Below are 72,089 nucleotides of genomic sequence, written 5' to 3'. Positions count from 1 at the left end.
TGATTTCTCTCGCTGCGGTAACCTATTTTCAATACAGTCATTGTTTGTCTTTTTCAGGGTCCCCATTGTGAGCGAGAAAACGGAGTGGCCAGTGATTCAGCTATCATTCCTGGCTATCGAGATTGATACCATGGCAAGTTGCTGTCATCTACCCAGGACAAATTAGACAAGTTGCACGGCATGATTGTGGTTGCGCTAGTAAATTCACCCTGCGTCAGGTGCAACCATGCTGGGACTTTTCCACTTTGACTGCAGGGGAGGATCTTCTGCCGTAGATTGGAAAGGTCTATTGCGGGCGTTCTCCGCCCTCATTATTTTGTCCATTTATTGGCTGAGATCAAGTTTGACTTGCAAGTTTGGAATGTGTTTCTTGCCCAGTTCAACGGAGTGAGAATCTGGCCTGTCCTATCCTGCAGTAACACTCAGCTGCAACTTTTTTACTGATGCTGCTGGCACGACTGGCTTTGGAGCTTGCCTCAACAATTTGTGGTGCGCTTGCACCATGGGCTGTGGAAGGGTTCACTAAGAACATGCTGTTGCTTGAATGGTTTCCCATTGTGGCTGCTTTAGAACTTTGGGGAGATCGTTTTAGGAATGCTATATCATTTTTGGTGGGACAACCTGGGCATAGTGCATGCGATTAACCGTTAGAGCTATCCTCTTCTAGTTGTTCGTCTGCTGGCAAGACTTGTTTTGTGTTGCCTGTTGCTTAATGTCAATTTTGTTGCCAGGCATGTGCCTGGTGTACAGAATGGGATTGCAGATGCACTGTTGCGGTTCACCTGGCTTTGGTTTAGGGAATTAGCCCTCAGCCCGATATATCTGGTGCCCCGTGTTTGGGCAGATCATCAGGCTGGCATGGAGGAATTATCTTTGAGGGCCATTGCCCCAGGACATTGCACTGTTATCAGGTGGGTCGGCTGCGTATCTGGGTTTCGGTGGCTCAGGCAGGTAAGAGCTTGTAGCAAGTCAAGCTGGCTTTTATTTAGGATCTGTATTCGCAAAGGCATTCGCTCACTGTGGTGCTGCATATTTTAGCAGGCATGTCGTTTTTCTCTGCGTTATATGACAGGGCCGACCCCCCTCTAGGTCCTTCATATTTCAAGATACCTATTATTTGGAGGCATTGCACATGCAAGTAGATCTGTGCTTTCGGTGAAAGTGCCACCATTTTCTGAGAGAGGACCAAAAATATGACCTTTTAAGGAACAAAGTATCAAACCCTACTGCAAGTAGAGAAGAAAATGGGCCAACTGAAAGGTAGTAGTAACAGCAAAAGAATAACCCCTGTTGAGGTTGTTGTCCTTCAGCCATAAAATAAGTGATTGGCTTGTCCTTGGATACAGGCTGATGAACTGGTTGGTGACACTATCTCAATTTACTAGTCTCTGAACTAATCCTAAACTAACTTGTCCTCTAGCAAAACACCCTTCGCTGTTTGGTGTTGACTAACAGCCCTAGAAAAAAGTTTGGATTTCTCAAGTTGTTGATCCACCTATTGGGACTCTATGGTCTGTTCCATCTCTCGTACATGGGTCTGAAGCAAGGATAGGGACTCTGCCTTAATCAAAAAGTCATCCAGGTAGAAAATGCTAGTCATCCTATTGCACCTCAGAATGGCTGTCATAACCACCATATACTTCATGAACACTCGCAGAGATGTCAGCAGGCCATAATTGGAGATTATGGGCCTGATTCAGACCCGCTTATCTCGCTGCAGGACTCACTACAAGAAGGGGCGGCTGTCGATTGTGATTGACAGCTCGACCCGTTTTGTAGGTGTGCAGGGGGGTTGGCTGGGCAAACGGAGGCATTCCTGAAGGAACGCCTGCCATTTGTGGGCGGCCCTACTGACATCACCAGTGATGTCAGTAGTGAACTTCCTGCTCTATTAGAGCAGGAAGTTCACTGGGGCTTGCGGTGGATGAGACCCTACCACAAGGGTCTCGTCGCAAGCCCGATGGTTGCGATAATCGCGACCATCGCCAGGCCACCCGCTAAAGCTGTGAGTGGTCACCCACAGCTTAGCGAGCGGCCTGGAGGCCGGTGAAAAAAAAAACCGGCCCGCCCTGATTCAGAGCGAGCGCTTGCAAATAGCGAGCGCCTCTGCATCAGGGCCTATGTGCCCAAGCTGTGATCTGAGAAAGCTTTGGTGTTCCACTATGATAGGAACATGCAAGCAAGCATATTCAATGTCCATAGAGACCATAAACAAGTGGTGCATGCTGTTTATGACAAACCTCAAAGACTCCCCTCTTAATCTGCCCACAAAAAGCTAGGTATTTGCAGTTATGAGGTACAAAATGAGCTGAAAATATCTGTCTTGTATTTGGATCAATTTAAGATTGGAATAGAATACCTTTCCTTTGGTTCTTTTCTGGTACTGGAATGACTACCACTGAGGTGCTTTATGAAAGAAAAGCAAAGCTTAAGGTGTGTACAGTATGTCTCTGGGAAAGGCAGTGGTTAAACAAGGTGTTTGTAGATCTGTAACATATCCCTGATCTATGATTCCCTTCACACAGGCATATGAAATGGAATTGAACCACTGATTCCATAAGAGAAGTAGATGGGCTCACGCCACTGGTGCTCCCAGGTAGGCTGAGTGCCCACCTTGCCAACTGTTAGCAGAGGGTTGGGGGAAGTCACTTTTCTGTCCACCGCAAAGGAATGTCTTCTCAATGTTGGACCCCTCAATAGCCAAAAGCTAAAACCTCTCACTGTAGTTACAGTAACATGCAGAATGGCCTGGCTAATTAATGTATCCAGTCCCAAACTAAATAAGACATTAACTGAGAAAGGTAGGTACTGGAGAGTCCTTCTAGCCTCCATGTCTGCTTCACAGATGTGCAACCAAAACTCACAGTATGCAAACACCACTAAAGCTAAAAACTACTAACTTCAATGAGACCAACACCCAGAGCTGGGTCTCCAGATGATAGGACACCTCATGGATGTGCTCAACCAAGGTCAATATCCCGTTGCTTGGCTAGTACTCCTTAGTGAATCCAAGCTAAGGCTACAATGGGTCAAAGAATCAGATTAGGGGTCTTGAACAAATGTGATATAGAGGCATACATATTTTTCTGTGTCCTCACTGGGGAAACGATGAAGAGTATGTTCACACCTCACAAAATAAGTACTCCAATTAGGGAGAAGGTGGAAAATAAATCAACTGTTTCTTCTTTTTAAACAGCGTAATGTGAGAAGCCTCCAGCTCCTTGCTGCACTGAGTTTTTACAGCACCCACTAAATCATCTACTATCTGCTGCCTGTTCTGTCCCAAGACCGGAGAACAGCAGTACTTTCACATTTTGAAGTCAGCTATAAAGGTGGTCTATAATAGCTCCTCTGGTGGAACTGCTACAGGGCCCAAAGTCCCGTGGCTAAACTGCTTCAGATAACCTCTCCCCTAGGAGATGTGCTGCAAGCTGTTTAAGGTCAAACAATAGACTGGACCAAAGATTTAACCCAGGCTAGTCCTGTCAGAAGAGACATACAGGTACAAGGGTGGGTGGCAGATGGCCTTCACAGACAAACAACCTACATACGTTCGCAAATGCTCCCTTTACCTTTATCAAACATTTCAGATAAAAGTGAGGTAAAGTGATAGCTGTAATGCACAATCAGAGGAGAGAGAGAAAGTCAACCTGCAGACGACACAGAGAATTAGATGCTCTGAACCACCCAGAATATTATCTCCATCACTAGAATAATTCCAATCAGGGAGATACAGAAGAGAAGGGTCTGCAGCTCCCGGTGTCTATTTTGGTGGGCTTCCCACAGTGAGGAGGTGCAGACGTCTAATATAGGGGATTTTGTGTAACAGAAAACAATAGCCTGGACTCAGCTGTATACATTAGTATTTGAAAACAAATGGTGTGATTCAGAGGTAGGTGCTGCTGTGTCCAGTGTGTTGCATCTGTTGCTGGAGTCACAACAGCGATAATATGCAAATGCTAGTTTCATCCTTCCCCAGGTGTAGTAGGCTGCGTCTGACTGTGCAAGCCCTGAGGCGCCTACTTTCCGAGCCTCTGTGCGCTGTAACACTGCCTGTGATTCTTGACACGCCACCATCGCGCGCTCTAACGACAATTACACCAGCCCCAGTAGAGCACGCAGGGGGGGTTCTGAGTACCTAGAAACCCCCCCTGTGCACATACCAACAGCCCGAGCCTTCCTCCGCACGGGCTGTCAAAAAACCTAGCACCTCTGCTACTGTAGCTATTGCCTAGGCAGGGAAGGGAACTTTCTCTCTGCACTCAGGTTTCTGAAACCTCCCCCTCTACACACGCTGAGGAGCTCACTCCACAACACGGACAGTCACAATGGTGAGTTAACTCTTTGAAAACCTTGATGTTTTCTAGAGTAATTCCTTATGAATAGCACTTCTACATTGATGCTCTCCCAATACATCAGTAGCCCTGGCATTATTACAAATAAAGGATGTTTCTATTTTATATTTTCAATGTTGTTCCTTTTTTTTTTACCTTTGCTAGCTATATACATGTAATTGTGTGTGTGTGTGTGTATATATATATATATATATATATATATATATATATATACACATATATATATATGTGTGTGTGTGTGTATATATATATAATGTTTATTAAAAAAAAAAGAGATTGGAGATTCGGAAACCCCCCTTTAAATATCCTGTGTTTGCCCCTGCGCCCTATGGCAGGTGCAGTTTCACCATCTGAACATGGCCTCTGTAGCTGCGTCTGTGCGTCTGAGAACGCAGCCACTATCACTGACACGCCCGCGCCACTCCCATAACATATCCATGAGACGGATGTTTTTTGCGTATACCCAACACTTTGCTGCCCCATTTCTGATAGCGTCAGACCTTATCGCAATAGCACCTTTCTGTGTACACTCCGTGTAACACAGGCACCATAGAGGTTTCCATAATATTTCACGCAAGCACAGTTGCAAATAATCGCTCAATTACATGAACATTGGCATTGCATTCAAATTGTGTGCACCTCTGACTCAGGCCTAAAAAACACATAGCAAGTGTGAATTTTTACATGTATTTATGTTGAAGATGTCTTATTGAAACAGAACAGGAATACCTTTTAAGATTTTTAATGTTTATAGAATTTAGAGAAATAAATTTTTTGTGCAATCCATCCAATAGGTCCATTATAAACTAGAATGTACTTTTCCATCTCTTGAAATTCTATAAATAGAAATATTACTTCAAACACTATTGCAGTGTTTTCCACATTCCCCAGCCTAATATATTAGTCTTGTGCATTTTACAGTTTCTTGCTGTGAAAAGAATTATGCATTAATTTCCACTCCACAAAAGGACTTGGATTTTGTGCCATCTCAGAGCTGAGCTGGTAGAGATGGGGTCTATCCTCCTATACTTTTAATGATACGTCAGAGAAGGATGGGTACAGGATACCGGTGATCAGGATCCCAGGGGTCAAAATCCCAACGCTGGCATCCCGAAAGGGTTAGGATACCGACACTTGTCAGTAGGTTTTCTAGCCCTCCCTCTCTCTCTGGTGGGTGGGGGGGCAAGCAAACGGCACAGGCCCATAAGCAGTGGGCCGTTGTTTAAAGGTGGCTTTGTATTTATTTAGACAAATGTATTTTTTATATATAGTGGTGGCCAAAATTGCGGACACATTTTGAAATTTGAATGTTTTTCAACTTTGAATGCTTATAAAAACTGTTTCACTTCACGCAGTGCAATAATTCATATATCAAATGAAAGGAAATTTAATGCTGAATTCAACACAATAAACAGAGGTCAAATATTACAAGGGAAGTTATGCTACTTTCAGTCAGACAAAAGCACAGATGCGTGAGATTCAAGAAGCAGATTGTAGTAACAGCTACTACCAGCCAATCGGAATCGTCGTTCTGAGGACCAATCAGCTGTCGTTTATGAGCAGGTGCAAGGTCATGTTCAAAGGTGGGAAAGGTCAGTTTGGCTGTTTCATTTTGTAGAATAAAGGGCCTGATTCAGACCCACTTGCGAGCGGCTGTCCGCTCGCAAGTGGGTCGATGTTATGGACTGAGCATGCGCACGACGGAGGGAGCTCCGTCGTGCGCATGCGCCAGACGCGACGAGCGAAGGAAAGTCCTTCGCTCGTTGTGTCCGATCAAAGGGGGCGTGCTGTCAATGTTGATTGACAGCACGCCCCCTTTGGGGGGCGTGCCGGGGGCGTGCCTCCCTGACGGGGGCGTTCCCACGGGAACGCCTCCCGTCAGAAGCCGGCCCACTGACATCACTAGTGATGTCAGTGGGAGTGATTTTGGCTCTGATAGAGCCAAAATCACTCCGGAGCTTTTCAACCGCAGGCTCCGGCTCGCAAATTCGATGGTCGCGATGGTCACGACCATCGCGACCATCACAATGCACGCTCGTATAGCCTGTGGGTGGTGACCCACAGCTATACGAGCGTCCAGGAGGACGCTCCATGAAAATGGAGCCCGGCCCTCATTCAGAGCGTGCGCTCTGCTCAGAGCGTACGGCTCTGAATGAGGGCCAAAGTTGGTTACTGAAGTGCATTTGTGGTTCCGTTTGAAAAAACTGGTACATCTGAGGCGTCCATCCAATAAAAGACAATTAATAGAGGCTATAATTGTCTCATGGCACCACATAATAAAAAAGGAAGAGCTCCAAACATTGGTTGGCTCAATGCCACGTCGCTGTGCTGCTGTCTTGAAAAATAAAGGATACCCAGCGAAACACTGATAGGACAGTAACATCAAAAGTGATATTCACCCTAAGTGTTGTTTTCACTGCATAACTTCCCTTGTAATGCAAATATTTGACCTCTGTTTAGCGGGTTGAATTCAGCATTAAATTTCCTTTCATTTGATATATGAAGAATTGCACTGCATGAAGTGTAACAGTTTTTATAATCATTCGAAGTTGAAAAACATTCAAATTTAAAAAAGTGTCCGCATTTTTGGCCAACACTGTATACACAGTGCCACTGTAAGTATTAATATTTTGCAGCGCATTACAAAGAATGGTTTTCTTTGTTTGCATTTTTTTTAATCATTCACATAAGCCTTTGCCCTAGTGGAGCTTACAGTCTAAATTGGTGATGCATGTATGGCACTCTAACCAGCGCGGTGCCTACTGAATTTGGTAGGGGGAACTGAGCACAAAGCTAAAAGGCATCTTCGACAACAAATAGTGCCTCCCAGGTACCAGCTCCCTGCAAGGCTGATAAGGAGAAACTCCACGACCCCCGTACAGCGACGTCACTTCAGTTGGTGTCACCCAGCGCTCTACTCTGGACTCATTGCGTGCGCCAAAGGGGGCGTGGCCTTGTATCCGTGACATCACGCTCCCTTTTGTATGATGTGTCACGACCACAATTCTTGTCACTCTGGGGGCTTGCCCAATGATCTGTGACATACTGAGCAGCCCCCAGCCTCTCCCAACACCCGCCACAGTAAGATGACGTGCGCTTCATCCATCAACACTGCTCGGTGACACCATTGGAGGGAGTGACACCAAAATAGCAGAGCAGCTCTGCTATTTTGGTGTCGCCCCCTCGGATGGTGTCACCTGGTATGGTCAGCACCCCTCGCACCCCACTAGTGGCGCTACTGCCCCGCAATATGATCTGTTCATTGGGATGACAGTGACAGACTGTGAGCCACACCCCCTGATATCACAGACTCCATGGCTAGTGCTTAAGAGTCAGTTTTCATTGCCTCCTTCATCCTCATGCTTATGGGGACTGCATCTGTTAGGCTGATGAATTAGCAGGGGCATGGCTTCCCACTGGAAGCTCTCTCTGTTAAAATCGCAGTCTGGACTGGCATTCCCAGAGGTATATATGTGAGGCATTTATTAGGCCCTCATACCTATAAACCTTTGCACCAGCACAGAATTTTGTTACTTGTTTGCATGTTTATCGATTTTGACTTTATTACTTGTTATTCTACATCCTCCAACCCAAAGACTAGAGAACCCAAGCCATGACAGAGAAAACCAGAGAAGGCTAAGAACATATTAGAACCAGTGGCGTAACATAGGCCCCTACAGCCCCCGCGGTGGCTTGGGAGCGCCAGGGGCCGTTGCTTCACCACTGCATGACTGAGCACGCTGGCCTCTGAAGTGGTCGGAGGCTAAGGAAGCCTCCGATCTCTTCAGAGGCCAGCGTTCCCGGTCATGCAGTGGTCATGCAGGCCATGACGTCACCCACGTGCTGAGGATCCTGCGCGGCCGTGCCTGCTGGATCATGTTAGATCCAGTCAGTGCGGCAGTGTGGGGGACATCCCGGACGGCGGCAAGTCAGTTAAGTAGTAGTACTGGTGGGTGGGGGCTCAATTTCAGGGGGGCCTGCATAAGGGGCACTGCTACAGGGGGGTTGCATAATGGGCTAGCTACAGGGGGACCTGCATAATGGGCACTGCTACAGGGGGGCCTGCATAATGGGCACTGCTACAGGGGGGCCTGCATAAGGGGCACTGTTCTAGGGGGGCCTGCATAATGGGCACTGCTACATGGGGGCCTGCATAAGGGGCACTGCTACAGGGGGCCTGCATAAGGGGCACTGCTACATGGGGGCCTGCATAATGGGCACTGCTACATGGGGGCCTGCATAATGGGCACTGCTACATAGGGAGCCTGCATAATGGGCACTGCTACAGGGGGGCCTGCATAATCGGTACTGCTACAGGGGGCCTGCATAAGGGGCACTGTTCTAGGGTGGCCTGCATAATGGGCACTGTTCTAGGGGGGGCCTGCATAATGGGCACTGCTACATGGGGGCCTGCATAATGGGCACTGCTACATGGGGGCCTGCATAATGGGCACTGCTCCAGGGGGGCTTGCATAAGGGGCACTGCTACAGGGGGTCTGCATAAAGGGCACTGCTACAGGGGGGCTGCATAATGGGCTAGCTACAGGGGGGCCTGCATAATGGGCACTGCTTCAGGGGGGCCTGCATAAGGGGCACTACTACAGGGGGCATTGCATAAGGGGCACAACTACAGGAGGACTACTACAGGGGACACTGTGTAAGAGGCACGGTGTAGCATAATTTGTTATAAGGGCATTACTCTGTGTCATTATGTGTTATACATGGCATTATTTTGTGGCATAATGTGTAAGGGCATTATGATGTGGCATAATGTGTTATAGGGGTATTAAGGTGTGGCATAATTTGTTACAAGGGCATTACGGTGTGGCATAATGTGTCATAAGGGACGTTACTGTATCATGATACCACACACCTTAAACGTAATCTTTGGGTGTGTTTGTTTAATGGCCGGGGAGGGGGGGGGGCGCATCTGAAACTTTTTGGCAGGGGGGAGCAAAATTTATAGTTACGCCACTGATTAGAACATTAACTGTTAAGGGGCCCATCCATTAGCAGATGTATTTCTGAGCGATGAAAGACAACATATATCCCTTGAAAATTCCGGTGGCTGCGCTGAACGATAGCTGTCATGTACATGACTGATTTTGGCGAACGATGAACGATATCGCATGACATCATTCAGGGACTGGATTTTTTCACTGCAGTGCTCTGTAGCTGCTGCTAATATCTTTCGTTGTTCGTCTTTCATCGTTTACCGCATATAAACTGCACGATATTGCTAATATGGTATTTTGACCGCCGCCATCCCGACTGCTTCCCTGTGTAGGATATGCTGCTAGTTGTCTAATGGTCATCCTCATCATAATTATCAATGAGATTATGCTCTTGCCCTATACTAAGTGCAAAAAAAAACGCCTCCAAAAAGGTGTATATAAGATTACATCTAGCTCTACATAAATGGGCATAGATAGACCCATGGCCTCAGTGCAGTGAAGCAGCAATGCTATGCACTGTGCCACCTGATAACCAACATACCTCCATTACTGAGCTGTGGATCTTGGTTAGACGAGTCATCTGTGTTCCATACCTCCAGTCTTAGGTCATCAGGTTGTCCATTTGTTGCCATTACATCTAGGCGTGTGATTCTATCAAACATATCAACAGACATTTTTTATATAGTATTCCAATAAAATAAAAAAAATTCAACTTAAGTTTTTGCTGTTTATATTAGTAAAGCGGGTGTGCTATTTGTTACAGTGTTCCATTTATGTTACTGATGACAACCTGATATACTTCACGGGTGCAGGTGTTGCCCTTTAACCTTGAAAAGGCCACAACTTTCTGTTTATTTCAGTTTTCAGTAATGAAGAACCTATTTTGCCAGCCTCAAATCCCAAATGCACCTCATCACCTGTCTGAAAACTCTACTACATTCCCATCAGACCTCCCCGATGTTGATTGACAGCACGCCCCCTTTGGTGGGCGTGCCGGGGGCATGCCTGCCAGACGGAGGCGTTCCCATGGGAACGCCTACCGTCTGAAGCCGGCCCCACTGACATCACTAGTGATGTCAGTGGGAGTGATTTTGGCTCTGATAGAGCCAAAATCACTCCAGGGCTTGTGGCTGGGAAACCCTACCGCAGGGTTTCCCTCTCAAGTCCGATGGTCGCGATGGTCAAGACCATCGCGAACATCTTTTTGGACGCTCGTATATGCTGTGGGTGGTCACCCACAGCTATACGAGCGTCCAAGAGGACGCTCCATTTTAATGGAGGAGGGCCCTGATTCAGAGCGAACGCTCTGGTCAGAGCGTCCGGCTCTGAATCAGGCCCATAGTCTGGCTAGTCTCCGATACCGCATGATCGATTTTATTCCTCAACCCAAAAGAGGTGGTGACCGCAATAAGCTGTTACTGAAGCGTGAAGCCTTTTGGATACATTCCCCCCAAGGGGTTAAACGAGATATTACCCTTAGCATGCTTCATTAAGTAACATTAGGAGATGTGTAATATGCTTATTGCTATGAATGTTTTCTTTATACGTGTTAGCACATTGTGGAATGTTCTGGACTACCATGTGATTCTATAACTTGTGATGTGTTTATGTATATATGTATCTGTCTGTATTTATGTGTGCCTTCGTGTTGTGTTGTTTGTGCAGACCGTGTGTTCCCACCGGTCTGTTTTTTTTATGTTGAATTGTGGACCCTGTTTAATATTGGTCCATGATATTGTTATATGCCATTTCATGATATGTTCTTGGTATGTGTTACTATGGTGACTGTCACTATGGTATTTGTATACATCGACGTGTGTTACGCTGATGCGTGATGACGTCATGTGTGAGCGCCTGCTTGTGATGCTCGCGGGAGTGGCCTCACACGCCGGGTGGAGGGTATAAGGTAAGAAATGTTTGTTACACTGTATATGCTTCCTGACTAAATTCTGATTATAGAATGAAACGTTAAAGACACTTTGTGTGTTTGTGCCATTCTTCTCTCTTTGATGTGCTGTGAGTGCCACTCTTCTGCCGATATCCTTGTGCGTGACTGCATTGCGGAGGCACACGGCTGCTAATGCTAATACATTCTATGTGGGAGTGTCTGTTGTTATATCTATATCCACAAGAATTCTGCACTCACTTCACACTTATTATTGAGAATGCTGCTGTGCACCTCGGTTGGAAAGGCCAAAGATATAATAATCAAACAGATACATCAGGGGTGGGGAACCGCTAGGCCCACTGAATCATTTGGTATGGCCCTCTGAGCTTTTCTCTGCTAGCCTCATCTGGATAGCAGGGTGCCTAGAATGGCACACTGCAGCCAGAATCTATGCAGCAGTGCCGCCTGGAGCGTCCTTAGGTCGCTTGAAACGCTTACACCATTGCCCTTACAGCTCTCCGGAGCATCCTCAGGATATTCCTGGCATTGTAGCAATCACAGGCGATTGTGGCCCTGCCCCTGTGTGACATCACACGGAGGGGGCGTGGCCTGCACCAGCACCGCTAAAAATATTATATATATCAAAATGGCCCTCGGCAGAAAAAAGGTTCCCCACCGTTGAGATACATCAAAGATAGTATCAAAAGAGGACACTCACCAAACATATTGCATTTTGTTGTTGCTGTTTCTCTACTATTTACACTCGATATTTGTTATGTCAATTCTCCTGTGTCTGGATTGCAAGTCTTGAGAAAGAACCTATGGATGGTCCGAAACGTTGACACATTATCTATGCAAGCGTTTGTGACCTGTATAAGAAAATAAATATTGTTGGAACCTTCCTGTGTCAAGCCTGGTGAATGCCCTCTATTGATACTATCTTTGATGTATCTGATTGATTATATATATATATATTTATATATATGTATATATACAGTATATATATATTACACATTCTAAATATGTCTATAGGTTTAGAATAAAATAATAGCCAAGGTCATTACTTGTAAAAATAAAAGTTGTAATCACTTTGCTTGATACTTATGCATTTTATATACCGTGTGTTACTTTCAGATTTTAAGGTCTGCTGACCCTCAGCTGGAGAGGAGGTAATCACACATTAGTTAAGGGTCCACTGAAGGCAGAACAATAATGGACTTTTTATTATTACACCCATCCCTATTAGAAATGCTTTGCTGAAAGTGTAAAATCAAATGATGGACCATCTGCCTTCATCCTGTGGAAAAGTTAGACTTGGTTATGATCACCGGAGTAACTACCGTAGGTGCAGCTGCTATGGGGCTCGGACCGCCTCCTGCACCTACGGTGCCAGGCCAGCCCAGCTGTGGTCAGCAGTGTGCTGCGCAGCGCGATTGACTGCTTGTCATTATGCCATACCCCCACAGTGCAGGGGAAAAGGTGAAGCTTGCTGTCCACGATGGCGGTCCTTAGGGTCTCATAGCCGTGCAAAGGGTGCACATAACCGGGCAGGTGAGGACTGGCATAGCCTCTCCATAGGCGGGTTTCAGTGGTGTGTGTAGTGGGCTCCCTGTGCTGGGTGTAGTGGGTTCCTAGCACAGCATATGCAGCCATGCAGTGTTCTGTTCCCTCTGTAACTGTGCTGCAGAGGGTGACCTACCTGATATGTATTCCCTGCAGGTGGGGTTACTTGTGTAAAGGCCATGCAATTAATTTAATATTTTAATTTCCTTCATAATATGGTCTCTTTTTTTGGTAACGGTTTATCTTTCCTTTTGTTTATGTTAATAAATATTAATAAATATTAAAGGACTGCTAAATCTTGTCTACTTTCCAGTATAAATGGTTGGTCTATGTAACGTATGGCACATGTCTCTGGTATGGAACAGTGGGGGTATAACGCTTCCTGCTTCGCAAGACAAAGCAGGAAGCCCTAACGATGAGATGTAGTAACATCTCACCAGCCGGAGCGGGGGGAGTGATAACTTCCCCCTACGGCGATCCCCGCTAGAGACCACTGCGCATCAGCCTAGTGCTGACGCTTTGTGTCTCAGTCATGGCCGGCTCCACTGAGCATGCGCGGGATACTGCAAGCATCGCGAGATCCGGCGTGCAGCCCTGGAGCCGGCAGCCCCCGCAGCAAGAACAGCGCCGACTCTGCTGTGGGGGTAGGGCATCGCCAGACTGCAGCTGACGATAGCGATAGCTGCAGCAGGCGGAACGGTCAGGCAAACTGACTGTTCATACATAGCCCTGCCTGTCAGTAATGCTATCTTGGCCATTATGGTGTATGGCATAATGTGTAAGGGCCATTACGGTGTGTGGCATAATGTGTAAGGGCCATTACGGTGTGTGGCATAATGTGTGAAACGCCATTACGGTGTGTGGCATAATGTGTAAGGGCCATTACGGTGTGTGGCATAATGTGTAAGGGCCATTACGGTGTGTGGCATAATGTGTGAAACGCCATTACGGTGTGTGGCATAATGTGTAAGGGCCATTACGGTGTGTGGCATAATGTGTAAGGGCCATTACGGTGTGTGGCATAATGTGTAAGGGCCATTATGGTGTGTGGCATAATGTGTAAGGGACACTACTGTGCAGTGTTATGTGACTAAGGGACACTACTGTGCGGTGTAATGTGACCAAGGGGCAATACTGTGTGGCATAATTTGAATTAAGGGTACTATTGTGTGGTCACTCTTCCCCTTCTTAAGGTGTGGAGGGGGGCACCAATGCTCTTTATGTACACAGGGCATGAAAATGTGTAGTTAAGACTCTGCTTTGGTGTGTACAGGTGTGTTGTCCTCTGTGTTCAGCACCACTGCCCTAAATATTCCTACAGTGGACGCTGTCTAATCCTCTGCAACTGCTAAACTAGGGCTTTGTCAATTTGGGAAATGCTTTCCCTTTTCTTTGAGTGTGACCTAATCCAATGAAGTGCCAGCTTTACCTAATAGAACCAACCAAATACCAAATGTCTGACTATGGCACATGTTTGAATCCCCTGCAGGATGATCTCTGTTGTGTGTATTTTTATACAGAGACTGATGTACACTTGTATGTTGTTCTAATATTAATTATATTTGTGAGAGCAAGTGGGAGAAGTCAGGAATAATAGGGGGAGAAGTCTATGCCAGGTGTCAGGTGCTGACGCCAAGGTGGGCTTGTGTGTTCTTTAAACACCAGGGCCTATTTTTAGTCACAGTCCGGCCCTGCATAACAGTGACTACCATACAGTACAGACAGCATCCCAGAGACTGTCATACAGACAGCATCCCAGAGACCACCATACAGACAGAACCCCAGTGACTGCTATACAATGCTGAAGGATGAGAGATAGATAAAATACAGACACATGGATATATTTGATTTTTCCATCAGTGGCTTCCTCCAGTAGCAGAGAATGTCCTCTCTGTGTTTGTCAGTTCCAGGGCCAAAGGGAAGATTTTAAGTTGTTTTTAAGCTCTAAACTCATCTTTTGGTTATAGCCCTGGACTGTTACTCCAGAGTGAATAATCTATAACATTAGAAATTTGAGTATTGTGTACTTTGCACAGAGAACCCAAGTGTCCTACACTCATTATTATTATTATCAATCATTGTAATGTCCAAATCCCCTTCACGGAGAGGACCCTGATGTCAACAGCCAGTGTCCAGTGTCATTCCCTACCATCCAAGTGGGCATACAGGGGGAATATAACCTTGTGGCGAGCCACCGAGCCCGAAGCGTGGTGAGCACAGCGAGCCCGCGAGGGGACAACTTTCTTCTTTAGGTGGGGACAACTTTCGGTACTTGTGTACAAAAAGTACACAAGTACCATTTAAAACATTAATTGGGTTCTCTCTGCAATGAGTCCGTAAAGTACACAAGTACCGAATTTTGTGTTATGGTTTTCTCAACTTTGCGATCTGTGTGTAGTAGGTATTACCGCCGGCCGACAGCGGCAGCCCGGCAAGGGTGAAAATCCCGATCGTCAAAAGGTAAGTATGTTCTAACCTAATTCTACCCCCAAACCCCAACCTCCCCCAAGTGCCTAACCCTCCCCCCCCAAGTGCCTAAAACTAACCCCCCCTTCCCTGCAGTCTAAACCTAAGTCTCCCGGGGGGGTGCCTAACCCTAACCTCCCCCCCGGGGGTGCCTAACCCTAACCCTCCCGGTGGGGTGCCTAACCCTATGTCCCCCCAGGAGTCCTAAAACCTAACCCTTCCCCCCGCGGCTGTCCACTCCCGGCGCCCGGCTTACCTACATTCGGTATGCCGTTCGTCGGTCTTCTGGCATATGGATAATGACAGTCGTCAAGTTTTCAACACCTGTCATTAGTACCACGCCGGGATTAGAGAGTCGGGAAGCCGGCGGTTGGTATTTAGACCGTCGGCTTGCTGACTACATCCCGGCTGTATAACTATGTAACTGTCTTACACAGTTTGTTGCCATTAGAAGAACTCTGTGTGGATTTGCTACCCTCCGATGGCCAACTGATAAAACAACAGTGTATACAATTCTATGGGTCTCCTTGCCAACAATATTGGATGCAGTCTTATGGTGGGTACACACTGGGCGATATTACTGAGCGACTGCACGATTATGACATCATAATCGTGCAATCGCTCAGTAATCGTGCACAAATCGTGCACTTTTATGTCGGAAACGACCAGTGATGCGCACTCCCGCTGGTCGTTTCCGACATTGTCCATCGCCTGAACATGCAGCACAATCTGACAACCTCGTCAGGTTGCTGCATGTCAGGGAAGGGGGGAGAGAGCCCGGCGCTGAACGATATCATTAATGATATCGTTCAGCGGCTGTGCTTAATGTCATGAACGACATTGAGCACAGCCTGCCGGGGACACACTACACGATATCGCTCAGGGAGCATATTGTGTAGTGTGTACCTACGATTAATTGAGCTCTGTTTACCTTAAGCAATGAGAGCCCTATTTCAGAGTCCACTAACAAGACTTTCCTGGTCTTATCCTACCAACATCATGGTCTTCCTAGGTAAACCGTAGTTTTGCACCACCTTAATAGCACATGTGATATCAGCCCTGTAAACGTATTGCTTCATTTGATTCACACTGCTACTTGTGTCTCACTGTGAAAGTGGAATGTACTTAATTATTTTATGATGTGCCTTCACTGTTTGTTTATAAATCTTCCTATTGGGACAAAACTATCCATCGGATCTACCTTAAAGTAATGTGTGCAAAAACAGACTGTATGGGTGCCCTATCTCTGTAGCCTAAGGAGAAAACAGGGTTTTCCCAACTGAGGGCCTGATTCAGAGCCGGACGCTATTTGCGCTCGCTCGTCCAGAAAAAGGGGCTGGCTATTTAAATTAACCGTTCGCTCTTTGCAGTCTGTTCACGCCTCTATGTCTGAACGAGCGAACAAAACATGCGAACGTAATTTTGAAAAAAACGCCCCCTGGCCGCTCGCATCATACGTCATGTCCGCTATTTATTAGATTAATCGAGTACATCGGACGGCGTATGAACTGCTCGCTATTCTTGTGGTTGTTTTTTCCTACCACAATCATGCGAGCAGTTCTAACTATAAAACAACCAAGTATCGTGGTCGATGACGCTGCTTTAGTAATTATGCACACCCTTAAAACGCCCGTTTTGACCTTTAGGCAAGCCTGCGTTCTGATCTCCACTCCCCGTTTTCAAGCACCTTCCCCTGTTACCACCCACAAACGCCTCATTCTGTCACTCAAAATAGCAGGCATTCGCTATTTAGCGAGCACACGATTTTCCGCCGCACTGACTGGTTCGCGTATGTGTATTAAAATCCGTACGCATGCGCAGTTGTGTGAACATCGGTCGGAACGAACGAGCGGCCGCTTACGAGCGGCTCTGAATCAGGCCCTGAGCCCCAAGCAATACAGCTAAACAGATAAAGGTATGTCCAGTGCTGAGAAGGGTGTAATTTTTAAACCTATGTACAGGTTAAGGTGTCTATGACACTCCAGCTGTGAAAGACTGCTCCCTTACTCTCCTTGGCCAATCAGTGTTATGGGATTGTTTAGACGAGTGTCAGAACTTGTAATGCGTATGGTCAAAACCTTTTACTCACAGATATAAATGTGAGCTGCAATAAGCAAATTAGGAATAACCCAATACATAATAATAAATAATTAAGATAATATCGGAGGCCATTTTCAGAAGAAGAAACTGCCCCTGCGACAGGTCAGGTGCAAGTTTCGATGGTGCGACCAATGGTCCGTCTAAAAATGCACCAAACGGTATTTCAATGTCTATGGAAGCTGACAGTGGGCGTCTCAGTCCTTGCACATTCGGATGTACCAGGGAAGGATTGTAGCGGCATTAGGGAGGCATAGCTGATCACAGAAGGTTATATGATTATTCACTTACATTCCCAATGCATGAAAAATACTGAAAATCCCTATAATTCTGCTATAAAAAGTGCCCCCCCCAACCTCCCCCTGTCTGCAGGACACTGCGGCCCCTGGGTGGGACAGCGGGACAGTGACCAAAAAGCTGCACTGTCCCTCTAAATTCGGGATAGTTGGGCACATCTCCCAACATTTGTAATTCCAGATTCGGGACTTCCGCATGCTGGAGGCACACGTGCGTCCAAAAGGGGGCATGGCCTATCGGCAAAGGGGGCGTGGCCACATTGCATGCCTCCATTTGCATCACTCAGGTGGCGAGCCAAGCACTCCCGGAGATGCGGGGCTGCCGCTAGGCTATCCCCTCACAGAACATGCATACGGCATTTATTCCAACTTCCCCCCATTGCGGGACACTGCAGCCCGCAGGTGGGGCAGCGGGACTGTACCTGAGTAGCAGGGCAGTTGGGAGGTATGGGTTGGGAACAGGCCTGGCCAACCTATGACTCTCCAGCTGTTGTGAAACTACAAGTCCCAGCATGCCTGCCACAGTTTCAGCATTCCCTAATAGCAAAACTGTGGCAGGGCATCCTGGGACTTGTAGTTTCATAACAGCTGGAGAGCCACAGGTTGGCCAGGCCTGGGTTGGGAGGTTCGGTTTAATTTGTACTCGGCGCCACAATTTCCGCTGCTGGCCTTGCTTAGAACTCAGCAATACTGAGAGAAATGCTCTTGTCACTAGAGTACAATACAAACCACAGATCTGAAGAAATATACTTATATAATATGAATATAAAAGGAGAAAAAATATAGAAAACGACTAATATAATTATGGGCCAAAAGTTAGTTCATGTAAAAAAGAAATATACCTACGATTTGAATGACTGGAAAATGAGAGTGTATACAGTAAATGGTAATGACCTGCTTATAGTGCACAGATAGCCGCCGGGCACTGATATAATTACCACAAGTAAGTGCCTCAGGCAGCACCTTTCCCTCCACTCAGGGATTAATAAGGCAAGGACAGACTGTACCTTTTTTTTTCTCAAAAAACTTTATTTGTAGCAGAGCAATTAGTTACAGTGTGTGATGCACAAACAATTGGGCAACTGTATTTGTACACATATAAAAGCGCTGCAATAAAATGTTGGTTTTTTTTACAAATACATAATGAAATATGCCCCATAGACTTTACTACAAGAAGGGAGCATCCACTTTGCTGTTATTATACCATAGCTCTCAGCAGTGTGAATTTCCCTGTGGTGATAGAAACATTAGGGCACATGCCTACGAGAGGAGGGGTCTCACCACCACCACCTTTTACCGCCCAGTTGGAGCAGGGGGGTAATCCCTAATGTACTCATTTATTACAATTTCCCATGTCTATAACATTGACTAAGATTACCCTCTTTCCTAAATCCATTTTGTGTGGATTTGTTTTGCTTAAATACCTGAGGGTAAATTTACTAAAGTGCGGGTTTTTAGAATTGGAGATGTTGCCCATAGCAACCAATCAGATTATAGCTATTATCTTACAGGGGTGGGCAATAAACATCCCTCCAGCTGTTGTTAAACTACAAATCCCAGCATGCATTGCAACAGGTTTAGCATGGCCAAATAGAAAAACTGTGGCAGGGCATGCTGGGAATTGTAGTTCTACAACAGCTGGGGGACGCTTATTGCCAACCCCTAGGTGCTAGACAGATTTTAAGTAGAATCTGATTGGTTGCTGTGGGCAACATCTCCACTTCTAAAAACTCTCACTATAGTATATATACCCCCTGGTCTGTTCTACTACTGGCTAATGAAATATTATTTTAATATATCATGTCACCCAACATTTGGAACTTCTGAATTGGGGTGGGGCTTGGCTGAGACACGCTGCAGGTCTGTCAGAGTAATTGTGGCACCTCCCCAGTAGAAATTGTTAGCAAAAGAAAGTTATAATTTTACTGTCAAACAAGCTGGAGGCATCACACCCAAAATCTGCATGATAACTGCAGACTGTTTCCCGGGAAAGAGAAGATCCTATAACTTACATGAAAATCTTTGGTCTAAAAAATTCATGACTGTTGGTAGGTAAGTATAACATACGAGTAAATTTGGAAATGTATTATTAATATAAAAGCTTCATATATTTCCTATGTACAGAGAAGTGATGAGAAGGATGTTTCTCTGGAACTAAAGCTGCCCCACATGCAATAATTTTTACTTGTAATGCAATCATGATCAAAAGCTATGGAGTAAAGCATCCCCAAAACTGACCACTACTTTTAATCAATTGTTCTCCTGAATTCTATTGAAGCAATTTCCATAATATAATATATATGTTTTCTAATAAAACACTAAAGGCGCACATCCACATGCCGATAATACTGAGCGATTGCACGATTACGACATCGTAATCTTGCAATCGCTCAGTAATTGTGCACAAATCGTGCACATTTATGTCGGAAACAACCAGCGCTCCCACTGGTCGTTTCCGACATCAATCATCGGCCGAACATGCTGGACAACCTGACGATAAAGTCAGGTTGAGCATGGTAGGGGATGATTGATATGCCTACACTGAACGACTGAACGGTCAGTGTAGGCACAGCACAGACTGAGAAACGACTGCACGATTACAATGTCGTAATCGTGCAGTCGTTTTTTAGTCTGCTAGTGGTTGTGCCCCATAACTCATATAGTTTCACAAAACAAGAGCTGTTAGCTTAAATAGTTGCAGGTACCTACTTCAACATTTGTAGCTGGTTGATTAAATTGCAAAACAGTTTTGCGTGTTTGGACTGAAAATCATGTGAGGAAAGCTGTACTAATTATTTTGTTTCCCTTATTTAGAACATACACGTTGGAGGCAGTGCAATGTGTGGCTGCATTATTATGATACGCCAACATTTCAGTTTCCAGTGTACAGTATCTCTATGGGGTGAGAGGGAAAATGTACAATGTTGATATGCTAGCATTCTGACTGTTTCTCTGGAGGGATTCAGTATGATTTACAAATCCTGACAGCGTCATACCGGCAACAGTGAAAATCCCGATCGTCGAAGGTAAGTACTCACTAACCTATTCTACCCCCTAACTCTAACTCTCCCTTAGGGGTGCCTAACCCTAACCTCCCCCCTAAGTGCCTAAACCTGACCACCCTTTCCCCGCCGCCTAAACCTAAGTCCCCCGGAGAAATGCCTAACCCTAACCTCCCCCTGGGGGTGCCTAACCCTAACCCCCCCTTCCCCTAGCCTAAACCTAACCTCCCGGGGGAGTGCCTAACCCTAAGTCCTCCCCGGGAACCCTAAACTTAACCCTCCCCCCCCGTGGCTGTCCGCGCCTGTCTTACCTTCAATCGGTAAGCTGGGTGTTGGGCTCCCAGCGTAGGGAAAATGACAGGCGTTGGGATTTCGACGCCTGTCATTTAACCCTTGCCGAGATTATACAGTCGAGAAGCCGGCGGTCAGGATTCCGTCCATCGGCTTCCCGACTGTTTCCCCTCTGGAGCTTGCAGCCATCATCCTTAATTCAATTGCCCCCTTGTGTATTGTGCAGGCAATACAGGAATTTCACAGTGCCTTTGAATAAATACATAATAGACACATAAGGGATTCAAACAACAAACATATCATCACAAGAGTGTCTAACGTTGGTTGATTGTGACAATTTTTTTTTTTTGCTTTCTTTTTCAAAAAGCAAGCATTTGCCCTTGGGAAACAGTGGAGCTGTGACAGCATGCTTCATCAGATATTAGTGCGTCTGGCCTACAGACTTGCCAGCCAGGTACTGTAATGCTGGCCATACACCTGCACGACCGGCCAGTGGTGTTTTAAGAGAGGAGCGGGCCCATGTGCACTCCTCGTGCGGGGCCCCCTCCTCTCTCCCTGGTGGCTGGCAGCTGACTGACGCGGCTGGCCAGCCAACGGAGCATTAGTAGACTCCGGGCACTAGAGTGTGCCCGGCGTCTACTGCGCATGTGCAGAACGCCGGAAAATGGCGTTCTGCACAGGTAAATTTAAATAAAATATGGGTGCAGTGTGTACGGTGCCCCGCACACACTGCACCCATTATAGATACGCCACTGTGACCAGCATACGTTCCGATTCAGCATCTGACTCCCCGGAGCTCCCTGGCAGTTCCGGCAGCATATTTGTTGTTTTTCTTAGCACAGGAACTGTCGTATGATCGATCCTGTGCCTCACACACTCATTAGGGAAACAGTCATTGAAATTATTTGAATTGCCGCATGATGGATCGCATGAACAAAATAAACGGCATGATCTACACACGATAGGATGGAACATATGGGCTGCACATATGATCATAAGATCCGATTATAGGAGCAGCCGGAGCGCACATTGGATCGTATACACGATTTTCACAAGATCCATCATATGACTCGTTGAAAATCGGGCAATCGGCCCGAAATCGTGCAGGTGTATGGCCAGCTTAAGAGTTTATTATTTTAATTTACAAGAGCTAGGAAGCAAAGAACCCATATTTCCTCAATTGTGCATCACCGCTTTGTGGGGCGGCACAGCAACTGTGGGCGCATTTTGTATTCACGCTGAGGCCACATTCCTTCACACACTTTATCATGCCCCCTCCACCCTTAACTCCCCTCCTCCTTCCCAACAGATCATGGTGCCCACTCAGTAATTTTATTCAGCGGGACAGTGGCATTTTACTAGCGGTATTGCATCCCACAGATTCTGAGATGAATGCAGCGGTGACCGTGTTTGCGCATCTTTTGCTGCAGTTGCGCCTGCGACTTTATGCTAATTCATTCATGTCATGTGTGAAATGGACGAGTGTGCCTGAAATATCATATAATTCTCAATATTATTGAAATAATTTTATTCTGAAAAGAAAACCAATAAAAATTACATCAAAATTCAATAAAAGGGAACTTAAATATCACAGCTGTAAAATAAGAACCATTTAGTAGAACCCAGGACCAAAATATTGGCCCATGTCAGTTGCTAGTTGTCTAAGTTCTTGGAAATCATCCGGACTTGGATCAGCTGGTTCATCTACATGGTCGTCAAAGTGCAGACTCTCATCCTCCAAATTATCACCTATATCCACGCTGAGCATGTTCAAAGCATTTCGTGCCTCCCTCTCGCTCTCTTCGGCTGCCCTGGGAAAGTCTAGGAATGGTAACTGTTCATCCTGGGAAGGCCACGGGACGAGATCCGTATCATAGTACGCTATCTCATCGTCTCTGCGGACCAGTGGTGGGAAAAGAGAATCTCCTCTGTAATTTGTGAAATCGATCACTTCATCTGGTTTCTCGCAGGTGGAAACTAGGTTTCTACAGGAAAATGAAAGAGCAAAGGAATATTGACAACACTGAAAATTACCCACTATGGGCCTGATTCAGTACAGATCGCAACAGCGATCCCGCACGCAGTCTCACTGCGATGATATGCTAATGATTGCAATCGCAATGCAATACGCAGCCTCATATAAGGACGCCCGTTTTATCTTACACACATCCGTAACACTTAGCAAGACTGTGAACCCATCGGTAATATCAAGTAGCATTGCAGCCGCAGTGCAAGCCCAAGCTGCATATGGCATCGCAGTGGCTAATTTATGCACGCCCCTGCAGTGGCGTTCAAACGCACTGGCAAGTCTGCGTTTCACTGACCACTCCCCAATCACCACCCCCAATTGGTACTTTCTCTCAATCATTCTGCGATGGGTCTGTGTAGTCACTGCAATCACAGTCCCGATCGCAGTGGAGACTTTGTGCACGGGCACTGTGATGCATATGCATGTGCAAAACGCAACAATTGGCCAATTACGTGCGTACTTGCAGTTGCAATCCCTGCTGAATCAGGCCCAAATCTATATACTTTAAGGGGTAAATTTACTAAAGTGAGAGTTTTTAGAAGTGAGTTTTAAAAGAGATGTTGCCCATAGCAAGAAGATAATAGCTAGAATCTGATTGGTTGCTATGGGCAACATCTTTTCTAAAACTCACTTCTAAAAACTCTCACTTTAGTAAATTTACCCCTATGGGGCATATTCAATTAGGTGCGAAAAGTCAGTTTCTGTGGAAAAGTATCGCCGGTGACGTAATTTCGCCAGGTGAAAACTTATCCCCGTATTCAATTCCAAAGACTTTTCGCCGGTGCGAAAAGTCAATGCATTGGAATAGGCGAAAAAGATTTGCCTCTGAAAGCTGTTGAAAAAAGTGCAGAATTGGGTTTTGGGGTGCAAACTTGCGGGAACCACCCTGCACCCTTGGGACAGCCCCCCAAAGGTAAACTGTGTAAAAATTGTTTTAAAAATACTTAAGAACACCCCAAAAAATGACTTTGAAATAAGGGGGTGAAAAAATACAAAGTTGGGGGACAAACTTAAAAACTAGTACAATAGACTCCAAGGGGGTCCCCAAGTATGCCCCAGGTGTTTTTAAAATTGAAGATGGTTGCGGCAGGTGGATTTGTTACAGTTTTTAAAACTTCACTTAAGCAACTTTAAAATATGCTAGCACCCATTTTCATGTACCCCAATTTTGCTGGGACTACTTATTTTCTGGAAAAAAAACTGCTAAATGCTATTCTTCACCACTTATGCAAAGACGCTAATCAGCAGCTATTGAGATCATTCAAGTACCCCGAATACCTTCAGCAGGCCTATTTGGGGGTACCTATAGTGATCCCCAATGTCAGTGCATCTTTTGGGGTCTGTCAGGCTGATTTCTCCAAATCTGACAGGATTTTTTGCCAGGTCCGAATTCGCCGGGTTCTGTTTTCTCTGATTTCTAATGAATACGGGTATACGCGGGGACGAGCGTGATACTTTTCCACATGGAAAACCAGCGATGTCGGCGAAAAGTCCGGCATGCGAAAAGTACGGGGCTTTTCGCACCTAATTGAATATGCCCCTAAATCTCTGTTTTAATTGAAGTCCAGCTGAAATCGCAGTATAAGTATGCATCTTGATTGCAATTATTTATTTATTAACATTTACTAATATATAACACTATCATATTCTATTGCGCTTTACAATTGGAAATTAAATGTCCATAAACCAATTCAAGTGCAAAACAAGTCACATTTTAAATTATAGCTGGTGAGGGTGTTCAATTACTAATGATGGGCGTTCTGACCATTTCTCTGTCACCTCGCAACCACCAGCATCTTAGATTTTTCCTTGGCAACCATAGAGGAGTGAAGAGAACTCTGCAGTTTTGGAGTATGGTTATTATCGGTGATGTACACAGCACTACGCCGCCAGTAATTGAAATTCCCCCTAAATATGTTGTATGATTTGCAGTTGGTAGTGATGCATTTTATAAGTGTCAGTTCTAAATGTCTTAATATCAATCTTACCCTTTACTGGTGCACACCAGGCCCTCAGCACAAGGACATCGCCCCAGACCAAATTCATAATCTACACCAAAGTTGATCAACTTTAAGAGGTTACTGGTCTGGCTCCGACACGGCATCCCTCTGGATGGAAATGGCACACACACCGGGAATGGAAGTGCTGTAAAAATAGATACAAATACTACATTTAATATACAGAGACCAGGATATTTCTTTCTTAAGAGCAGAAGTTGCCCAGTATGATTGTCATTCATTGTCCAGTAAGAGTAAGAGGTAAGAGTAAATGTTATTATTCTTTTGATTAACAAGGAGGAAACAAAAGTGTGTATTCATTTTAAGGTCACATTAAACATTTTAATGATCACAGAACTATTTGCTTCATGACCAAACACATTTCACATATTGTTGATGTCCCTGTTCCATGGAATATAGCTATTTAATTTCCTAGTCAATTTTATATGTTATTTATGACAGGTAGGTTTTCATTTTTGTACAGAGGTGGAATAAATACACTGTATTTTTATTGTGTGTGCATTATATAGAGGACAAAAGGAAACATGAGGGAACAAAAGTCCCTTTCCATGATTCTTCCACAAGTCACATTTAATCAAATTCCAATATTCAAATCTTCGCCATGTTTGGCTGCGTACATCGAGGTAGAATACGTTATCATTTATGACCAGTTTTCCTGCACACCTCTGTGGGCCGTCACACACAATTGAATAGCACTAAAATAATGCTGTCCCACATATTTATTCCATAAAGGGGTGGGGGGAGTCAGTTACCCACGGGACTTACCTTATTTAATTATTTCCCACAGTAAGTACTAAAGCTAACGCACAGTAAGGCATAGATTCCAGGTTAAGTGCCCGGAGCTATGCAGTTACAGCACGCAGTAAGTCCACGTTGAGCCACAAGGGTTCACTTAACACGAATTTCAGGAGGGTGCGAACAGAAATTCGTATTGAGTGCACCGCGGGCAGTAATTGAATAGCTCCATGGTAAGTCCTGCGCGTAATTGAATCCCCCCACGCGTGATAAGCTAGGTTAGTGTGGGAATACCGGATGTGTGTACTTTGGGCCTGATTCAGAGACATGGTTGGTAATGCAGCAGCTCTCGCAATAGCGGCTGCGGGAATATGCTAATCTCAGGCTTCCCTTTGTGTGATGGAGTGTAAGAGCGCTGAGACGCCCACTGTCAGGCTGCGTGGTCTGTGCTTTTGTGATGGAGATTGTAAACACTCCAATATCGATGCAACATTTGTCGCACCATCAACATTAGCAGTAGCCTAGGGTCTACTCTAGCTACTCTCCTCTAATCCAACTAAACATGGCGTCTGAAGCTGTGGATTTGTGATTGGGAGTGCAGCCGCGTTCCCAGACATGCCCGTTACACTCACATAATAATGCCTATGTAAGGGCCCCTTTATTTCCGATCACTTCAGGTAACCTCCCAGTCTCCACCGTGATATGCCCAGGAAACGCAAATACCTTCTCAATCAGAACGCTTGGGTTCACATATGCGCAGTAAGGGTTTCCTAGACTTTTCGCGCATACACATTAGCAAAACATTGCTCAACTGCGTAAATATTGACACTACATCCCTCTCTGAATCAGGCCTTTTATACGGTCCAGGGACAAATGAACACATTTAGTTTTTCTTTTTACTTTCAAACATTGCATATAGGTATAATGGAAAGCACTGTGACACAGTGGTTAGCAGTGACGGTTGGGTGGTGGGGGCTGCGGCCCTTACTAAAACTGACAGGGGGATTGTTGTTTAAACAATAAAGTGAAGACTGCTCCAAACGCTGCTGCCATGGAATGATTATTAAACTCACTGGGGAAGGATCAGCTGGGTCTATGTGTGACTGACAGGCACGGCATAATGCCCCACCCCTATACACCTGTGTCAGCTAACTCCCATTGGTTAATTTTGGCCAAAGGAAGCTAGCCAACTGTAAACATATGGCAGTACCGCGTACCATTAAGAAATATGTAGCTGGTACGCCGTACCTCCTACCACCTTACCGCCAGCGAGACACACAGTCTGTTATGTTTCCATATCTGACATTAAAACGGGACAAACCGGTGGACAGAACAATAAAGTTGCTTTTGTCTATGTGTCATGACGTTGCACCACTGGACACTGAAGAGAGGAGCCGATCCGCCAGCACTAAGACAGAGCAGCAGCAGGAAGAAGTAAGTGTGGGCTGCACTGGGTTGGGCTCAGTGACGCTGGGAGACACAGGGGGAGGCTGGGAGACACAGAGGGGGAGGCTGAGAGATGCACAGGGTGGGGCTGAAAGATGCAGATGGGGAGGCTGAGAGACAAGGAGAGGGAGGCTGGGAGACACAAGGTGAGAGGGAGGCTGAGGGACCCAGGGAAGTGGGTCCCTCAGGGGGCAGGTTGGAAAGACAGGAGAGTGGAGTGATGGGGCAAGAGGCAGGAAGCTGCAGAGACAAGGGACAGGAGTCTGTAAAGACAAGAGGTTAGAGTGATGGTGCAGGGAGCACGAGTATGATTGATTCTCTGGTGTATGATGATGAGATTGGTTATATTCCAACACAAACAGGCATCTTCTGGGCCATGGGAACTCCTACATGATTAGTAAACACCAACTGAAGACAGGGAGGATCAGTTTCTTCAAGGTTCCCCATTACAGAGAAACCACCATATAGGTAAGGTATATTTGGAATGGAATGGAGAGGAATAATTCCAATATGATGAGAAATCGGTGGCTGACACACTCCCTTTTTGAGTGGTCGCACTCCTTGTGACGCGTGCCCATGCCATACAGTACAACTAATATTTTTTTTCTCCTTCACCGCTGGAGCTAGCTGACACAAGAATCTTGGCGCATGCTAAACCGGCGCTCTTGTTAATCACTCAGAGACCCAGCTGATCCCTGGTGAGTTTAACGATCCTCTGCAGCAGAGTTTGGAACTGGGTAGACTTATTTTTATTGTTTAAACAGCACACACCCCCACCCCAGCAGCTTTGGTAAGGGCTGCAGCCCCCACCTTGCAATTGCCACTGATGGTTAGCAATACCGCTTCACAGCTATGGGGTCATGTGTGTGATTCCTGACCCGGGCCGTGTGGAGCTTAAGGGGCCCATTTATTAATAATCGCATTTGCAATGCGATCTGGGCACGATATTAGAACCCATGGTCGCATTGCAGGATCAATAATGAATGCATCAAATTGAACCCGCAGAGAAAGGGGCTCCAAAAGAGGTCCATCTCTGCAATGTGCTAGGAGTGAAGTGACCGCATCATCAGTCTCTTCACTCGTGCCGGGGAGCCTGTGCATGTCCGGTATGCTGACCCCACATGGAGCCCTCTCCCGGTAATTATAGCAAAGTGTAGCCCATGGGCTACAGCGGTTTACGCCATCTTCAGATGGCGTAAGCCTTGACGACGAAACTCTCGAACACTCTGGAACTTGGTAAATCTAACAGCATCCCCCATAGAAAAGTATGCGGGTAGCAACTGTGCCAAAAATGGAGGGGCAGTAGCAGAATATGCCTCAAATATTTCATGATAAATAGACCCCTAAATGCTCTTAATTAACTGCTGACTAAATATGAACTCTAGTATGTGTGTGCCGGGTGTTGGTAAGCATCAATGGGAATGACAAACATTCTCTGTACAGTGTGGCACTATATAAATAAACAATAATATTGATGGCGAGTCACCAATGCTGCACCATCAGTGTTTTCCCGATGTTGAAAAACATCAACGGTGGTGGACCATTTTTTTTAAGTCTGCCCAGCACTGAAACCCTCGATAGTCTATGCCAATGGTTTAAACCCATTCACCATTGATGGTAGAGCCATCGGTGGCCATCACTAGGTGACCATCATTTTGGGTGACATTTAGGGTGCACACAGTGCCAATGTTTGTGCAGATGAGCCATGTTTTGTCAATGCGCATGTAGTAAGAGTTTAGAACACCCTTACCGTACACTCGTGAGCCAACGTGTGCGATGGCGTACGCATTTGTGTACGACATCGCTATTGCTTGAAATGACTTCTGCGATCCATGGGACAGTCCTGGTGGAAACTGGGATGTGACCTAAATCCTTCGCAAAAATAAGAGGTGACATGGGTGTGTTATGGGAGTGTTATGGTGTATTCTGGCATGGGGCTGCATTTTCTTCCACAGCACCGCAGCTTCAGAGGACATATTTTGCAAAAGTTACAAGGTAGAATCGGTGCCAGGCAAGGGCTGCTCGAGGAATCAATGATGCGTTGATGGTGGAGATATCAGTCTCACCAGCGCATTTGAGCATTGCTCAGCTATGCAAAATGGGCGTCGCAGCGTTTTAGGACAATGGGCCTGATTCAGGATATCAGGAATATCGGGAATCTGCGCATGCGCAGGAACCATTCTGCAAGTGTGCAGAATGGGTCCTGCGTAGTCGCACGCAGACCCATGAATGTCTCTGCCTGATTGACAGACAGAGGCATTTAAGGAGTGGTGCGGGGTCGGCAGGCGTTCCCAGAAACGGGGTGTTTCTGTCCCATTTTCCGGGAGTGGACAGGAGGCCTGGCGTGTCCACCATCGTGTCCATCGACCACCGATGGTCACGATGGTGATCCCAGTCTGCGACCTCCTGCTGCATTTGCATTATAGCAAGGATCGCAATTGCAAAGCTCCCTGCGTGCAGCTTTGCAATTGCAATCCTTGCTGAATCAGGCCCAATATACACAATGGATGTCTGATGTCCTCAGATGCCTCCTACAGCGTCAGCATATTATCGCATCGTTGCTGCGTCCAAAGACACAGCAGCGATGCACTTAGCTTCCATCTCTGAATCAGGCCTTATTACAATAAATAATATTAAAAAACAACCAGGTCAGGAAACCGAATACTCATTTTAGTACATAAACAATGGACAGCTCTCAATGACTTGCAAGTTGTCTGAACAAAGCACTGAAAAAATCAGGTGGTTTCTGGTTTACTGCTTTTCTCAGTAAATTAGTACAGTTATACATTACTTTAAGAATGTTTTTCCACAGGTGACTAAGGGCCTGAAGGTTTACGTACTAACCCGATGGTGGGTGCATGCGTAGGACCCATTCCACGCATGTGCAGAACAAGTCTTATGACCACGCTTGCAATGCCCGACAGCCTCAGCCTGACTGACAAGCCGCGGCCATTTGGGGGCGAGGAGAGGCCTGCGTTCCCGGAAACAATGGTATGTCTTTAGCAATCTAAAAAGAATATTTTATTTACAAAATAAAGTACAATGTTTAGTTACAAAAAATTGTAGAAATAAAAAATGTTAGTTAAAAATTAACTTTTATTGGATTTATATTAAAATATATGTGAGTAGATCTAAAGGAAGAAGGTAGAGAAAAGAGATTATTCTCAATTAGGTGACCAAATTGGTCTGTTTCTCCTCCTAAAGGGCGGGATATACTAAGCAAGAAAATGCAGCCAAAACCTTTTGGTCGAATTCCCATATGTACCAAGTTCCTGAATGCAATACATTCCAGAGCTTGGACCTGGTGGGTAACGTCATCTTTAGATGGCATTACCCAATAGAAGCCTATGGGCTTATCGGGTTTCTTCTGAGAGGAATCCAATCCCTCCCAGTGTCCCCTGCAGCGGCGCGCGCCATTCTGCGCATGTGTAGAGAGACTTCTGACTAATAAACCTGGTAGTCCCTCTAGCATCTAGCTATGGCAAAGGACAGCTCATATCGGTAGAACTATCCTTTGTGATTTTAATTGCATTTCTAAGTACATACCTGTGTAATTAACGCCGTTACAGTATGTACCCGATAAGTGGTAGGATGTACCACATCGCAGATGCGATGTTTAGTACATCTCGTCCAACATGTGTAAATAGCTAGTTGTTTACATCAGGATATAGGCCCTGATTCAGAGCCGCTCGTAAGCGGCCGATCGTTCGTTCTGACCGATGTTCGCACATCTGCGCATGCGTACAGATTTTAATACGCATGCGAGAACCAGTCAGTGCGGCCGAAAATCGTTTGTTCGCTATATAGCGAATGCCTGCTATTTTGAGTGACAGAGGGAGGCGTATGTGGGTGGTAACAGGGGAAGGTGCTTGAAAACAGGGGTGTGGAATTAGATCGCAGGCGTGCTTAAAGGTCAAAACGGGCGTTTTAAGGGAGTGCATAATTAATACAGCAGCGTCATTGACCACGTCCCTTTTTTTTTTGTTTTTTACTCTGAACTGCTCGCAAAATAGCGGTTGAAAAAACCAGCCACAAGAATAGCGAGCAGTTCTTACGCTGTTCGATGTACTCGATTAATCTAATAAATAGCGGACATGACGTAGGATGCGAGCGGCCAGGGGGCGTATTTTTCAAAATTACAACCGCAAGTTTTGCTCGCTCGTTCAGACTTAGAGGCGTGAACAGACCGCAATTAGCGAACGGTTCATTTGAATAGCCACCCCTTGTTTTAGAACGAACGACCGCAAATAGCGAGCGGCTCTGAATGAGGGCCATAGTCAGCATCCCGGCATGCGGGAAGCCGACGGTCTAAATACCGGTGCAGGAATCCCGACAGCGTTGGGATCCCGACAACAGTATCCCGACCGCCAGCATCCCGAAGGTATGTATCGGGGGTTAGGGGAGGGTTAGGCTTAGTGTTAGGCACTAGGGGGAGGGTTAGGTTTAGGGTGCGGGGAGGGGGAGATTAGGGTTAGGCACTAGGGAGGGTGGTTAGGTTTAGGCACCGGGGAGGAAGAGTTAGTTCTACATACTTACCTACCGCTGTCGGGATCTTCAATATCTGTATGCCACTGTCGGTATTCTGACCAGCAGCATCCCGACCACCGGCATCTCATACCCATCCCGTTTATATCATAGTAAAATAGAATAAACTAATATGAGTTGGCTATTAAATAATTTTAATACCAACCAGACGAAAATATGAAAATACTCCAAATAAGGAATCCAAATAAAGCCAAATGAGTCCAGATGAATTACTTAATGCATGTTTGCAGACGCTCAGCTCGCTTCTTAAGAAAGCATTTAAAATACTAACATCATAAAGATAAAATCTATTATCCACTTAACTGCTCTAAAATTGTTGGGATTTTTTATGATTGAATTAGGTCAAGAATATTTATTTATAACTTATCTAACACAATTTTAATAAAAAAAAATGTTTTTGAATCACATAACATTAATATTGTTTTTAATATCAGACAGTTTTATTTATTTATTATCAGTTATTTATATAGCACACACATATTCCGCAGCGCTTTACAGAGATATTTTACCATTCACACCTGTCCCTGCCCTAGTGGAGCTTACAATCTATGGCCCTGATTCAGACCCACTCGCAAGTGGGCGTACGCACGTTCGGCGTACGTAAAAAAATATTTAAATTCAAGCACTCGCTCGTATTTTCGTACGCAGCTAAAAATCCGCCCCAAACTCAGGCGACCCCTCCTCTAACTAACGAGCGTGCCAAATAGCGAGCGTACATCCCCGAAATGGCTTGAAGGGAACGCACGCACAAGTACAAACCGGAAGTGGGAATGTCAGATTCTGATTACCTGCTCGTTTTTTCGGCCTACCTCCCTCAATCGTATCATGGCAATCAATGTATCAATTAGCTTAATTTTTTTTTTTTTTCAACACAATGCAATAAACTTTAATCTTGTCCGTGTTTGTATTTGCTCGCAGAATACGTACGGCTGAAACCTTCGCTTTTATTGTTCAAAAGACATGTTAGCCCCAATTAAACAATTGTTCTATTTGTTTGTCTCCCCACAATTTTTCTGTGGTTCATTTCTTTATTTAAATTTGCTTACGCATGTCACTGCATCAAGCCTATCATAACTCTCAAGAGATTTGTGGCCCTGTCGAACACATGACTCATACACTAACCAATAGAATTTGTCCTGTTAATTTCCCAAATACATTAGCCAATCAAATTTTTTTGGGGTGCTTTATTAAAAATATTTTGTCCAAAAAACACCATTGCCATCATGAGATCCGCCGCATTCACCAGGCGCGAACTGCTGGTGCTGACGGAGGTGATGGACAGGCGGATCACCAGTCAGCCTCCACCCATCTCCAACAGGCGCAAGTGTTCCGCATATGCGGAGGTACGTCGACGCCTGCGCTCCTTCGGCTCACGCCGACATATTGGCCAGCTGGAGCGCAGGTGGTCGGACCTGCACCGTCGGACGCCCCGCTTGCTGGCATGCTTTCGCATGCAGATTGCGGAAAGTAAGTGTTCTGGACTGTGGTTTTCAAGTTTATCTTGTGGGCCCTAACTGCGTGTGCATGTTTTCATGTCTGTCCTATTGAGTCATTGTAGTCATATCTGCATGTGCATGTTTTCATGTCTGTCCTATTGAGTCATTGTAGTCATATCTGCATGTGCATGTTTTCATGTCTGTCCTATTGAGTCATTGTAGTCATATCTGCATGTGCATGTTTTCATGTCTGTCCTATTGAGTCATTGTAGTCATATCTGCATGTGCATGTTTTCATGTCTGTCCTATTGTGTCATTGTAGTCATATCTGCATGTGCATGTTTTCATGTCTGTCCTATTGAGTCATTGTAGTCATATCTGCATGTGCATGTTTTCATGTCTGTCCTATTGAGTCATTGTAGTCATATCTGCATGTGCATGTTTTCATGTCTGTCCTATTTAGTCATTGTAGTCATATCTGCATGTGCATGTTTTCATGTCCGTCCTATTGAGTAATTTTTTTTTTTTTTTGGATTCCTGTTGAAACTAACCACAATATTTTTGTCATTTTTTAGGGGCACAGCAAACACTACGGCGGCATCGCCACACAAGACGCCGGTCCCGGCCCCTCTCTCCAACCCCCAATTCGTCTATTACCCCCTCCTCCCCAGACCCTGTGGCCGAAATTTCAGGCCTACTTCCCCTCCAGCCCAATTCCCCCTCTCCTCCATCTGTCCCTCCTCCAAATACCCCCTCCCAGGATTCCTCAAACACCTTGCCCCTAGGGTTGGGGAATGTAGCCACCTCCGAGGTGGTCCAGGGAGTGGCTTCTGGCTCTGTCGTTTTGGAGAACGGTATGTTTTTAAAGTTTATTTTGGACACCACAAACTGTATGTAATCATGTGTCGTCCCCATTTTTTTTGCCTTTCTGTCGCCTTAGGGTATTTTTGGGGGTTGTCTTTACCTGTTCCTGCTGATGTCACCATACACATATCACACCTGTGTGCCTTTTTTTAGGGCCCTTGTATTTTTGCCCTTAGACATTTTGGGGTGCTGGGTTTTATCCGTGTAATGTTTTTTTGGCCCACAAGCTTGTAAGTTTTGGTTTGCTTGTTTTGTGTTTTTTTAGAATGTTGCTTCATTATCGATTTATTAATCCCCAAACTTTTGTCACCCACAGAGGAACAGAGGCGTCGGGAAGAGCTAGTGAATTGTGTGGGCCGTATGCGGGAGCAGGTCACCGGGCTTATGCAGGGCCTTGACCATCTGTTGGTCCTCCTTAGGAATTAGTTTTTTTTTTATTTTATTTTCGATTTGTTTCATAATAAATCAGTTTTAAATCAAGCTCTGTCTCATGCGTTTGGAGTAAATCCAAGATTCTTAAATAGTGACATAAGTAGACTCTTCAAGCAAGGATTGCCACAGAATCTCACTACAGATTGTGTGTTGTATTTTGAATGCAAACAGGCACAAGAAACACCTCCCAGTACCAATGTCATTTTCCTTTTTTGTGGTGGTCAACATGATAGTTTACACCATTTTTCAGGTTCCTATTTGGTGGCCAAACTGCTTAGGACAATCTTACGAAGGCAACTGATTGTACAGGATTCCTTGTTGTGTTGGTTAGTACCCCGAAAACATATTACATTTTACCTCCACTTGCTTCATTACTGGGTTACCCCTTAGGTAAAATTAACGTTTGGGAGTTTGTTTACACTTGCTTCTAACGTGCCCAAAAAGGAAACAAATTACACTCTCCAAATATTTATTCACAACAGAAATCAAAATACAAAGTGGTCACTCACAAACAAAACACACAGTGATAATCAGAAATACACCACATACCAAAAACACGAAACAAACACACAACAAATCAAGAACTGGTTGACGAAGGTCCATGCCCACATGATTTCAAAAAAATGGCGTTGCAATATTGGTGTCAGAATATATTCCCGAAGTTTCAACATAAAGGTTTTTGAAGGGTAGCAGGATGTAGTCATCGTGGGAGTGCCAAAGATTATGTAAACAAACAGAAGATGGTGCAAGAATTAATATAAAAAAAGATGAACGTTAAAAAACCGTAACACATTGGGTATACACACTGTTGTTTGGTCAATAATTACCTAAAATATCGGCCCACCACATCATCGCGTATGGCCCCCCCACATACTGACCTCCGACCAACCTCGGGGGGGCCATCCTCAGGTAAGGCATCCTCTGGCTGCATTGGAACACCACTCCTTATGGCGATGTTGTGAAAGATCCCACACAGGACCACAATTTTCGAAACCATATCCGGCAAATACATGAGCTCGCCAAAAGGCCAATACAGCGCTCCACCACTTGCCTGGTGGCTGTAAGTGCGGTATTAAACTCACTTTGTGGACCTGGTGTGGGAGCCAAATAAGGAGTGAGCAGCCAGGGCATGCAAGGGTATCCACTGTCTCCTGTGAAAAAGAATAGACAACATCAGGATCACTGTGTATCAAGCTTAACATTGTTATGTACTAAAGGTCTACACTTACCCAGAAGCCACGCATCACCAGCTTGTAGGTTGGTTAATTTGTGCCATATCCCTGATTGCCGGATGACGAAGGAGTCATGTGCACTTCCTGGTAATTTTGCATTCAGGGACAGGATCTGGAGGGAGGCATCACATACCACCATTACATTCAGGGAGTGATAGTGTTTCCTGTTTCGAAATATGGCCTCCAGCCGTGCTGGAGGCTGAAGTGGTATGTGAGTACCATCCACAACCCCTATGATGTGTGGGAAGCCAGCTATTTGGTAAAAATTGGCCTTGGCCACACTAAGGGCACCCATATCCAAAGGCATTTGAATAAAATGATGGAGGTGCTTGAAAAGTGCCTCCATCACTGCCCTCAGGATCCGGGAAAAGGAGGATTGTGAGATGCCCGCCACTATTCCCACCGTTGTTTGAAACGATCCTGAGGCACAGAAATGTAACACCGCCATAATTTGCGTAAGTGGTGGTATTGCTGTTGGACTGTCAATTTGCCGCTCAAGATCACTCTCTATTAATGAGAGAGTGTCTATGATGATTTTGGGAGGAAGACGGTAGCGTCTTAAAACCTCATCATCGGGCATTCCAAAAAGGGTGACACGTGTTCGAAATATCTGGGGCCTTGCACGCCTACGATGCCTACGCCTGGGACGAGATTGAGGTTGGTCGGCTTCCGGGAGCATGGCCAGAACAATCCGCCCAAGATCAACCTGAAATGGCAAGATTGGAATGTAAGGCTTTGGACCCACCCCAAAAGAAAATTAAGAACAACTTAGCTTGATGATACCATCCATTGCTGCTTACATGCCGGGGTATTGTCATGATACGTCCAAACTGAAATTAATCACAAAAATAATTTGACAAATTTTACTCTGTGCATTTATGTTTCTAAATTTTGTGCTAGACAAAACTTAAAATATGCGAAACACACATTTGGCCAAAGAGCAAAACGACATTGCACACAGTACATCAAAATGGGTTGAAATGTTTCCCAAAAAAGCGAAAGGGCAACCACAAAAAATTTTACAGGATTAATAAGCATTTAAAAATGCGCTAATTAGTTCGCAAATACAAGTTAATAAACAAACTGAGAAAAATGCGCTAATTAGTTCGCAAATACAAGTCACAATAGTAAGTAGTAAAAATGCGCTAATTAGTTCGCAAATACAAGTCACAATAGTAAGTAGTAAAAATGCGCTAATTAGTTCGCAAATACAAGTCACTATGCAAACTGAGAAAAATGCGCTAATTAGTTCGCAAATACAAGTCACTATACAAACTGAGAAAAATGCGCTAATTAGTTCGCAAATACAAGTCACTATACAAACTGAGAAAAATGCGCTAATTAGTTCACAAATACAAGATAAAAAATGGACTTACCAAGAGCAAATATATAAGAGTCCAAATCAAAAGGTCTTTGGGTCCGAAATTAATAAAAAGCTAAAAGATATGAAATTATGGATCCAAAAATTAAAAACAAGAAGAAACACAATGAGACACCAATTGAACAAAAGTTAGACTTCACAAAACCTACCAAATCAAGAAACGAGGTCAAAAAAAAAAAATACCAAAAAAGAGAACGGAAAATAAAAACGCAAATCTAGCAAACAAAATAAACTCCAAACGCCAACTCCTTTATCCGCAAACAAGAAACTCCAACCAAGGTAACCTCCAACAATCCAAAAACGCCACCTCAACTCGAGACACACCAAGCCATAAATAGTGTTTCGTTTCCCGCACAAATTAAGGAGGGATCATAGGAACGCACAATCAATGATGCGGCCGCAAAATAAGGACGTATGTATAAATACGTCACGAAAACACATTTAAATTCTGGTGTATTTCTTGTTTGGACCTCAGACATGGTGACAGACCAGGGAAACAATGCCCAAGAGTCAGGCGGTAAGTCTTTCATGCATTTTGTATCAATGATTAATTTGAAACATAAGATTGGGCAAGTTGTGAATTTGTGAAATCTGAATATTTACACAAATAGGTGAGGAGGATGACATGGAAGAGGCTGCTGGGCCCAGTATTCCGGCCAAAGCTGAAAAAAAAAAAAGGCAGCCACATTTCACAAGAAAGGAGATGGAGGTTTTGATACAGAAGTGTGTGGACATCCTGCCACAGGCAGACAGGAATATGAGTCTAAGCCAGAAGTGGAGAATGTGGGAAGAGGTAGCCGTTGCTGTCAATAGGGTGGGTGATTATGTCCGTCTAGCCCGGGATGTCAAACGGCGGTAAGTAAGCACTTGCCCCCCCTAAAAACAAACCCCATTTTAAACAAAAGGATAATGGCTTCCATTTTTTCCCACAGATGGGCCGACTTCAAATATTGCCTAAAGCAAAAACTCGCGGACAGGGCTAGGCATGCAAGGGGGACAGGTGGGGGTCCCACCCCTGTGTCATTGGAGTTGACGGATTTAGAAGAGCTGGCACAGGGGTGTGTGCAGCCTGTGGAGGTGTTTGGCGTGTCCAACATGGATACGGACATGCCAGACTTTGCGGATCCTCATGTTGTCCCAGGTAAATCTTTTGATGTCACCAACTCTGAAATGTTAGTGGGCCAATATGTAGATTCTAATGTGAGTCTTTTCTCATTTTTCCTAACAGAGACACAGGCGGATGAGTCTGCTCCAGAGGGGAGCCTTGGCCGCCGAATTTCTGCTGGCTCGGCAGGGGAGGAACCAGTACATCCGGCTGAGGACCCTGCAGAAGCCAGTCCAGGGCAATCCCCCTCGCAGGCAGTGTCCCTCCTCACAGAACTCAATTTCAAATCGGATTTCCATACGGAGATTCTGCAGAGGATGGACGCCAGTCTGCTACGGGTGGCTGAGGCCCTGGAGCAAAATGCTGCGGCCAACGTGACCATTGGTCAGGCCCTGGCGGAAAATACCAGGGCCAACATCCGCATCGCCAATGCCCTGGAGCAGCTCGTTCGCCAGCACATGGTGGAGCCGACCTCCCTTCCTGCCGGAACATCAGGATCCTCCACCTCTGGCACAACATCAGCCAATCCTCCAAATGTGCCTAGCCCTGTGCCTAGTCCAGAGGCCACAACATCTGCCTCTGGACAGGCCAGCCCGATGACATCCCGGACCCGGTCTGGCGCCCTCCCTCCCCCATCCAAACGGGTGAAAAAACGGTGACAGCAATGGCGACTTTTCCCACACTCCTTCTGTGCTTGGCTCATATTCCTTTCTGGTCAAAACTTCCCTCTCCTTTCTTGTGAAATGTTTTTAATTTTTTGTAGTATGTTTATGTCAACAGTTATGTTGGGCCAATTTGTTTGATTTTGGGACTGATCTTTGCCAAAAAAAGATGTCCCCAAATTTTTTAGTAATTTAGTTTTGGTTTGACCAATAAATTGACGCCAAAAATCTGACATTGTATTGTGACATTATTGTACAAATGGGTTACATTTAATCCTGGCCCAAAAGGCAAAAACTTGCCAAAAAAAAATAAATTTTTTTTTTTAAAAAAAAGGGCTCTTTAAGGAACGTTAAAAAATTCATATAACGTGGCAAATTCAAGAGGCAAAAATAAAATGGTGAGAAAATTAAAACATGATGACATTATTGTTACAATAGGCCCTAACCACCAAATTGAGGCAAAAATAAACCCCCACAAATGTACGCAAATTGATTGTGTCATCCTGACATTAGCAGCTCTGATTTCCACCTGCGTACGGTTTTGTGCTATCCCAAAAAACTGATTTCAAAACACATACCAAGCCGGTTTTCAATCCAACACTAATTGCTTTTCAAATCACCCACGATTAATCGCAACAACATCGTGGAGTCCCGGGACGGAGGAGAAGGCCATCGCCAATGTGGTCGAGTAATCCAGACCCTAAGCTGTGCGAGCATTTTGAAGGGAAAGAGGATCATCCAGTGACGTATGAGTCGGTCCGAACACATTTTACGCTCGCATCTGCTAATGTATGTACGCCCCAAAAACGCCTCGCCACACCTGCGTTTTTCCATCTCCACCCCCGTCAACACCCAAAAACGCCCTGTTCTGTCAATCACATTTGACATGTCACCTCCTGTACGCTATTTGACGAACGAGGCACTGGGGGGAGGGTGCAAGGATGCATAGGAGCCAGGATGTCCCTCTGCCATTGGCGGCTGCTGGTAGATTATCTTTTAGCAGCCGCCCAGTGGGCATTGCCTACTGATCGCATTATTTGTGACCATGTCAGGGAACGCACAGACTGTCATGGTCGCCACAGAAGTGGTTAAAAATTTAAAAAAAAAGCAGGGGCATCCCTAGGCTAATAGACTAGTATACCAGCCCATCCATAAAGCCTGGATCATGTGACTAGATGTAGACAAAATCAGTTGTCTATATGGTCTCTGCATACATCGCCGTTGCCAGCGCGATAAGCTCACTTTTGTGGCTTATTATTATTTCACATATCGGCAGGATTACCTGGCGGCATGATTAATGTGCCCAACGATGGCTGATTCATACGGAGCCCAGGAGTCATTCGATGTCCGTATTTATTTGATCTGTGCTGAATGAGAGCGTTTTTTGCAAGATTGTGCGTATGCGCACTGGGACCGACAAGGAGGCAGGATGCAGGGCATGAGCTGATGTGCTACAGGATTTGCAGGGATTGCAGGAGGAGGGTCTTTCTTTCCAATGCTACGACAGCCTCCCTGGCGGTAGCTGGCGGCGCATGCGCAGACACAGTCTCCCTGTATTTTTTCCGAAATATACAGAGAGAAGTGTGTGGACGGGATTCGCAGAAACAGAGCTTTACTGCACGCTCTGTCCCTGCATGCAGAAGTTAGAACATCCATGTGATATTTCCTACATTCACAATGCGAAATTAGTTGAAAATATCACACTACAATCGCATTTTAAATGCGGATTGTAGTAAATAGGGGCCTATAGGTGAACATACTGTAAGTGGATAATGTAAGTTACATTGTGTGTTTTCAATAGTGATGGGTTGTGTAGGGGTCCATATAACACAAATTCTGTACTGGAGCCCAGTGATCTGCCATAGCTATAAATAATATAGGTCAGTTTATACAGACAGCTCCTGTACTGGCCTTACATTCTGCATTCATGACACCAAATTACACCACATGCAGATACTGTATAATAAACATACTTTCCGGCTTGTAGCAGCAGAACCCAGGAGCACAATTGTCTTCTGCTGGATCACATCTTGTTCCACCACTATCAGCCGTCAGACTGTCAGTACATCTGCCCCAGGCGCAGACCCACCCAGAGCAGCACTCCTCATCTTGCTGACAATGCTGATACAAATGATAAAGCAAACATGTCAGGTGGTTTATACAGTATCAGCAGAATATTTACTGGTGGGGTGACATTTTAGCACACCTTACACGGTACACCATGACAAATGATTATGATGTAAATTCAATATACATGCATTCAATATTCACAATGGAATTTCTCTGCAGCATTTATTCCAAATATGCAGAAGGACAAAGGCAATGCTCAGTTCAATACTGGCCACAGGGCCAGATTAAGGGCTGTGGGGGCCTCGGGGCAACTAAGTTGTGGGGGCCCCCACCAAGTCACACGGCGCCTGTGCCAACTAATCCCCACCACCTCCATCCCCCTCAGCCACACGGTGCCGGTGACTACGTTCCGCCCCCTCCAGCCTCATACAGAGCCTCTCTTACCTGATGCCAGCAGAGCTGCTCCTGCGTTCCCTCCTCAGCATCACGGACATGTGTCACATGACGCTGATTAGGGAACGGGGGAGCCGCTCAGAGTCTGTGCTGCATGCAATAGAACAGCCGCAGCTTCTGAGCCCGGCCCCCACCCGGGAACAGGTGCCGCTGGACAAACCCTATGTGGGGGCCCCTCTATGTGTGGGGACCCCGGGACGACCGCCTTTATCGCCCCCCCCTTAATGCAGCCCTGACTGAAAATAACGACCGCCTGCGGTAAGAGGGCCTCCTGTGCATGTGGAAGCCGCTTCACACATGAGCTATGGAATTGGAAGCACCAACTTGAAATATCAGTTCCACTTTTATGGAGAATTAATTAACTGTTTAAAAAATAGTAAAATAATTGTTATGATTATAAATTATAATACAAAGGGGCCTATTCATGATCTGTTATGGACCCATCACACATGCAGAAATGCTAGTTTCCGCATGTTTTTTGTAACAGGCCCATTCATCATTAGGGGCCTAATAGTGCCGTTTAGTAAAATAAAAGTTTTGGGAGTTTGCTTGCGGGAACCAAAGCCATCTTCAGATGGGATGGGTACGGGATGCCTGCGCTCTGGATCCCGGCGGTTAAAATCTCCACAACGATATCCCGACAGTGTTACAATCCCGACACCTGTCGGTAGGTATCCTAATCCTCCCCCTCTCCCTATCCTAACCTTACCTCTCCGATGCCTGAACCTAACCTCCCCCTCCCGCACCTAAAACCTAACCCTCCCCCCTAGTGCTGGTAAGATAATGATAAGTTCTGTACTACTGAATAAAGTATAATAGTGAGCAGCTCATTCAATTAACATCTCTGGAATAACAACTATAAAATAAGCGCTTGAAAATGTAAGTGTATAAATTGTGTATTAGCGCACTACCTGTAAAAAAAAGAAGATTACATTAATTTGAATGTTTAAGCCGCTTTTGCACATGTGGACAGTCCACAAAAAAGCTAATTTTTGGGTTCCCAGTAATGCCATAATAAAGACCAACTCTAGCACTCCCCCTAGTGCCTAACCCTTACCCCTAACACTAACCCTCCCCTCAACCCCGCTACTTACATTCGGGATGCTGGCAGTCGGGATGCCGGCACTGGGATTCTGGCGCCGGTATTCTAAGCTCCGGCATCCCCTGTATCGGGATACTGTACGTATCCCCTTCAGATGGTGCTGATTCCCTGCGCCCCGATCCTTCCCATGGAAATTAAGGCTGTGGTTGCGCAGAGAGATCCAGATCCCTCCGCCACCTCCGTACTGCGAGACTTGCACCTATGCGCATATGAAAACTCAGGTCACACATACGCAGTCAGATAGCATGGCACTGATAACCAACCCTGCTACTTTGATCAGGGCCGAAACTAGGATTTTTGTCACCAGGGGCAAGACAGTAATTTGGCGCCTCCCCTGGTATTTCCCTCTGCAGCAGTGCCCCTATAGTAATGCCCCCTGAGGTAATGCCCCTGTAGTAGTGCCCATATAGTAATGCCCCTGTAGTAGTGCCCATATGATGCCCCCAAAGTAATGCCCCCAGAGCAATGCCCCTGTAGTAGTGCCCATATTGTAATGCCCATATGTTAATACCCCCATAGTAATGCCCCTGTAGTGCCCATGCTCCCATATTAATGCCCTTGTGGTAATGCCCCTGTAGTGCCCATGCTTTCATAGTAATGTCCCTGTAGTGTCCATGCTCTCATAGTAATGCCCCTGTAGTGCCCATGCTCCCATATTAATGCCCTTGTGGTAATGCCCCTGTAGTGCCCATGCTTTCATAGTAATGTCCCTGTAGTGTCCATGCTCTCATAGTAATGCCCCTGCAGTGCCCATGCCCCATAGTAATATCCCTGTAGTGCATTACAGTAATGCCCCTGTAGTGCTCATGCCCCCACAGTAATGCCCCTGTGGTAATGCCTCTGTAGTGCCCTTGCCCCAATAGTAATGCCCCTGTCGTGCTCATGCCCCATTAGTAATGCCCATTATTGCCCATGCCCCCATAGTAATGTCCCTGCCCCCATAAAATACTTACCTTGAACCCTGCTCCTGCATCCAACGTCGCATCCGGTCCGCCGGCTGCTCCTCGGAACTATGGGGGAAACGTCATGATGTCTCTCCCATAGTGCCCGTGGGGAGAGCCGGAAGGTGGAGTTGGGGAGAGAACTCCAGCCTCTGGCTCCGGCTACACCGCATCGCTGCAGAGAAGGAGCCGCGCGTCCGCTGGTAATAAATATTACCAGCGGGCGCCTGGCTTGGAGCCTCTCTGCAGCGCCGGGCTGGAGGTCACTGGCACTGGGTACAGCGGTGCACCCTAGTTGCGGCCCTGCTTTGATAGAAGTGTTAGGGATTGCGGCAAGTTGTATACATAATTATCAATGAATAGGCCCCTAACACATTTTTACATTATTACTTTTGACACCTCTGGTGCAGCATATTCCAGAATGTCCAGAAATAAGCAACGTATTTGCAAAAATGAAAAAAGTGTTTTAATATAACATCATGCCATCAGTCATGATAAAAGGTGCAAAAATGCTGTATACTCATCAGGGTACAGCAATCATTTATCAGTCACATAGTTCATATGTATATATATATATGTGTATATATATATATATATATATATATATATATATACACACAGCGGGTAAAATAAGTATTCAACACATCAACATTTTTCTCAGTAAATACAGTACATCTGGAAAGTATCACAACGCTTCACTTTTTCCACTTTTTGTTGTGTTACAGCCTTATACCAAAATTGAATAAATTCATTTTTGTCCTCAAAATTCTACACACAATACCCCATAATGACAACGTGTAAAAAGTTTTTTTGCGATTTTTGCAAATGTAATTAAAAAAAACCACTAAGAAATCACATGTACATACTGTAAGTATTCACAACCTTTACTCAATACTGTGTTGATGCACCTTTGGCAGCAATTACAGCCTCAAGTCTTTGTGAATATGATGCCATAAGCTTGGCTTACCTATCTTTGGGCAGTTTCGCCAATTTCTCTTTGCAGCACCTCTCGAGCTCCATCAGGTTGGATGGGAAGCGTTGGTGCACAACCATTTTCAGATCTCTCCAGAGATGTTCAATTGGATTCAAGTCTGGGCTCTGGCTGGGCCACTCAAGGACATTCACAGAGTTGTCCTGAAGCCACTCCTGTGATATCTTGACTGTGTGCTTAGGGTTGTTGTCCTGCTTAAAGATGAACCATCGCCTCAGTCTGAGGTCAAGAGCGCTCTGCAGCAGGTTTTCATCCAGGATGTCTCTGTACATTGCTGCATTCATCTTTCCCTCTATCCTGACTGGCGCTGAAAAACATCCCCACAGTATGATGCTGCCACCACCATGCTTCACTGTAGGAATGGTATTGGCCTGGTGATGAGCGGTGCCTGGTTTCCTCCAAACATAACGCGTGTCATTCACGCCAAAGAGTTCAATCTTTGTCGCATCATGGTGTGAGAGTCCTTCAGGTGCATTTTGGCAAACTCCAGACGGGCTGCCATGTGCTTTTTACTAAGGAGTGGCTTCCGTCTGGCCACTCTACCATACAGGCCTGATTGGTGGATTGCTACAGAGATGGTTGTCCTTCTGGAAGGTTCTCATCTCTCCACAAAGGAATGCTGTTGCTCTGACAGCGTGACTATCGGGTTCTTGGTCACCTCCCTGACTAGGGTCCTTCTCCCCCGATCGCTTAGGTCCTTCTAATCGACGGCCGACCAACTCTAGGAAGAGTCCTGGTGGTTCCGAACTTCTTCCATTTACGGATGATGGAGGCACTGTGCTCATTGGGACCTTCAAAGCAGCAGATATTTTTCTGTACCCTTCCCCAGATTTGTGCCTCCAGACAATCCTGTCTCGGAGGTCTACGGACAATTTCTTGGACTTCATGCTTGGTTTGTGCTCTGACATGCACTGTCAAGTGTGGGACCTGATATAGACAGTTGTATGCCTTTCAAAATAATGTCCAATAAACTGAATTTACCACAGGTGGACTTCAATTAAGTTGTAGGAACATCTCAAGGATGATCAGTGGAAACAGAATGCACTTGAGCTCAATTTTGAGCTTCATGGCAAAGACTGTGAATACTTATGTACATGTGATTTCTTAGTTATTTTATTTTATTAAATTTGCAAAAATCTCAAAAAAACCTTTTACATGTTGTCATTATGGGGTATTGTGTGTAGAATTTTGAGGACAAAAATTAATTTATTCCATTTTGGAATAAGGATGTAATGTTGTGAATACTTTCCGGATGCACTGTATATTTGTAATGGGGCTATTGTAATGAAATGTTCACCAAATGTCAGCAACAACCCATGCAATTAACACATGCAAAGAAATCAAACCATAGATGTCCATAAATTAAATTATGTGTAATAATGTGAAATGACACAGGGAAAAATAATTGAACACGCTTACTGAAACTTAATACTTCGTACAAAAGCCTTTGTTGGTAATGACAACTTCAAGATGCCTCCTATATGGAGAAACTAGTCACATGCATTGCTCAGGTGTGATTGTGGTCCATTCTTCCACACAGACAGTCTTCAAATCGTAAAGGTTCCATGGGCATCTTCTATGAACTCTGATCTTTAGTTCTTTCCATAGATTTTCAATTGGATTCAAGTCAGGTGATTGGCTGGGCCATTCTAGCAGCTTTATTTTCTTTCCTTGGCTGTGTGTTTGGGATCATTGTCTTGCTGAAATGTCCACCCTCATTTCATCTTCACCATCCTGGTAGATGGCAACAGATTTTTATCAAAAATGTCTCTGTACATTTTTCCATTCATCTTTCCTTCAATGACATGAAGTATGCTAGTACCATATGCTAAAAAACAGCCCCACGCCATGATGTTCCCACCTCCAATCTTCACTGTTGGTATGGTGTTTTTGGAGTGATGTGCAGTGCCATTTCTCCTCCAGACATGGTGTGTTTTATGGCATCCAAAGAGTTAAATTTTGATCTCCTCTGACCAAACTTTATTCTCCCAGTATTTCACAGGCTTGTCCAAATATTGTGCAGCAAACTTTAAATGAGTTTCAACAAGCTTTTTCTTCAGCAATGGAGTCTTGTATGGTGAGCGTACATACAGGCCATGGTGGTTGAGTGCATTACTTATTGTGTACTTTGAAACAAGTGTACCTGCTAAATCCAGGTCTTCCTGAAGCTCTCCACAAGTGGTCCTTGGATCTTGACAACTCTTCTGATAATTCTTTTCACTCCTCTGTCAGAAATCTTGCGAGGAGCACCTGGACGTGGCCAGTTTATGGTGAAATGATGTTCTTTCCACTTCCAGATTATGACCTCAACAGTGCTCACTGGAACATTCGGAAGTTTAGAAATCCTTCTGTAACCAATGCCATCAGTTTGTTTTGCAACAATAAGGTTGCGAAGGTCTTGAGAGAGCTCTTTGCCTTTACCCATCATGAGATGTTTTGTGTGTGAAACCTTGGTAATGAGCCACCTTTTCTTATGCCATAATTTGGGACTGAACCATCTTATATTAATTTGCACTAATAAGGGGCAGGATTGCTTTCTAATTACTGATAGATTTCAGCTGGTGTCTTGGCTTTCCGTGCCCTTTTGCACCTCCCTTTCACCTCCCTTTCTTCATGTGTTCAATACTTTTTCAATCATTTTGTTTAAATTTGGTGAAACTTTAATTACAATAGCCCCATTACAAATATACTTACTGAGAAAAATGTTGATGTGTTCAATACTTATTTTACCCACTGTATATACTGTATATATACATACAGATGTTTCAGGAATTCGTTGGTTGTTGGTAAAATAAACTGATAAATAAGTGAAAACCTAATAATAATAATAATATTAATAATAAATGCACATTTTGCAGATCATGTAGCCAAATATATTTCTCACCGTTTCCTTAGTTTTGCATTCCTGGCATTCAGCAGTAAATAATGACACATGGCAATACTGGTCCTCTGGGCAGTAAGTGGAATCATTACAATCCTGTAACATGTGATGCCAAACAGAAGGGAGAAAATCAATTGCATACCACAGACATCAATGACGATCCATGATGTGATGCTCATTTCCCATGTCCCTGCTGAGTACTAGCAGCTAACATGGACCTCTGAGTGATATTTATAATTCTCTGTAATTTACTGGACCAAAAAAGGTGGTGTTACTCATAGCAACAACCACATATTTGTTTTATTTTCATACCATGCACTAGATAAATCCCTGAAACTGATTGACTGCTACAGGCAAAACCACCTATTTTCATTGGACTAGGTTTTTTTCATTAATGTTCCCAATTTCTTAAAGTCATAACTGCAAGTCACTTTATATTCAAGTCACTGCATCACAAAAGCTGGAGCAACACTCGCTCTCAAATGATAATACTGAAGACATATTGGAACCTCTTCTTTAAAGGGCAGTGTGACCATCAGTGCTTTACAAAGAAATACTAATCCTTTAATGACATTGTTTTCACTGTGGCTGATATCTATATAATATGGTCGTTATGCAGGGACACAAAGTGGCAGCGCCTGCCACCAGGAAACAGATAGCGTCTGCGGACTACAGGTGGCCTCATTAGTCAACAAGCTAATCCGCCCCTGAGTGTCGTCTCTATTGTGGTGGCCGGTGGGTGACTGCCTCAGCCTCTCCCTGTCGTTAATCCGTTATTGTCTATGTCTTGTGCCCATGACATAACAGTGCCCCGCACCACCTGCAAGTGCGTGAGGCTGCGATGGTACTCGATTGTACCAATGGATTCGCTATTCTGGTAAACATTACGGATGTGTGTAAGGTAAAGTGGGCATCCTTATGTGGTGCTGAGTATGCAATGGATTAGCTTGCTATCGCAGTTGAACTGCAATGCATACGCAGTATTGCGACCCGTAGTTAATCAGGCCCACAGTCCCCAAGGCATACATGTCTACCCTCCTGTGATTCGAGAGAGGCTCCTGATTTTTCGGGTAACCCCCCGCACCCCCGGAATGGTAGGCACTTCTCCCGCATTCTGCCCACTCCCTGCCTCTCCTACCCAGTCTTCTTCTGCAGAGGAGAAATTGTAAGTAGGCAAGTATGCACGAAGGATCCCATAAAATAGAGTGGGAACAAGAAATGTAGGCGATCCAGTCACCATCCGAGGGAGTGACAATAAAATGCCGGCTCCTTCTCAGTGACCAGGAGCCGGGTGCTGCACATATTGAGCGGCCGATTGGTTAGTGTGTAGGCTTACCAAATCCGTCGGTCAGACGGCGGGGCGGTCGCTGGGCCGGCCAGGTGAGTACCCCGCATTAGAGGTTTTACTAGTTAGTGAAAAGGTGGTATCAGTAAAAATATAATATAATGGAGACTGCAGTTCTCCTTTACCCTTTACCCTGTCATTTGTCCTCAACATTTAAAGTAGTACTAAGCTATTAAAGTGTGTGATGAGACTGTGCTGTATAGTCTTACATTTCCCTGCATGGCAGAACATTTCTTATTAATCTTGAAAATTATTTAGAATTTGCTCACTGACCACATCTATATACAGTATGAAACCAGAATGTGATGGATTATGTAACTGTGCTATACAGCAGAAAAGCTACAGTACTTTATACTGTCATTTGTCTCACCTTTGCCAGCTTACCCTCTGCTCTTTTCTCTTGTAGTGATTCCCCTACTACCAGCCTCTGAGCATTCTCTGTCTCAGCCTCGCTGCTGTCATTCATCTGTGAAGTGTAAAAATAACTTTTATGACTTTATAAAGTTCCGTATTATCAAGTGCACATGTTGTCTAAACACAACTAAGTCAGCCATTTTGTGAGCTGGCCTAACAAAACAATCCCCAACAACCAGTCACACATGTCTCTGTGTTCAGTCTACTTAATATTAATACTAAAGGCACTCAGCCAGGGCTGTAACTAGAGTGGTGCGACATGTGCCACGGCACAGGGCACCGCAGGACAGAGGGCACTGTTCGGCAGCACCTGTCAAATTTTTACTTGTAGCTTCCTTTTCTTTTATCCCCAGCATCTCCTGGCTGCCACTATCTTATCCCTGGCAGACTACCCTTCCATCTGGAAACCCCCAAGCACCTTCAGTCACATCCTCTTTTATTTAACTCACACAAATCAAAATACTGTCATACCCGGGACTCGAACCTATCACCTCTCACATGGCAGTCAGACACTTTACACATGGAGCTATCTGCCCCACAATTTCTGAGCCCTGAACACAGTCACCAATTGGTGCAGCTTCATCAGCGCTGTCCTACATCTAGAGCTGGTGAGTTATACTGCATAATTATTGTGTATCATCAATGCAGTCATTGGTACCCCTTCAACATCGTATGAACCTCCCCCATGAGGCCACGTCCCTTTTTTTGGCTTACGTCTTATGTCACTATTTGAAAAATGAGGGGAAGGGGGGGGCGCAAATTCACCTTCTGGCCCAGGGCACCAAAAAGTCTAGTTACAGCTCTCTCTGCACCCAGCACTCTGATGCTGATTGATACAAAGCATTTGCATTTCCACAAAGTAATACTTTAATCCTGAGCTTCGATTGCTTATGCAAATTCACAACATATGATCAAGAGCCAAATGGGGTCCGGGTACTGGAGGCGTGGACAAATACGGTAGGCATGGGCACGCCACCTCCCCACCAAACATTGAAAAAATACTATACTTTTGTCCCCCTCAGCAGCTGACCTGAGTCCCCGCCGGACCCCTCCAACAAGCCCGAGCTTGGATAATTAGTACTTCCCTCTCTGCACTATCCCCATTGCTGCAAAATGCCATGATTCTCTGGTCAATGAGGAGGACATGGTGGGTCAGTGAGGAGGAGCTGGGACTAAAATGACATGGTCACATAATTTTAGCCCCACCCCCTTCTTAAGGACTTGCATTTCTCGGTAATTATCTCCCCATCCTGCCCATTTTACTAAGAAGTGGATGGGATGGAGGATATTCGCCCACTCTTCTGGGGTGCAGGGGACTACCTGAAAAATCGTGAGTCAGTAGGCAGGGCCGCAACTGGGGGGGGGGGCTAGAGGTTCACGTGCACCGGGTGCCGGAATGCAGGGGGTGAAAAAGGGCCTGCACACCCCGTGCAGTCTTGTAGTGCGCAGTGACTCGGGGGCTGCAGATTCCATGCAGACTAGCCATCCGCATGGGCTCTGCTGAAAACGGCCATCCAAAAATGGCTGTGCCAAGGAGGAGACAGATGCTAGAGGTCCTACTGGGCCTCTAGTGTCTGTTAGGCCAGTGCAATGCACATAGCGTTCCTGGAAGTGCCGGGAACGCTGGCGCTGCCGGCAGAAGATGCAGAAAGCTGAAAACCCCTAGCAATGAGCATAAACCCCCTGGCAACGAGCATGAAACCCCCTGGCAACGAGCATGAAACCCCCTGGCAACGAGCATAAACCCCATGGCAACAAGCATAAACCCCATGGCAATGAGCATGAAACACCCTGGCAATGAGCATGAAACCCCCTGGCAACAAGCATAAACCCCATGGTAACGAGCATGAAACCCCCTGGCAATGAGCATGAAACCCCTGACAATAAGCATGGAATCCCTGGTAATGAGCATAAATCCCCTGACAACGAGCAGTTAGTTTTAAAGTAATTAGAAGCCTTACTGTGGGGCATAAAATGGTGTCACCAGTGTAAGTGGCACTTTGGTAATAGGCATTACAGTGTGTGACATAATGTGTAATGGGCATTATGGTGTGTGGAAAAATGTTAGTCACTATACCAGGGATATCTGACTAGTGCACTGCCTTATGGAGGCGCAAGGACAAAATCCAGGTACAAGAGAGGGGCGCAAAATTACTGCCTTGCACCGGGTGACAGATATCCTAGTTTCGTCCCTGCAGTAGGTATTTCTAGGTAGGCAAATTGAACGAGTCTTACTTCATGTATAACTGGGGTCTGTTACTGCAGTGGGACGTTAACCAGACACACAAGCTGATGGGCTGATATATTTTTCTAGCAAAGACTGTAAGAAACAATGGGGTATATTTACTAAAGTGAGAGTTTTTAAAAGTGGAGATGTTGCCCATAGCAACCAATCAGATTCAACTTAACATTTACCTAGCACCTTCTAGAAGATAATAGTAATGCGGGCCATACACGGTGCGATAAAGCAGCCGATCTGACGGATTGGTATGATTTGGCTGCATCGCACTGTGTATGGGCCTTTTGTCGGACTGAGTGCGCACCCATGGGGTTATACATCGCACCCCCTGATCTTACTGCAGGTTGAGTCGATCAGGGGATGCGATGAGCGATCCCATGCAGAGCTATGCGGTTAGGGGGGAGCCGGAATAGCGGTTGGCCACACGATCGCACCGTGTGTGGAGACCGCCCGATATGTTGGATCCCCCGTCGTGTCGCACAGTGCCATCGCACCGTGTATGCCCTGCTTTAGAATCTGATAGGTTGCTATGGGCAACATCTCCAATTCTAAAAACACTCAGTTTAGTAAATTTATCCCAATCAGATTTCAAAAATGTTACCCTACCTTGCATCACTCATAGGTAACACAAGCTAGCACCTTCTTCAGACAGCAAAAGCTATGTTTTTCAAAGCTTGTTGTATAGCACAGTGGCGTCCCTCCCCGTGGTGACACCCGGTGTGGGAACGGATGCCATGCTTGCTACTGAAAAGGGGGCGTAATCTCGCAGGGTCGTGGCCTTGCGGCCCAAACTGCGGCCCGAGGTTATCATCACTTGGGTGGTGGGGAGTGCCGGAGGTGTGGAGTGCCGGCTTCCTCACTGTGACAGGAGCTGAGTGCTGCACTTATTGCTACAGTGCAGCACCCGGCTCCTGTCACTGAGGGGGAGCCGGCACCTTGGTGTCACCCTTCGACGGGTGACACCCGCACCCCCCGCACCCTTTGCAGTCCCCCTAGAGTACATTAGGGACAGCTGCTGAGATCGGTTTAGCAATAACTGCAGGAGATACCAGTTCTTTATATGCCAACAAACCTTAAAATGGCTTTAATACGTTTTTTGATCACTTTTCACAGGATTTAAGTGCTGGAAGGGTTTGATAAATAGGCCGGTATAAGTTCTACTTTAGGGACAAATTTAACTCTTGGTTTACAACGGTTTGACTAAACTCACTTCAGGAGCTGACTGGACCACCGGGACAGCAGGAAAGTTTGCCTGGGGCCGTTCCCATGTTCCCCTTTGCTGATTCATACAGTCCTTCTACTGCACTTCCGGGATTTGCATTCCACTGTGGAACTCAAACCGAGAGCTGTCACCTGCACCGGCTAGCGGGCACTTATAGGCGAGCAGCGGTATAGCGTTGACATAGTGTATGGCTCTCGTGCTCCGGGCACTGGCTCCGGTGAGGGGCGATAGGCTACCCAGCCCTATCCCCTGGGACATACTAACCACAGGGCCTCCACAACATATCCGGAACATAACCGTAACCTGCCGTATTCGCCCGGCCTGCGGAACATACCCAGCTCTAAGGACACATACTACCCCCACCCTGGCCCCAGGGGCATACACTCCCCACCCTGCCCCTAGACATACAGTACCCCCCAGCCCAGGGACACACACTATCCTGTGTTGGTACTGTTGCCAGCCCAGGCACTTCGTGATCACAATAAACAAGTCTTGATCCAGGAGCTAAACAGCCGAGTACTGTCAGCAAGTACTGCAGACAGGTCAGTCTTCTGTGGGGGACTGAAGGAATTATATAAATTATATTTTTTTTCTATGGGGACCGGTGTGTTTTATTTTTTTTTACCTGTGGGGGCCAATGTGTTTGTTTTTCCTGTCAGGAGCCAATGTGTTTTATATTTTCTGTAGGGGCCAATGCGTTTTATTTTTTTTTCCTGTGTGGCCCAATGTGTTTTATTTTTTTAATCCAGTAGGCAGGTACATACTTTCGACACTATAATGAAATAGCTGTTGAACTCTGCAAAAATATTGATTTAATAAACTGACTTTTACAATAATACAGCTATTTTATTATTATCTTTGGGCTCAATTCAATGCAACACGAATTAAATAGCGCCGGGAAGGAGCTCCTGGTGCTATTCAATGCAGCGCGCTGTTAAGCCCGACTGAAGGATTTCTTCTTACACCCCTCCTGGGTTCCGAGCAGAAATCCGACAAAACTGCTGGCGCGATGCCAATCTCCAACGTAACAGCGTGCTGAATTGAATAGCTCTGGGAGCTCCTTCCCGGGCGCTATTCATTTAGCGTTGAATTGAATAGAGCCATTTGTGTCAAAGTACAGTTGACACGGGAATTAGCATTACTGCCTCACAGCACCTGGTCCTACGTTTGATTTTCACCAAGACAATACCAAGTGGAGTTTGTATGTTCTCTCCATGTTTACGTGGGTTTTAATGTAAGTGGAGTTTGTATGTACTTCCTTTGTTTGCATGGATTTCCCCTGGGTGAATATGAATATGGTAAAAACCATGAATATGGTAAAAGTTCAACAGCTATTATACTAGGGATGGGTACGGGATGCCAGCGTTCGGGATCCCGGCGGTCAAAATCCTGATACCGGCATCCTGACAAGGCTAGCATACCGACACCTGTCAGTCGGTATGCTAGTCCTCCACCTCTCCTTACCCTAATCCTAACCCTCCCTTACCAGTGCCTAAACCTAACCTCCCCCTCTAGTGCCTAAACCTAACCCTCCCCCCTTAGTGACTTACCCTAACCCTCCCCCCTTAGTGCCTAACCCTGACCATCACCCTAGTGCTTAACCCTTACCTCCTAACCCTCCCTCTAACCCTGCTACTTACCCTCGGGATTCCAGCGGCTTGGATGCCAGCGTCGGGATTCTGACAGGTGTCGGGATTACAGCGTCGGCATTCTGTCCGCCGGAATCCCATGTGTCACAGGTCATCTTGGATTGTGTATTGTATTTTCAGTCATAGAATAGTAGCACCTATAAATGTATTTGGAAATGACGGTGTACGTACCACCCCTTGGAATTTTCTATAATAGATAAATAAAAGGCCAATTAAGAAAAATCAACAATCATATTTCCTATGTTCTACAAGCATTCATTAGTGTAGGGTGCAAAAGGTAATATTTGTCTAAATTCAGCATTGTGTGCTGTTGGTGGTGTCTGAATGCAGATTTTATGTCTGGTTAAGTTTGGGGGGTAATTTTGGGTTGGATATAAGTCACCACATTTACATCTAAGTGCACATAAATATATGGAGAGTTCACCTATGAACAGAGTTGGCTGCATCTATGCCCCTCGCCATGCGCTTGCAGCAGTAACCATCCTCACTATCAGAGCGCACTTATACCTGACCCATATAGTGTTAATTCTAGCACCCTGCACCTGTCATAACCCATGCAGTTCCTCTTTCCTGCCTGGGGTGTCGCTATCTGCTCTGGTGCTTCTAGCACACTTTGGTCTGTAATTTGTTTCATCAGCTGATGCAAGTGCATAGCGAGGGGCATTGGTGCAGCCGCCCAACTCTGTTCATACTTCATAGATGAACTCTCCATTTATTTCTGTGCACTTAGATGTAAATGTGGTGACTTATATCCAACCCTGAATCACCCCCCAAAATTAACCAGACATAAAATCTGCATCCAGTCACCACCAACAGCACACAGTGCTGAATATACAAAATATGACTCTTTTACACCCTACAATAATGAATACTTGTAGAACATAGGAAATATGATTGTTGCAGCACACTTTGTGTTACTTCTCTGGCAAGAGTTATATGACTCTACACTATTATTTTTCTTAATTGGCCTTTTATTTATCTATTGTAAACAGGGAACACATATAATAATACAGGCCACACAAATTCCATATAGATCTGGTGACATAGCTTAGCTTGTCATTCTGAATGCTTCTCACCTGGTAATGGATTCTCATTTCTGTCAAAGCATCTCTAGCCCCATCAAATCCACCGTGGTGCTGATGAGAGAGGGAGGCCGGGGAGGAAGGGGTGCCCAAAATAATGACAAGAAATGCAGGCAGCAGAAGATGCATTCCTGGGCCAGACAGCAGGCACACAACAGGATCCTTAATATTAACGCATAGACATAGAATCACATGTAATAACATCAGTACAAATAACCTAGCAGCTGCATCCAAGGCTAATCAATAAAAGATGGGTGTGATCGTGTCCTGCACAGCTGCTGTACAGTTTTCTGTCTAATGGATGATACATGAATAATAAGCTTCTTGGCTAGAGCTCCCTCTGCTGGACATAGCTCATAATAGCGTGACTCATTGCACTTTATGGCCTGATGTAATGGCCTGTAGTGTTAAATTGCAGAGATCTTGGCCTACATATCGCTCAATGTAATAGCCTCAGCCTGGAATTTGGGGATGGAGAAGTCAATCTGCCAGCAATGTGCATCAGCTAAAAAAACACACACATTTTCAGCGTTCTGGAGTTTTTTTTTTTTTTTTTAAAAGTCCCACCTCTCAATTTTAAACCAGCACAAGCAAATTTTCCACAATAGGCTATAAACTTTTACCAGCATAGTGCCAACTAGCTTTAGACCAAGGCTGGTTTCTCTTCAGAATTGGGGGGAGGGTTGTTGAAAGTGGAGCACTTTACTTCACACACTCCATTTTACTACTCCTCCAGGGAGGCTCCATTCCCTAGGGGTTCCAAGAGGGCCACCAACCTAAGTATTGCACATGCGCGGCACCATCTTGTCACTCTGTTGAAGCGCCATAGTGGGTGACCTGCAATTCCCTGCGACCCAAGACCCCTGCCAGTGACCCTGCACCACTACCCGCTAGCTTCATACACTCACCAGCTGGTGAGCTGTATGACACCTCGATCCTCTCCAGCTCCACTCTATCTACCAGTGTTTCTAACAGTGAGTACGGCTGTACCTGTTTTACCTTCAATAAAACCACTACACTGGTTAAGTAACAGGGCTGTTAGTAGTCTCAAGGCATCCGCTGGTGTGTACCGCAACTTTGCTCCATCATCAAACCTGTACACAAATATTTCCAATAGGGGGCAGTGGCAAACGCAGGATTTCTAGAGGGTGGTTTACAAATGCTTGATTTTACAGCGAGTGTGGCCAGTCCATGAAGAGGGCATAATTAGTACTCAAACAGCTTTAATATGCATCATACATAGTGTATTGTGTGTGATAATTCCAGCATATACAGGACCAGCGATCACAGTAACCCATTATATGCAGAAGTAGGGCCATCCTGCCTGAGCTGAATGTATTTATTTTAGATGTGCTCACCATTCCAGAGCATTGGAGCAAGTTCAGGAGCCTGGATGAGCAGCAGAAGGACCTAGCACTGCCCTGGACATATATGTTAATATTGGGCTTTATAGCAGTGCATCCCTAACAGTACATGTTTTCCAGATCTCCTAGTTGGTGCACAGGTTATTTATCACTGGCTGATACATGTTAAAAGATCCACATGTGGTGCTAATTATCTCATTTGTGATACTGAGAATAAAATGCAGCACTAGTAAAATTCTATCATATTACTATTTCTATTGTGGTCATGGGGAGGGGGGTTTCCAGGCAAACGGAAACCCCCCCTTTGTTTGCCTATGGGGGAGGGTACATTTTGTTTGTGGGCTCAATCCCCTAGAGTATACAGGTCAGTGATTACCTGTATTTAGAAAACCCTAGGAGGACACAGTGATATACCAGGAGGAAGCAGAAATATATGTGCCAAGTTTATTCCAGGAGGACTCAATAATATATGTGCCAGGTTCAGAGCCGACCCTAAGCAATTTGATGCCCTAGGCAAGATTTTTGTTGGTGCCCCCTAGCAGATAATCCCACCACCAAACTTAGCGTTTATACACGGGCACCAAAAATAACACATTGGTTTATGGCTTTTTTTATTGTTAAAGAAATGCACAAAATATACAGCTATCCAGACATCCTCCTTTGTTATGGCCAGTGGCGGGTCCCATCTGCCCCTCGAGCCGGTACAATTGTCCAGCACTAGGGGCCGCCGCTGCGCTCTGTCAGAATATATCAGTGACAGCCGGGGAAGTTCCTATGCCTGCCTATCGGCTGTCACTGTCAGGCTGCAGCAGTGCAAATAGAGAAGGGGCCGGCAGACACAGACATGCAGTGGGGAAACTACGTGTGGTCCGGAAATGCACGGCACCATCCGTCCTGGCTGCGCATTTAACACAAAGTGTGGTCCTGACCTAAAGCTCCCTGGAGGCTGTTCAGCTCCGCCTTCTTCTGCTCGTGTAAGGCCGGTCGGTGCGGCTAGGGGCGGAGCTAGGGGATACAATGGAGGCTCCTCCATTGCTCCAGCCCTCAGAGGTATGTGCTGCTGACACTGTGCAGGCTATCTGCAGGAAAAAGGGAGGACACGGGCGGGTGGTTAGGGGACCGCCTGCTGGGCCTTCATTACATGGAGAGATCAGTGCTTTCAGACAAGACAGCATGGTGTCGGCAGAGTGGCACTCGCTGCTCCCGCCACATGCCAGAGACATTGATCTCTCAATGTAATGCAGGCTCAGCAGGTGATCTCCCACCGTGTGTTCTGTGTTAGGGGCAGGGGATCTATGTGTGGGGTCCTGAGTGAGTAGGGGGATCTGAGAAAGGGGGAAGATCTTTTTGTGGTGGAGGATCTGTGGGTGCAGCGCTGTGTGTATGTATGTGTGTGTGTGGGGGGAGGGTTTCTGGGAGGTGGAGGCTGTGTGTGTGTGAGTGGGCAGAGAGCTATATGGAGGGATAAGAGTAAGTAGAGAGAGCTGTGTGGTGGGGGGGTCTGTGTGTGAGGATGGGAGAGCTATAAGAGGATGGGATCTGTGTGAGGTGGGGAAAGATCTGAGTGATGGGCGAGAGCTGGGGGGGAGCTGTGTGAGGAGTATATGTAATGTTTGTATTTATACAATGTATATACATTAATATGGGGCCCAAAAGCAGCATTTTTATTAATTATCGGTTCCTATTCCCGATAATTAGAATTTCTTGTCACCAATATTGCACGTGTGTATATATTAATAGAGTGTGCTGCATTGCCGCGTCCCTTCCCTACCCCTGAGCGTTTATCCAGTAACGCCAGCGGGAGGGTGGGGGCGGGGTTTTCCGGTGATGGTGCGTTTAGGCATTAATTTTTACCCCAAGCTGCTAAATGCTTCACAATATGTTGAAAGACAAGCCGGGGCCACTGGCTAGTGTTTGCCCCCCAGGCTGAAAGTTGCCAGCCAGCCCCTGGTTATGGCCCACAGGGCAGAGGTGAATGGTGTAAAATTAGTCAGTCAGACTCATTATACTGCTGCCTGCTGCTGCCCCTTCATTGTGGCTGGCCCAGATCGGTGCAATGGTCATATAATTACAAATTGGTGTACTGCATGATAACAGCACATGTATGAGCTGAGAGCTAACTTACCTTGGAGGTACCCCAAAAAACCTCCACATGGCACTATAAGGATCAGCACCTCCTCCTAATGCTGACTCCCTTCATACCTCTCCAAACTGCAAACTAAAAATATGGTAGTTGCTCAAATCAGCTAAATGACATACCATAAGTGCTTGTAAAGGGCGGGGTTTACACTGAACACAGAAAAAAAGGATTTGCCCCCCAGCACACTGTAGCAAAATCAAAAATACTTAAATCCTACATGATAATAGAGATTCAGAGGTATTAGTTACATACATTTGCAAATATATGAATAAGCGCCAGGCCAAACATCAAGGCCTATTCATTACTGACATGACACATTGTATAATTGCATATCTGCCATTCTTTCTTGTAACATCAGAGAGTGTATGCTTAAACCCTTTATATATATATTACAGGCACTGGGAAGACATTTACCATGATGGGCAATGGTCATGAATCCGGAGTGATATTCCGCACTCTGAAAGATCTATATAAGTCCATTGAGGAGTAGAGATGGACAAATAAATGCTCTGTATCATTGTCCTATGCTGAGGTAAATATGTGAGGAATATGTGCTTGGTTTATATTCTATGTGTCTTATTTGGAGTTGGATGGAACTCTGGGGGTCTCTGTATAAGATATACATTTACATACTGCACATGCACAGGCAGCGGCAAACATGCGTAGGCCAAGTATATTGCAGCACATTTAGACATGATGCATAGTCAGATTTGGGGATGTGCGTCTATTGCTGGTGCTGTAGGGCCGGATGCAACTACACAGAGTGATGATGTAAATGACCTCTCTATATGTGCAATCAGGGGCATAACTAGCATTCACCAGGCCCCTTAGCAAAGCTTGAGGGGGACCCCTACTCTGCTTAGAATTCCTTTCCTCATGATATACAGCATCTAGGGGAACTACAAGTAACCCAAGTCCTTTCTAGAGAGTAACGGGTCCTTTTACTAAGCAGTGTTAGGAGACAGAGTGAAAAGTGATACCAATGTGATAAGGTGCCAGCCAATCAGCTCCCAACTGTCATTTTTCAAACACAGCCTGTGAGATGGCAGTTGGGAGCTGATTGGCTGGCACCTTATCACTTTCTTATCACTTTTCACTCTGTCTCGTAACACTGCTTAGTAAATAGACCCCTTAATGTGGATTACACACTTTTCGTGCTTGTATTGCAGAGAGCGATTATTCCTTCATTACTTTTTCAGGTCTACAATAAAACCGTTCAGGATCTGCTAAGACCGTCCTCTGGATGTTTGACCCTCAGAGAGGATTCCTATGGCAACACCAGGATAGAAAGGATCGCTGAGTTCTTCCCCAGCAGCCCTGAAGAGGTGACTATTATTAGTCTTTGCTACCCTTATGCAGCATCCATGCTTTACCACTAGTCATCCCTGTCTATATTATTATTATCACCTATTATTTATAACAGGCTTGCCTACCCTCCCGATTTGGCCGGGAGCCTCCCGATTTTCGGGTGCCGCTCCCGGCCCCCTGGAAAGGCAGGCAAGCCTCCCGGAAGTATACGACCCTCCCCACCTCCCCCCTGAAAAAAAACAGAAATACCCGCAGCGGGGGGCCCGGTGACGCGATTCGCGCAGAATTGCGTCATCGTGGCCCCGCCCCCTGCTTCACAATGCCGAAAATCACGGCATTGTGAAGAGGGGGCGGAGTCACGATGACGCAATCGTGCGGCTCCGCCCCCAGTGTGACACAAATTGGCCGCTCCGCCCCCAATGGCCGGCCCGCCCCCCGCTATTAGCCGACAATCAGCTCCCTCCCGGAAGGCTGGAGCTGATTGTCGGCAAGTATGATTTATAAGGCACCCTAAGGATTCTGCAGCACTGAACAAGGGGCGTACAGACTATCTGCAAATAAGCTAGTATTAATGTGTGAATTAATAAGAGGGCCCATGATTATGTGATCGCTGGTGTAGTGACCCCATTGTATCTATAACACATGTATGTAACTTTAGGAGTTGTTTTGTGTAACCACAAGAGTGTTGGTGCATCTATATTACTCTTACTCTTTTTCAGGCCATCGCATTACTGCTGAAAGGGCACAAGCGCCGCTCTAAGGCAGCCACAGCTGCCAATAAGAACTCATCCCGCTCCCATGCTGTGTTACAAGTCACCGTAAAGCAGACGAGCAGTGATGGAGTGTGCACCGGCAAGCTTTACATGGTAGACCTGGCAGGATCAGAACGAGCATCCCAGGTATCACCTTTGTTTTACATATCATTATCATTTCTTTGTATTTCCCCTTGCAATGCCAAAGAGGTAGGGGCGTTTTAAGAGAGGAGGGTGCCTGTGTACAGCCTCCATTTGGGCCCCCTCCTCTCTACTGCGCATGCGTGGGTCTCCGGGAAAATGGTTCCCGTGCCTTATTCCCAGGGACATCTCTTCTGCACATTCACGAGTCACCAGGTAAATGGTCACCGCCATTTTCCCTGTGATTTTTGCAGTACTCTAAAGACTGCAGAAAGGTAAGCAATAACTAAATATTGGTGCAGGGTGTGCGGTGTGGGCCCCCCTGGACTCAGGGGCCCATGTGCACTGCACACCTTGCACCCATTATAAATATGGCCTTGCAAATAGGTGAATATCGTTAGTTTGCTGTCCTGTTGCAGTGTTCATACTTTACCTCTAGTCGTCACTGTCTACTCTACAGAGACAATATTTGTCATTCACATCAGTCCCTGGCCCATTGCAGCTTATAGTCAAAATTCTCTAGCACACATACACACACACTCCCATACAGGGGTCCATTTTTTGGCCAGCTGCCAGTACACCTGCCAATATGATTTTGGAGGAAGTGAAAAAACGGAGACACACAGTGCGCACACAAGCAGCCTCACCCCCCAATATCACAAAGGACCCACCCAGTCCTCAAAATTCACAATGGTACACAAAATTTGGATATAGTAGGGAACAAGGTGCTAGACATAAAAGTACAGGAAAAAACACCAAATGTAATATTTTACATTTTTCTCTATCAATACTTATTTTCTTAATGAGTCCAAATGCAGATAGGATTTTCTTATCGAAGTTTTCAAATATGATGAAATGATTCTCCTCTCCTTAGACTCTCCTTTATTCCAACTTCTCTTTTTTGATAGTTTCCACCGGAAAAGAGAGAGACCAAACAAAACTCATGGTCTAGTATCACAAACACTTAGTACTTCTTCAAACAATTTACACATATAGTTCTATATATATGTTAGAAAGAGGGTAGCGTACCCCACTCACAGAAATCAATATTGTGTTGTGTTCATAAAGGTTTCTTTTCCCAGCAGTCCTCCACCAAGTGGAATAGTGTGCCCTGCACCTCCACCTTATGTATGGACGTACCTCACTTACAATGAACATAAATCTTGAAATACACGTAAAGGTATCTTTCACCATATGGATAAAAGGAAATGAATTCTCTTTAGCTTCCAAAAATGTATTTATTCCAACATAAGTTAAAAGTTTTTCCCAAACAATGCAGTGGCAGAAAGTGGAATACTTGACCTGTGCAAAGATGTAATATGATCTGGACGTCAGGTCAGGAAAACACGCCAGGTCGGGGAGGACCTCTTGTTGTATCCTGAACTTGCTATGGTGGCTGGTGTGTTTTCCTGACCTGATATCCGGATCATATCCCCCCCCCCCCGGAGATGGGGGAGGTTAGGTTTAGTCTTCCACCCCGGCAGGTTAGGGTTAGGCTGCAGGGAGGAAGGATTAGGGTTAGGCACCCCCCCAGGAGGGTTAGGTTTAGGGTGCAGGAAGGTTAGGGTAGGGTAGGCACCAGGGGGAGGTTAGGATTAGGTACCACTAAGGGAGGGATAGGGTTAGGGAGGGAGAGGGTTAGGGATATCATACTTACCACCCATATCGGGATCTTGACTGCGTGGGGTTCCCGGCGTTGGGATTTGAACCAGCGGCTATTGAGCCGCCGGTATTTTATGCCCATCCCATAGATACACCCATGACTGATGAATAAGTAGAATTAGTCACTTAGGTATTATTTTGGGATACAAGCATTTAGGATTATGAATGGGAGTTTTCAAACAGGGCCATTAAAAGACTTTATGCCCTGGTACTAAAGGGGTGTGTGGTCCCCTTTAAAAATGATAAGGCCCTGGGTAAAAGGGAAGTGGCTATAACATCCATACCAGAACCTCAGTCATCAGGAATATTGCTCCTAACACATTGTTGTGGTGTTTTATCTCACACAATGGCTGCAATCAATCATGATATTATATAATTAGTGCAATCAGTTGTTTCTCACAAACATAGTATAAAACAATAGTAGATCTTTAACCACTTGCCTGGCACGGTCGTATCAGATACGACTGCACCAGGCTGGGCTTTCCCTGACATGGTCGTATCTGATACGACCAGTCAGAAAATGGCCACTAGGCGGCTGTGGGAAGCTAATCTTCCCGCAGCCGCCTACATCAGAGGGACCTTCTGGTCCCTATGCAAGAATGGCTGCCTCTCCAGCGTGTCCGATCACTGCTGGCCACAGTGATCGGGCACTGTAGGTAGCCCCCCCCCCCCATAGAAGCAGCCGTGCTGCCTTTTGTGACCCGATCACTGTGGCCAGCAGTGATCGGGCAGCCATCCACCCCCTTCAGCAACCAGCAGTAGCGGCGGCTCTGGTAGCCGCCGCTACTGCTATCTATCCGGGCCGCCAGCAGGACACCCTCCCGCTGCGGCTCCACAACTACAGTGATCACATAGTCATCACTGTGTGTGAAGGAGCAGCGGCGGCGGCTCTGGTAGCCGCCGCCGCTGCTCTGTGTCCGGGCCGCCAGCGGTAGACGCTCCCGCTGCCGCTCCGGCACTACAGTGATCACTAGGTGATCACTGTGTAGGAGCAGCAGCAGCGGCTCTGGTAACAGCCCCCGCTGCTCTGTATCTGGGCCGCCAGCGGGAGATGCTCCCGCTGCGGCTCCGGCACCACAGTGATCACCTTGATCACTGTGGAGGAGCAGCAGCAGCGGCTCTGGTAGCCGCGGCTGCTGCAATGTTCGCCCGGGCTCAGCTCCGCCTCCCCATCCCCATGTGCCCGATCACTGCTGGCCACAGTGATCGGGCAATAAATCATTTTGAACAAATGTAAAAAACATATATACGTATGTATATATATATATATATATATATGTATATATATGTATGTATATATATATATATATATATATGTATGTAAATATATATATATAAGTATATATAGAAATGTAAATATATATATGTAAACATATATGTATGTATGTATGTATATATATATATGTATATATATATATATATATATATATATATATATACGTATGTGTATATTTATATATATATATATATATATATATATATTAGGGGTGTGCCCCGGCCACTTTTCGTGTTTTGTGTTTTGGTTTTGGATCTGGATCTTTCTTCGTGTTTTGGATCTGGATTGGTTTTGCCAAAACCACCCTTCCGTGTTTTGGGTTCTGGGTTTTGTGTTTTGGATCTGTATTTTTTTTTAAAAAAGCATAAAAACAGCTAAAATCACAGAATGTGTTGGTTTTTCTGCTCCTATGCTATTATTAACCTCAATAACCTTAATTTCCACTAATTTCCAGTCTATTCTGAACACCTCACACCTCACAATAGTGTTTTTATGTCCAAAAGGTTGCACCGAGGTAGCTCGATGACTATGCTAAGCGACACGAGTGGGCGGCACAAACACGTGACCCATCTAGGAGTGACACTGCAGTGGCAGACAGGATGGCAGTTTGAAAAACTAGGCCCCAAACTGTACATAATGCAAAGAAAAAAAAGAGGTGCAAGATGGAATTGTCCTTGGGCCCTCCCACCCACCCTTATGTTGTATAAACAGGACATGCACACTTTAACAAACCAATCATTTCAGCGCCAGGGTCTGCCACACAACTGTGGCTGAAATGATTGGTTCGTTTGGGCCCCCACAAAACAAGCTGGCAATTAATCTGTCCCTGCACAAACTGGCTCTACGGAGGCAAGATGTCGTCCTCATCCTCCTCATCCACCGATTCCTCACCCTCTTCTGTGTTGTGTACATCCTCATCCTCACAGAGTATTAACTCGTCCCCACTGGAATCCACCACCACAGGTCCCTCTGTACGTTCTGGAGGCTGGTCTCCCTGGAAGAGTTGATAATTCATTTTTATGAACATCATCTTCTCCACATTTTGTGGAAGCAACCTCCTACGCCTTTCGCTGACAAGGTTCCCGGCTGCACTAAACACTCTTTCGGAGTACACACTGGAGGGGGGGCAACTCAGGTAAAATAGAGCCAGTTTCTACAGGGGCCTCCAAATTGCCTCTTTTTCCTGCCAGTACAGGTATGGACTGTCTGACATGCCTACTTGGATGCTGTCACCGATGTAATCCTCCACCATTCTGTCAATGGTGACAGTATCATATGTAGTGACAGTAGACATGTCAGAAATTGTTGCCAGGTCCTTCAGTCCGGACCAGATGTCCAAACTTGGTCCTGCCTGCCCTGCATCACCGCCAGCGGGTTGCTTAGGATACCTAAGTTTTTTCCTGGCAGCCCCAGTTGCGGGAGAAAATGAAGAAGGAGCTGTTGACGTGTCACGTTCTGCTTCAGCTGACAGTGTTTTCACCAGCAGGTCTTTGCACCTCTGCAAGCTTGTGTCGGCCGGAAAGAGAGACACCACAGGCTTTAAACCTAGGATCGAGCACGGTGGCCAAAATGTAGTGGTCTGATTTCAACAGATTGACCACCCTGGAATCCTGACAAAGCGAATGAAGGGCTTCATCCACAAGTCCCACATGCCGAGCGGAATCGCTCCGTCTTAGCTCCTCCTTCACTTTCTCCAGCTGCTTCTGCAAAAGCCTGATGAGGGGAATGACCTGACTCAAGCTGGCAGTGTCTGAACTGACTTCACGTGTGGCAAGTTCGAAGGGCTGGAGAACCTTGCACAACACGGAAATCATTTTCCAATGCGCTTGAGTCAGGTGCATACCCCCTCCTTTGCCTATGTCATAGGTGGATGTATAGGCTTGAATGGCCTTTTGCTGCTCCTCCATCCTCTGAAGCATATAGAGGGTTGAGTTCCACCGCGTCACAACCTCTTGCTTCAGGTGATGGCGGGGCAGGTTCAAGAGTGTTTGCTGGCGCTCCAGTCTTCGGCACGCAGTCGCTGAATGGCGAAAGTGGCCAGAAATTTTTCGGGCCACCCAAAGCGTCTACTGCACGCCCCTGTCGCTTTTCAGAAAATTCTGCACCACCAAGTTTATTGTGTGAGCAAAACATGGGACGTGCTGGAATTTGCCCAGTTGTAATGCCCGCACAATATTGGTGGCGTTGTCAGATATCACAAATCCCCAGGAGAGTCATAGTGGGGTAAGCCACTGGGCGATGATTTCCCTCAGTTTCTCTAAGAGGTTGTCGGCGGTGTGCCTCTTACTGAAACCGGTGATACACAGCATAGCCTGCCTTGGAACGAGCTGGCGTTTCTGAGATGGTGCTACTGGTGACGCTGCTGCTGTTGCTGCGTAAGGTGATACATCTACCCAGTGGGCTGTCACAGTCATATAGTCCTTAGTCTACCCTGTTCCACTTGTCCACATGTCCGTGGTTAAGTGGACATTGGGTACAACGGCATTTTTCAGGACACTGAGGACACTTTTTCTGACGTTTCTGTACAGTCTCGGTATCGCCTGCCTAGTGAAGTGGAATCTAGACGGGATTTGGAACCGGGGACACACTACCTCCATCAATTGTCTAAATCCCACTGCACTAATGGCGGATACCGGACGCACGTCTAACACCAACATAGCAGTCAAGGCCTCAGTTATACGTTTTGCTTCAGGATGACTGCTGTCGTACTTCATCCTCCTCGCTAAGGACTGTTGGAGGGTCAATTGTTTAGTAAAAGTAGTGGTGTTCCTACTTCCTCTCTGGGATGATGAACGACTCCCAGCAGCAGCAACAGCAGCAGCGGCAGCAGGAGGCGTAGCAATGCAGGATCCTCCGGAGGAATCCCGGATAGGAGAGTCAGTCATGCCAGTGACATGGCCTGCAGGACTACTTCCGATCCTGACTAAGGAGGAAATTGACGAGGAGGGAGTTGACGGTGTGGTTTGCAGGCGCTTGGATACAACAGGACAACGGGATTTAGGTGTCCCTGGACTGCTTACGGTCTTAGCCAAAGTTTCTGAACTTGACAGTAACTTTTTATGAACGCGCTGCAGATGCCGTATAAGAGAGGATGTTCCTAGGTGGTTAACGTCCCTACCCCTACTTATTTCACCTTTACACAGGGCCGGATTAAGCCTTCGGGGGGCCCGGGGCACTTAAAAAAGTGGGCTACTTCCCCTCTTGTCAGCAACACCCCTCTGACTGTGCCAGCTGAGCGCCTCCTATGCGAGCCCCTCCCCCTGCACCTCCATGAGGCAGCCGCTAGAAGAAAATGAGGCTTTCCAGTTCTCACAGTATTTGGTTCAAATAGCTTTGGGTGCTGGGGTGCAAATAGACGGTTAATCTATTTGGGCAGTGAGGGTGGGAATGATCTGAGGGATGCTGATAATGTTACGTAATAGTTTTATAGTAAATATGTCAAAATAGGCCAAGATCAGTATAGGGTTGCAAGATAGATATTGCAGGTCAAAATTGAGAAACCACAGATAGATTAATTATGAAGATGAAAATAAATGAGGTACAGAGATGGTAATAGCATGAGAGGTATTAAGGGGGGTATCCACTTAGCGATTTAAGCAAGCGATTGCACAATAATGGCATCGTTATCGTGCAATCACTTGCAAATCGTGCATGCATCGCGCAGGTTTAGGTCGGAAACGACCAGCGATGCGCGTGCCCGCTGGTCGTTTCCGACATCTATCATCGCTCATACATGCTGGTCAACCTGACGATCCCGTCAGGTTCAGCATGTGCGGGGATGATGGATGTGCCGGGACTGAATGAGTGAACGTTCCGTGTAGGCACATCACTAGACATGGAAACGAGAGCACATTTGCAATGTCGTAATCGTGCTGTCATTTCCATGTCTACTAGTGGATACGCGGCTTTAGTTAGCTGCTCCCAGCAGGGGTGTTGGGTTAGTTGGTGCAGACAATGTTCAGGTCTCTGTGGCTGCAGCCTTTGGTACACAGTATATAAGCTGTATAAAGGAGACTGATTCCTCCTGCTCTGATTATTTATTAGGAGAGCTGCTCTTGCTTGGGCCAAAGTTGCGACATATCTGCCTGAGGAATCTGTTATTTCAGCTCTTTAGGACCAAGAAGAATCCTCTCTCCAGTCTCTCAACCTCTCCTCCTGGTGTACAGTGGCTGTAAATTTCTGTTTTCAAAATAGTAGCAGCCCTTGGGCCTGATTCAGACCCACTCGTGAGCGGCTGTCCGCTCGCAAGTGGGTCGATGTTATGGACTGAGCATGCACACGACGGAGGGAGCTCCGTCGTGCGCATGCGCCAGACGCGACGAGCGAAGGAAAGTCCTTCGCTCGTTGTGTCTGATCAAAGGGGGCGTGCTGTCGATGTTGATTGACAGCACGCCCCCTTTGGTAGGCGTGCCGGGGGCGTGCCTCCCTGACGGTGGTGTTCCCACGGGAATGCCTCCCGTCAGAAGCCGGCCCACTGACATCACTAGTGATGTCAGTGGGAGTGATTTTGGCTCTGATAGAGCCAAAATCACTCCAGAGCTTGCGGTTGAAAACCTCAACCGCAGGCTCCGGCTCGCAATTTCGATGGTCGCGATGGTCTCGACCATCGCGGCCATCAAAATGCACGCTCGTATAGCCTGTGGGTGGTGACCCACAGCTATACGAGCGTCCAGAAGGACGCTCCATTTTCATGGAGGCCAGCCCTCATTCAGAGCGTGCGCTCTGCTCAGAGCGTACAGCTCTGAATGAGGGCCCTTATCTCCCACCTTCACAGACTCTCTCTCTCCTCCACTATGCCCATTTGTTTCTCCCTTTGCTCTGCGCTATCCTGAGCTGTGTGTGCTATCAGGCTACAGTGGGAAAGTTGCCACTTTTACTACTTTACCTTATAGCTCTCATATGCCATCAGATCGGCAGCTGCAGCTGTGTTCACGCTGCGTGCATGGATGGATCACTGTGCCTGTGCGGAGCAGAGGGTGAGGGGAAGGCAGGAGAGCCTTGTAGTCTCTGTTGTCTCCTCCCATTCCCGTCATGTGGAGCGCTCGATGGTGACAATACTGTACAGGAAGCGCTGCTGATTGGTCAGAGAGGGCGTCTGCTCCCAGCAGCAGCATGTCCCTCTCAGCTGAATTTCCTGGCCTGGCTGTAATCCTTCCCCTTCATCATTACTGAAATGACAGACGGACTCCTAGACAAATAGGTAGAAGTCCGCAGCCATTTGAAATAAAACAAAAGCACAGCTTTGGCAGGGGGCCCCCTGAGAGAGGGGGCCCGGGGGTATTCGCCCCCTATGCTCCCCCCTTAATCTGGCTCTGCCTTTACATATGGTACATATGGCAAGACAGTTGTTGTCCGGATTTGGATAGAAATATTGCCAGACCAAAGAGGTGGAATGTTTGGTCTTCTGCCCAGGCATGACCGTGATGGGCTTTTTCATCCCACGGACAACAATTGTCTCCCCCGGAGCCTGATTTAAACAAACCACATCACCATCAGAATCCTCCTCGCCAACTTCCTCCTCAGCGCCAGCTACACCAGTATCCTCATCCTGTTGTACTTCAACAGTGACATCTTCAATTTGCATATCAGCAAGTGGACTGTGGGTGCTCCTTTCAGCACTTGCAGGGGGCGTGCAAATGGTGGAAAGAGCCACCTCTTCCCGTCCAGTGCTGGGAAGGTCAGGCATCGCAACCACCACCACACTTGGACTCTCCTTGGGGATTTGTGATATCTTCTTAGAACGCACAGTTCTTCGCTGTGCTTTTGCCAGCTTAACTCTTTTGATTTTTTTAGTGGGAGGAGGGCTTCCATCGTCATGTGAAGCTGAACCACTAGTCATGAACATAGGGAAAGACCTTAGCCATTCCTTGCCACTCCGTGTCGTAAATGGCATATTGGCAAGTTTACGTTTCTCTTCAGATGATTTAAATATTTTTTTCAAGGTCATTTTCCTGAACTTTGCCATTTGGGATTGTATGTGCCCTCTACTATGACATTGGGCATCGGCCTTGGCAGACGACGTTGATGGCATGTTATCATCTATGTCATGACTAGTGGCAGCAGCTTCAGCACTAGGAGGAAGTGGTTCTTGATCTTTCCCTATTTTATTTTTATCGGAGAAAGTTTGGTCCTCCATTTATGTTATTTTGATATATACGTGCGGCTAAGGCGCACACAAACACAGAAAATAATTTTTTATTTTTGTTGGAGACTAGTGCACTTTGTGGGTTACACCACCCTTTAAGAAATGAGCCAGCCAGCCCTTTACTTATGGGACACAGGCGCACGCTTGGCGCTGCTCCTTCGTTGATGCACGTGCAGCCACAGTGTACACAATTCACAAACACATACATTTTTTTTTTATTTTGTTTGGAGTGCCCTTTGGGGGTTACAGCACCCTTTAGCGGTCAATCCAGCCGGCCCTTTATTTATGGGACACAGGCGCACGCTTGGCACTACTTTGTTGATGTACGTGCGGCTACTGCGCACACAATTCACAAACACCGAAAATATTTTTTTATTTTGTTTGGAGTGTACTTTGGGGGTTACAGCACCCTTTAACGGACAAGCCAGCCGGCCCTTTACTTATGAAACAGGCGCACGCTTGGCACTACTTTGTTGATGCACGTGCGGCTACTGCGCACACAATTCACAAACACAGAAAATATTTTTTTATTTTGTTTGGAGTGTACTTTGGGGGTTACAGCACCCTTTAACGGTCAAGCCAGCCGGCCCTTTACTTATGACACAGGCGCACGCTTGGCACTACTTTGTTGATGCACGTGCGGCTACTGCGCACACAATTCACAAACACAAAAAAATATATTTTTTTATTTTGTTTGGAGTGTACTTTGGGGGTTACAGCACCCTTTAACGGTCAAGCCAGCCGGCCCTTTACTTATGACACAGGCGCACGCTTGGCACTACTTTGTTGATGCACGTGTGGCTACTGCGTACACAATTCACAAACACAAAAAAATATATTTTTTTATTTTGTTTGGAGTGCCCTTTGGGGGTTACAGCACCCTTTAACGGACAAGCCAGCCGGCCTTTTACTTATGGGACACAGGCGCACGCTTGGCGCTGCTCCTTCGTTGATGCACGTGCAGCCACAGTGCACACAATTCACAAACACAGAAAATATTTTTTTATTTTTTTTGGAGTGCACTTTGGGGGTTACACCACCCTTTAACAGACAAGTCAGCCGGCCCTTTACTTATGACACAGGCGCACGCTTGGCGCTACTTTGTTGATGCACGTGCGGCTACTGCGCACACGATTCACAAACACAAAAAAAAATTTTTTATTTTGTTTGGAGTGCACTTTGGGGGTTACAGCACCCTTTAATGGTCAAGCCAACCGGCCCTTCACTTATGACACAGGTGCACGCTTGACGCTACTTTGTTGATGCACATGCGGCTACTGCGCACACAATTCACAAACACAAAAAAAAAATTTTGGAGTGCACTTTGGGGGAGCACCCCTGATGCACAGATCACCCCCTGGACAACACTACAGCACCCCTCTAGGACTACAGCCTTTATGGGACACTGCACAACACAGTCCAGCCAGCCCCTATAGACTTTGGAGTGGACACAGCCCCTATGGACAACTGACTGCACAACACAGCCCAGCTAGCCCCTATGGACAACAGCAGCACAACACAGCCCAGTCAGCCCCTATGGACTGAGTGGTCACAGCTCCTATGGACAACAGCAGCACAACACAGCCCAGCCAGCCCTAGCTCCCACCCTCCCTCTTCACTGTCCACAGCTGGAGTGAGAAATGGCGCCAACGCGGGGACCTTTTATAGAATTCAAAACCCGCGAGGTCCGGAAGGTGGGATGATGATGTTTTGCCTCGATTTCAGTTCAGGCGGGAAAAGTCGAGCCTGACTCGGATACGACTCAGATCGGGGGGGCTCGGGGGGGGCCGGATTTCAGAAATCCGAACCCGCTCATCCCTAATATATATATATATATATATATATATATCTATATATATATATATATATACACACACACTATATGTATATATATAGATATATACACACACTATACAGTATGTATATACACATACTGATAGGTGTTAATTGGCTCCCCACAAAATTGACCATAGTGTGTTTGTCTGTGAGCATGTGGTAGGGAATATAGATTGTAAGCTTCACTGGGGCAGGGACAGATGTGAATGGTATGATATTCTCTGTGAAGCGCTGCAGAATATGTGTGCGCTATATAAATAACTGGTAATAAATAAAAA

At 46.0% G+C, this 72,089-nt stretch overlaps 1 protein-coding gene across 1 annotated transcript; it reads right to left on the bottom strand.

Moving 5' to 3' along the window:
- Nucleotides 1-20,906: 20,906 nt before the first annotated feature.
- On the bottom strand, nt 20,907-55,472 carry LOC148501053 (uncharacterized). The gene is made up of 6 exons (XM_088450980.1): nt 55,182-55,472; nt 48,952-49,047; nt 47,240-47,332; nt 40,772-40,919; nt 24,931-25,087; nt 20,907-22,898 (listed from the first exon to the last, which is right to left on the bottom strand). The coding sequence occupies exons 1-6, from the start codon at nt 55,389-55,391 to the stop codon at nt 22,526-22,528; spliced, it is 1,077 nt and encodes a 358-aa protein (XP_088307106.1). The 5' UTR covers nt 55,392-55,472; the 3' UTR covers nt 20,907-22,525.
- Nucleotides 55,473-72,089: the final 16,617 nt, after the last annotated feature.

The sequence above is a fragment of the Taudactylus pleione genome, unplaced genomic scaffold, assembly GCF_031769625.1.
Source record: "Taudactylus pleione unplaced genomic scaffold, aTauple2 ptg000535l, whole genome shotgun sequence".
Lineage (NCBI taxonomy): Eukaryota > Metazoa > Chordata > Amphibia > Anura > Myobatrachidae > Taudactylus > Taudactylus pleione.
Note: the sequence above shows the minus strand (reverse complement) of the source record. Positions and strands in the feature narration are given on the sequence as shown.

Bases quoted from the DNA above. Each gene is read 5' to 3' on its own strand.
- LOC148501053 (XM_088450980.1), bottom strand. From the start codon at position 55,391: ATGTTATTACATGTGATTCTATGTCTATGCGTTAATATTAAGGATCCT. The intron at 25,088-40,771 runs GTATGTTTATTA...CTATTTTTACAG, and splicing joins CTGCTGCTACAAGCCGGAAA to CACTTCCATTCCCGGTGTGT. The intron at 22,899-24,930 runs GTAAGATTGATA...ATTTTCCTGTAG, and splicing joins CTGGTGTGCACCAGTAAAGG to AAACCTAGTTTCCACCTGCG.